Source organism: Salvia hispanica, chromosome 1 (assembly GCF_029641045.1).
Source record: "Salvia hispanica isolate PSC_SH4W2 chromosome 1, Shi_PSC_v1, whole genome shotgun sequence".
Lineage (NCBI taxonomy): Eukaryota > Viridiplantae > Streptophyta > Magnoliopsida > Lamiales > Lamiaceae > Salvia > Salvia hispanica.
The window spans coordinates 46,041,347-46,109,176 of NC_142692.1; the positions used below are offsets into that span (position 1 = coordinate 46,041,347).

The 67,830-nt window shown below is 34.5% G+C and overlaps 6 protein-coding genes, 2 long non-coding RNA genes and 2 pseudogenes across 12 annotated transcripts; 5 read left to right on the forward strand and 5 right to left on the reverse strand.

The window, feature by feature from the left end:
• Positions 1–1,883: 1,883 nt before the first annotated feature.
• On the forward strand, positions 1,884–4,416 carry LOC125198020 (cineole synthase 1, chloroplastic-like; annotated as a pseudogene). The gene is made up of 6 exons (XR_016137542.1): positions 1,884–2,142; positions 2,223–2,479; positions 2,592–2,967; positions 3,059–3,277; positions 3,359–3,497; positions 3,726–4,416. The product of XR_016137542.1 is annotated as a cineole synthase 1, chloroplastic-like (transcript).
• Positions 4,417–8,866: 4,450 nt separating this feature from the next.
• On the forward strand, positions 8,867–11,104 carry LOC125198018 (leucine-rich repeat receptor-like serine/threonine/tyrosine-protein kinase SOBIR1). The gene has a single exon (XM_048096484.2). It carries the CDS (start codon positions 8,947–8,949, stop codon positions 10,864–10,866), a length of 1,920 nt encoding a protein of 639 aa, XP_047952441.2. The 5' UTR covers positions 8,867–8,946; the 3' UTR covers positions 10,867–11,104.
• Positions 11,105–18,917: 7,813 nt separating this feature from the next.
• LOC125198019 (uncharacterized) lies at positions 18,918–19,665 on the forward strand. Its single transcript, XR_007172337.2, has 2 exons — positions 18,918–18,980; positions 19,441–19,665. It is a non-coding gene; the product is annotated as an uncharacterized LOC125198019 (long non-coding RNA).
• Positions 19,666–28,180: 8,515 nt separating this feature from the next.
• Positions 28,181–31,721, forward strand: LOC125223196 (uncharacterized). The gene is made up of 5 exons (XM_048126218.2): positions 28,181–28,643; positions 30,137–30,173; positions 30,275–30,511; positions 30,603–30,650; positions 31,007–31,721. The coding sequence occupies exons 1-5, from the start codon at positions 28,342–28,344 to the stop codon at positions 31,496–31,498; spliced, it is 1,116 nt and encodes a 371-aa protein (XP_047982175.2). The 5' UTR covers positions 28,181–28,341; the 3' UTR covers positions 31,499–31,721.
• Positions 31,722–33,276: 1,555 nt separating this feature from the next.
• On the forward strand, positions 33,277–36,575 carry LOC125217889 (Transducin/WD40 repeat-like superfamily protein). Of its 2 annotated transcripts, none has more exons than XM_048119460.2 (5): positions 33,277–33,442; positions 33,546–33,707; positions 34,679–34,860; positions 34,986–35,181; positions 35,335–36,575. In XM_048119460.2, exons 2-5 carry the CDS (start codon positions 33,600–33,602, stop codon positions 36,355–36,357), a joined length of 1,509 nt encoding a protein of 502 aa, XP_047975417.1. In that variant the 5' UTR covers positions 33,277–33,442; positions 33,546–33,599; the 3' UTR covers positions 36,358–36,575. The 2 variants fall into 2 exon arrangements, with proteins under 2 accessions (XP_047975417.1, XP_047975416.1); XM_048119459.2 differs by having other exon boundaries at positions 33,581–33,707.
• Positions 36,576–36,714: 139 nt separating this feature from the next.
• On the reverse strand, positions 36,715–39,749 carry LOC125220546 (putative late blight resistance protein homolog R1A-10). Its single transcript, XM_048122707.2, has one exon. The coding sequence runs from the start codon at positions 39,667–39,669 to the stop codon at positions 37,048–37,050; it is 2,622 nt and encodes an 873-aa protein (XP_047978664.2). The 5' UTR covers positions 39,670–39,749; the 3' UTR covers positions 36,715–37,047.
• A 309-nt stretch (positions 39,750–40,058) lies between these two features.
• Positions 40,059–42,491, reverse strand: LOC125219553 (cineole synthase 1, chloroplastic-like). 2 transcript variants are annotated; one of them, XM_048121564.2, is made up of 7 exons: positions 42,261–42,491; positions 41,933–42,179; positions 41,460–41,847; positions 41,156–41,374; positions 40,938–41,076; positions 40,610–40,858; positions 40,059–40,532 (listed from the first exon to the last, which is right to left on the reverse strand). In XM_048121564.2, exons 1-7 carry the CDS (start codon positions 42,489–42,491, stop codon positions 40,242–40,244), a joined length of 1,764 nt encoding a protein of 587 aa, XP_047977521.2. In that variant the 3' UTR covers positions 40,059–40,241. The 2 variants fall into 2 exon arrangements, with proteins under 2 accessions (XP_047977521.2, XP_088926388.1); XM_089070262.1 differs by lacking the exon at positions 42,261–42,491 and having other exon boundaries at positions 40,059–40,526; positions 41,933–42,162.
• A 2,403-nt stretch (positions 42,492–44,894) lies between these two features.
• Positions 44,895–47,636, reverse strand: LOC148933953 (cineole synthase 1, chloroplastic-like; annotated as a pseudogene). Its single transcript, XR_016134674.1, has 7 exons — positions 47,406–47,636; positions 46,866–47,112; positions 46,403–46,790; positions 46,101–46,319; positions 45,575–45,727; positions 45,258–45,497; positions 44,895–45,180 (listed from the first exon to the last, which is right to left on the reverse strand). The product of XR_016134674.1 is annotated as a cineole synthase 1, chloroplastic-like (transcript).
• Positions 47,637–51,129: 3,493 nt separating this feature from the next.
• LOC125220543 (cineole synthase 1, chloroplastic-like) lies at positions 51,130–53,639 on the reverse strand. The gene is made up of 7 exons (XM_089057829.1): positions 53,403–53,639; positions 53,070–53,316; positions 52,595–52,982; positions 52,291–52,509; positions 52,068–52,206; positions 51,732–51,980; positions 51,130–51,554 (listed from the first exon to the last, which is right to left on the reverse strand). Exons 1-7 carry the CDS (start codon positions 53,631–53,633, stop codon positions 51,264–51,266), a joined length of 1,764 nt encoding a protein of 587 aa, XP_088913955.1. The 5' UTR covers positions 53,634–53,639; the 3' UTR covers positions 51,130–51,263.
• A 5,546-nt stretch (positions 53,640–59,185) lies between these two features.
• LOC148933954 (uncharacterized) lies at positions 59,186–60,090 on the reverse strand. The gene is made up of 4 exons (XR_016136482.1): positions 59,985–60,090; positions 59,653–59,726; positions 59,496–59,575; positions 59,186–59,287 (listed from the first exon to the last, which is right to left on the reverse strand). It is a non-coding gene; the product is annotated as an uncharacterized LOC148933954 (long non-coding RNA).
• Between the last annotated feature and the right edge of the window lie 7,740 nt (positions 60,091–67,830).

The window sequence follows — 67,830 nt, forward strand, 5'->3', positions numbered from 1 at the left end:
TTCTGATTTTCTGATATTTTCCCCCAGCGAACAATCTCGATCAAATTAATACTAATGTAAGTACAAATGGCATTTTAGCTTCTACCTGGCAAAACTGGCAAGACAATATGTCTTCAGTATTTTGTCAAGACATACATTCGCAAACAATATTTATCTTATTTCTCCTTGACAAATAATTTTGAACAAATTAAAAATGATGTGGAATACACATCACATTACGTATTATTATCGACAGGAAAAATTGATATAGGAAAAATGTGAATACAATATGTCAATAACAAAATAACATTGTTTCCTTAAAATATAAACACCTCAATGTTATCATTGTTGGAAACATAGAAAGGCTTTTGACCTCTTATTGGTCATATATCATCGCATATTGATGTTACATGATGACGAGGTCTATTCAAGATTTCGAATCCCACTGATATATAAAGAAGTGTGTGCATATCATTCTAATTAACATAGTCTCTTTTCCAAATCACATGACATTAGGATAATGTGGCCAAGTATGAACTTTCTAGGACAATTCTTCTTTTATATGTTCATAGTTATAGAAATTAATTAAGATAAAAGCGTAATTAGTGTAAGTATATTCCTATTTTTAAGTGACGAAGGCATAATGGCTGAGACATGTAACAGTAGTCTCAATTTGAGTGAAAATGGATGACAAAAGTTATTTCCTTCGTTCTTGAAAATTTGTCATTTATTTTTATTTTTGTTAGTTCCTAAAAATTTGTCACATTTCATTTTTACCATTTTTTGTAGTGGACCTCACATTCCACTAATTCATTTTCATTCACATTTTATTATAAAACGAATATATAAAAATAGGACCACATGCCACTAACTTTTTCAACCCACTTTCTGTTACATTTCTTAAAACTTGTGCCGGATCAAATGGTGACGAATTATTAGGACAAAAGCAGTAGTAAAATATAAGATCCACTTCCATATACTTCTTATGTCCCAGGCTAAGTAAGACACTTCTATTTTAACACACGAATTTAAAAATACTCCATCCGTCTCACAAAAATAAGGACACTTTCCTTTTCCGTCCGTTCCTTAAAAATATCTCATTTTCATGTATGGAAAGTTTTCCCGAACTCATTACCCATATGCATCAATTTATTTCCAATTTATTTTTTTATAAATTACTAGTATAGTTGTATACTATAATTATGTTATCATTATAATAATTATACTATTATTTAAAAAAAAGATTAAGTAGTTTAATTACATTATTATGTAAAATAGTGGAAATAAATTGTAAGTTTTAATGAAACAAAAATTGAAACCAAAACCAAGTATTATTGAATAAACTTCCTAAAATCGAACTCAATTGGAACCAAGTAAGAATTGTTGAATAAACTTCTTAAAATCGAATTTAATTGGATGTTGTCGTTTTATTTTATTCAATAAATTGTACTCCCTGGTCCCCTCATTTCTCACCTCCCAAACAATACACGTTTTATATGTATAGTTTTTTATTATTTATATCCAACTTGAATTCCCACTATTCTAGACTTTTTCTTCGTTACAACTCTCCATCGCACGCCACTGTACTTATTTAAATAAATAAATTGCTAAGTAGCAGTAGTATAGTAGTATTATTGAATATGCATTTGAAGCACTCATCTCACGCTATTGAACTTATTATATAATTTAATGACTGCAATAAAATACTTATTTTAAAGCATGCATACCACGCTATTCAATTTACTTAGTAGTATATTTTATTTATGGTCTCCAATGATCGGCACACGAACACCACTTCAGAAAAGCTAAAACAGTGGAAGATATTAAAACAGCCTATAAATAGATACCCCATGTTTCCCAACTCACTTCATCATAACCAAAAAGGGATTACTACAAAGATCAACACATCTCAAAATGTCTAGCGTTTCTATGCAAATGGCGAGTCTTAAAACCCCACTGAATCATCTCCACAACTCTAACAACAACTCTTCAAATTTCTTTAGTAGCAGAATTAGTACTAATGCTGCTTCTGCTGCTCGCCTCCACCTTCGTTGCTCCTCTCAACTCAGTGCCGATCACCTCGAAATTGAACGAAGATCCGGAAACTACAGCCCTTCCCGTTGGGATGCTGACTTCATTCAATCACTCCATAGTGATTATAAGGTAATGATCACATCATAACATCAACCGATTATATATATTTGTATTATAAATTTCTAATAAGTTCTGATTTGTATATGTAGGAAGAAAGGCACATGAGAAGGGCTGGTGAGCTAATTATGCAAGTGAAGATGATGCTGGTGAAAGAAACGGATCCGACAGCTTGAGTTGATTGATGAGTTGCAGAGGTTGGGCCTGTCTGATCATTTCCAGAAGGAATTTACAGAAATCTTGAACTATGTATATCTTGAAAATAAGATTCACGAGATGAAGGATGATCTTTACTCGACGGCCCTTGCATTCAGACTCCTTCGCGAGCATGGCTTTCATGTTGCCCAAGGTACATTTTGTTAAAAATGGTGACTCACCCCTTAAAAAGCCTTATAGAGGGGTCGGGATCACCATTTTGAGCCTTTTTTGATATATAAAATAAACACATTTTTGTTTTGCAGAGGTGTTGGAGTGTTTCAAGAACGAGAAGGGTGAGTTCAAGCAGAACCTTGTGGACGACACCAGAGGACTGTTGCAGCTCTATGAAGCCTCTTTCCTGTTGACCGAAGGTGAAAGCACACTCGAGTTAGCTAGAGAATTCGCCGCCAAATATTTGCAGGAAAAACTCGATGGTGAAATTGATGACAGCCTCTCGACATGGATACAATATTCTTTGGACATCCCGATTCACTGGAGGATCCAAAGGGCAAACGCGAGCATGTGGATTGACGCATATAAGAAGAGGCCCGACATGAATCCAATAGTGTTGGAGCTTGCCATGTTGGACCTAAATGTTGTCCAAGCACAATTCCAAGATGAACTCAAACAAGACTTTAGGTAAACTATGGTGATTTTGCAATTCAATAGTCAATATTTATCTCCAACTAATACTTATCTTGAGCTAACTTCAATTTTGATACAAATATAGGTGGTGGAGGAATACAAGCATGGCTGAAAAGCTTCCATTCGCGAGGGACAGGCTCGTGGAATGCTACTTTTGGACAACGGGGATCATGCAGCCGCGTCAACATGTGAATGCAAGGGTCACAGTCGGTAAACTCAATGCTCTTGTAACAACCATAGATGATGTTTATGATGTCTATGGCACCTTAGAGGAACTTGAGCAATTCACAGAGACCATTCGAAGGTTCGCATATTGCAAATCATTTTACTTTTTCTTTCTATCTCTCGCACGGTCAATGACACAGTATATGTTGTAAAATCGCAGATGGGATATTAGTGCAATCGACCAACTTCCTAACTATATGCAACTATGCTTTCTTGCACTTGACAACTTTGTTAACGACACTGCCTACGACGTTCTCAAGGAGCAAGGCTTCAATGTCATCCCATATTTGCGCCAAACGGTAATTTTACCCTTAATTTGCTCAATTTTTTTTGAGTGGTGACCTGGTCTGATACCATGATAGAAGTCTATAGGCTCTCAACCTAAAACCAATTAGTGATTAAATAAGTGACAAATGAGACTTAATATATCGATCGGTTGCAATTCTCTCAATACACTGATGTGTGATATTGTTATAGTTATTTTTGTTTCATTTGTCCATGATTTTAATACACACATTTTCATGCAGTGGAGGGATTTGGTGGAAGCATATCTGGTAGAGGCAAAATGGTACCACAGTGGATACAAACCAAATCTAGAAGAATATCTCAACACCTCATGGATCTCCGTTGGAGCCGCGGCCATACTAACCCACGCATTCTTCCGAGTAACCCCTACTCTCACGAAAGAGGCCTGCGACAGTTTGTACGGATACCACGACATAGTCCGTTGGTCGTCCATCATCCTACGGCTTGCAGACGACCTAGGGACCTCGGTGGACGAGGTGAACAGAGGGGACGTGCCGAAGTCAATCCAGTGCTACATGAACGACAACAATGCCTCGGAAGAGGAGGCGCGGGAGCACGTGAAGTGGATGATCGGGGAGACGTGGAAGAAGGTGAATGAGGACAGAGTGGCGAAGGATTCTCTGTTTTGTAAGGATTTTGTGGGATGTGCGGTGGATTTGGGGAGAATGGCGCAGTACATGTATCACTATGGGGATGGGCATGGCATACAACATCCCATCATACATCAGCAGATGAGAGACTGTTTGTTCCACCATTTTCTCCCATAGAAACCTAAGTGGTGTTCATGTTTGAACCAATTAAGAGATTTATAATACTCAGTTGTATAATTTATTTTACTCCATTTTGTGGTACATTAGTTTTACATTATAATTAGTGTATACAATGTTCATTTTAAGTGTATATATATACGTACACTTTGCATATTTCCTTTTCACTATAAAAAATGTATTGCAAGATGGCATATCTATATTAACAATATCAAGTGGTTTTGATTTCTTTTTTTTTTCTTGAAAAAGATGCTGAGGTGGAGCTTGTATCCTAAATATTTCAATTTTATAACTATAGTTTGATTTTTGAACCGTGTTAACAAAAAGAAAATAGACTTTTCAAGAAAATATATTATACTCTCTGGGTTAGGTGACACTTGATATCAGATTATTATTGGGATCTAGCTTCTAATTCTAGTTATAGCTGCGAAGAGTTCAATGCTTTGTGGTGATTACAGATTTATGTATGATGCTTTAAGTTGTACTGTTCGTTTGTTTATATTGATTTTGTTATTGTTTATTGTTTTCTATGGAGCACTATAAAATGCTTATGTTCATCATTTCTTTGGTTTATATGTAAGATAGAAAAAGATATTATGATTTGAAAAAAAAAACACTTACAAATTCTTCTCTAATACTTTTTGACATCTGAGAAATGAATAAAAGATGAAGTTTTCTCAAATATCCCATCCTTCCATTTTTCTGGCAAATTAATTACGTGTTGATATGATAGTCAGTTTAAAATAGGTGAACATAACAGTTTCGAACTTAATTAGATGTTGTCATTTTGTCCATGTATTTTAAAATGGTTGTCACATCAATACGTAATTCGCCAAAAAAATATGGAAGGATGTGATAATTAAAAAAATTATCTTCCATGATATATTTTTCAAATTTTAAAAAGTATAGAATGGCCCATAATTTGATCATTTTTCATAATTTATTTGAAAATTTTCTCATAAAATAGTCCATTTAATATTAACAAAAACTTAGCTCACGCAAGGCCCATCCTTTATTCCCCCAGTAGAACAATTTTATCTCCCTGTCATAGTCGTATTCAATACTAAGCGTTGCATTTGAGCTAGGACTTTTCCAACCGATGGACGAAATTACACTAAGTATAATTAAATGTGAGTGAAAAAATGTTATAGTAAAATGCAAGGTTTATTAACAATTAATATTGTAAACGTAAGTAAGTGTAACAAGAATTGGTCGACAGTTAATAAAATTTTCAGCAATAGTCTAGACATGTTCAGACTTGAAATAGGCATTATACTATATATACCCATCAGTATAACGTGCTCCATCACTGCTATTAGAGGACATTTAGAAACACAATGAAATCTGTTTATTTCTTCGGATCTTGTAATAGATTTTTAAAGTTGTAATTTGTTCTATTTTATGTTTAAAAAAAAATTATGGGTCATAAACATGGACTTTTGAAAAAATATTACTCCCTCCGTCCATAAAAAATAGATCACTTTTGTCATTTTGGGACGTCCACAAAAAATAGATCACTTTCTAAAAATGAAAAATTTATCTCTCATACTTTTCCCACTTTTTCTTCTCTCTCATATTTTACTCATTTTCTCCTTATCTCTCTTACTTTACCTACTTTTTCTCCTCATATCTCTTACTTTACCAATTCTACATTAAAATTCGTGCCAAACATCAATAGATCTATTGTTTGTGGACGGAAGGAGTATATAATTATGTCGAATTTAGGAAAAAAAACTTATTTGAACGAGTTTATTCTTAATTAAGTATGATTATCTTTTTAGTTGGTGAGTCAAGCGAGACAACTGTTAAGTGTTAACTATACCGTTATAAATTCTCTTTATTGAAAGTTTGTCAGTCATCCACCCAATCACTAATCTCAGATTCTTAATCAAGAAATTGACTGACTTTGTTATCATTAAATATTGACTTGGACAAATCACAAAATTAGAAGGGAAGACTTGTGTGGGCCAACATATTAGTTGAAAATTGAAATAGTACTAAGTTGGAAAATAATGGTAAATTCTAAACAATAAAATAGTCAAGTGTAATCAAATTATTAACGTAAAAATCAAAACCTATACTCGAAATTAATCTTAATTTCTAGTCATAAAATACACGAATAAACAGTCGGCCACTAATAAAAACTAAATTGCAGTTCGGTTGGCACGATTAATTTTGATTAAAGACCATAACTAATTTTATTTCTCGTTTGATCGTAATTTTTGAAAAGCACCGCTCATGACAATGTATCTTGGTCCGCTTTCATAATGTCAAGATTATATTGTATCTCATGACTCAATCATATTACTAATTTAATCTTAAGATGTCGTTTGATTACTATGACTCATTATTATATGATTATCCATCTAGAATTAAGTTATGAAATTCAATCGCATTAATTCATAGTTTAATCTTTCAAATCGAACAAATTATAATTAGACAAATAATATTATATTTTACTTCTATTTACTTATAACCCCACCTAAAGGGGTATGATAAATCAAAGTAAAGATGGCATTATAAACAATTTTGATAGAAAAGAAAAGAAAATATTAAATACTACTACTTGTAAATGACAGTCAAGGACAAATATAATTCTAATTAGACAAATAGTATTATATTTTACTTCTATTAGCTTATAACCCCACCTAAAGGGGTATGATAAATCAAAGTAAAGATGGCACTATATAAACAATTTTGATAGAAAACAAAAGAAAAAATTAAATACTACTACTTGTTAATGACAGTCAAGGACAAATATATAGTTTGTGAAACAACTATATTCCTAGACTCGTGAATGTCAGTCAATATGTGTATCGTTTTTTCAATTATTTTCTTTTCGTTTTTGTTCTTTTGTTTATTTTGATCTTTGGCTCGTCATATGATCATGTATAGAGTAAACAAGTCGAGAGCTTGTTTATTCCTCTTCAAATTTGGTTAGTTCATTTTTGAGTCAAGAAAAAACTTTCAAACTTCAGATTTACGTTTAAAATGCTAAATCTCTCCATCGGCCAATATTTTGCTTAAGTTGACTTGCTTATAAGGTTTAAACTTTAAGCAAATGAAAGAAGAAAATGATTGGAATTTTTTAACAGAATGTGAGTCTTATTTATATATATTAGTTTACGATAATATATTTTGAATGAACTAATAGAATCCGAATCTTATTTTTATGTATTACTCATAAATTATAATAAAAATAGTTCATGAAGAAAAGCATTTGTGAAAAGACTATATAGTAAACATAAGACACATATTGGTGGTAGAGAAAGTAAATGATTTTTGAAAAAAAAATGATTCTCATAACAGCGTGATACAGTAGTTTTTATTTGTTATGAAAACGAAGTACTTAGAAATATACTTAACAAGTATAATTTTTATGATAATAGTATAGAATTGAATTGTAAAATTTATAATTTCAAACAAATAACTGAAATAACTTTATTCATTTATAATTTTGCATATTCAAATTTCAAGCACAAACAAAAACCTTCGATTCTACTAAAACCAACTTACTCACATTTCAAATTTCACAATAACATCATGGAGTATATTTTATGATATATTCCCTCCGTCCCTTAAAAAAAATTAATTTATTTTCATTATTTTAGCTTATTTGACAAAATTAGGTCAATTATTTTTTAAAAGAAATCAATTTCATCACATTAGTAATGATATGGGTCTCACATTCACTAATATTATTTTAATTATTTTTCAGTCTTTTATATTTTACATTAAAATTTATGCCCCTGCTCATACAGAAGAAATATCTAAGTAAAGATAATACTCCATCCGTCTCACTTTAGGAGTCCTGGTTTACTATTTTTTGGTGTCCCACTTTAGGAGTCTCGGTTGGAATATTCCATAAATAGTATTAGGTTCCACATTCCACTAACTTTTTTCCACTCACATATTATTTTAAAACTAATATAAAAAAATAGGACCCACATTCCACTATTTTTTTCACCAACTTTCCTTTATATTTATTAAAACTCGTGTCGAACTCAACCGGGACTCCTAAAGTGGGACGGAGAGAGTAGCTTAGAAAAAAACACGCCAAATATGAGTTCGCAAAGTTTCATTAGATTTTGATAATATTACAATTTACAACATTATCTACTACTACTAGTCTACTACTCCCCCTGTCCCATTAAAAATGCACCGTTTTCCTTTTTTGGTTGTCCCATTAAAAATGAAATGTTTCCTAAAATGGAAACAACTCTATCTCTACTTTTTCATCTCTCTTATTTTATTCTCTCTTCATTAACTCACAAAACAACACTATATAAAATCTCGTGCCGATTCTCAAATGTTGCATTTTAAGTAGGACGGAGGAAGTATATATTTTAGAATGTCTAGTCAACAATAAGTTGAGAAAAAAGTCTGCTTGTTGGAACACCCATAATTAATAAAAAACACAATTCATATATCCTAAAAAATAAAACACATAGGGCTATTTTAGGTAATTTCCAAGTCAACTAATGACAAAGAAATGATGGCCAGAGATTGGCCCATCTTCACAAATTTTTCCACACGGCAAAAATGAAGCTTCATATAAAGTCAACATAAGCCTGCCAGACTATACCACAACGGCAAAACCAGCCACTACCTCCTCCTCCTCCTCCTCCTCCTCCTCCACCACCTCCTCCTCTTACTGGCCGGCCGCAGCCGCCATATGGCGCTACCTCGCCATGAATTCTCTCTCTTTCTCCTCTGTTTCTTCGCATTAACCATCATTGCTCAATCAAAACTCAGTCTTCTCCCCTCTGACCATGAGGCCCTCTTGCACATCCACAATGACTTAGGCATCAAGCCTACTCCGGCTGTCGATCTCTGCGACTCCGGCAGAGTTCTATGCGAACGACGAATCATGAACGATTCCTACGTTCTTAGAGTTGTCGGGATTGTCATCGAATCCCAACAGCTCCATGGAAAAATATCTACAGCCATTGGCCAGCTCTCTGAGCTAAAAGAACTTTCATTGCCAAACAACCAGATTTCTAACCAAATCCCACCTCAAATCATCCACTGCCAGAAACTCCAGGTGCTGAACCTCGGAAACAATCTGTTATCTGGAAACGTCCCGGCCGGATTCTCGTCACTGATTCGCCTCCGAATCCTGGATCTATCCTCGAACAAGTTTGCAGGGGACTTGAAATTCTTGAAGCACTTCCCCAATCTGGAAAAGCTCAACCTTGCAAACAACAAGTTTGCAGGGAAAGTGCCGGTTTCGATGAGAGGGTTTCGGAACCTGAGGTTCATCAACGTCTCCGGAAACAGCTTGCTTGAGGACCCAATTCAATCGACGAATGTTCAGCTTGATCAGTACTTGTCCGTTGATTTGGCTGAGGAGGAGAGAAGCCCGAAGCGGTATGTGTTTGCAGAGAGCTCGGAGAGAAACCAATCCAATCCGGCCATGGCGCCTTCTTCTTTGAGCATGGCTAATGCTCAAGCCCCATCACCATCAGCAACAACTGCAAATAATAAGCGAAAGAACAACAAGAAGAAGAAAGTGACAGACTGGGTTCTTGGATTCATGGCTGGCATTCTAGCAGGCTGTGTGTCTGGATTGGTATTCTCCACGGTTTTCAAGCTGTTGATGCGCTTAATCAGAGCAAATAGTAAAGACACGAGCTTGAAGATATACAGCTCGATGATCAAGAAGCCCGAGGACTTGGCATTTCTGGAAAAAGAAGATGGACTGCAATCACTTGAAGTTATAGGGAGAGGTGGCTGTGGGGAAGTTTATAGAGCTGCTTTACCTGGAAGCGACGGGAAAGAAATCGCGGTCAAGAAGATAATTCAACTGCCTACAGATGCAGATGGGGGCGTGAATGAAGAAGACAGCAAGCTCTTAACCAAAAAGATCCGACAGATTAGGTCTGAGATTCAAACCATGGGCCAAATCAGGCACCGCAACTTGCTTTCCCTGCTAGCTTATCTGCCACGGCCCAATTGCCATTACCTGGTGTATGAATACATGAGGAATGGCAGCCTGCAAGATTACATGAAGTTAGTATCAGAAGGAAAAAGAGAATTAGATTGGCCAGCACGATATAGGATCGCAGTAGGGGTGGCAGCAGGGCTGGAGTACCTTCATCTGCATCAAAACCCTCGCATAATCCACAGAGACTTGAAACCCGCAAACGTGCTGCTGGATGATGAGATGGAAGCCCGAATTGCAGATTTCGGGCTGGCAAAAGCTGTCCCTGAAGCTCACACTCATGTCTCAACCTCAAATGTAGCAGGAACAGTGGGGTATATAGCTCCTGAGTATTACCAAACTTTCAAGTTCACGGAGAAGTGTGACATTTACAGCTTCGGCGTGCTGCTTGGCGGGCTGGTCATTGGAAAGATGCCATCTGATGAGTTCTTCCAGCACACGGACGAGACAGGATTGGTGCAATGGATGAGGAACGTGATGGCCTCTGAAGACCCCAAGAGGGCAATCGATCCAAACCTCTTAGGAAATGGCTTTGAGGAGCAGATGCTCTTAGTTCTCAAGGTTGCCTGCTTCTGCACTCTGGATAATCCTAAGGAGAGGCCAGACAGTAAGAATGCTCGATGCATGTTATCGCAGATTAAGAGTGATTGATGTGAGACAAACCAAATTATCTGCCAGTTTATCCACACAGATGCATATTAAGAAGGTTTCAATTTTTTCCAGTGTAAGATGTGTGAAAAGTCTTGTTTAGGTTCAGTTTATCAGTATAGTTCTACATGCTCATGTACTATGATGGTCAAGTCCTTTATCTAAGCAATTTATGGGTAACATGTTACAAATCTGATGTATCAAATTCGGTTCAGTCGCAATGCACATTCTATTACATAAACTCCAGTAAAGACTAAAGACATACATGATTCAGAATTAAGTCATTTTCAAACATCATAGGAAGTAAAACAAGCTCCATGGGCATCACTGCACTGCATATATGTATCAGGAAAAGTTTACATAACAGACAATTTGATTTGAAAGTTATATAGCAAAATCACAAACAGTACAATTCACTACGAGATCAGCCTGCTCACGGAAGATGCATTTCCCACATTCTACAGCTACCTCTTATCTCTTTCGCTAAGAGGTCCAAGAGATCTAACCCGACTAATAAACTTTTTCCAACAATTTCATACCACGGAAGACACGTTGTCACATGATTAGGGACTCAGACAGACTTTTTACAAGCACAAACAGCAAAGTAACCATGAAATAATTCTAAGTACATAGAAATTTTAGTGGTAAAAAAGTTAAAAATTTGTCTTTGAGGAGAAATAATCATGTTTAATGCAAGACTTTGCAACTCAACTGAAAATCAAAGCTCAAAGGCCTCAAAAATCTAAAAGTAATTGAGGAAGTATCCTCTCTAGAAGAGCTGCTTTTATTTTCAACGAGCCATCTGCAGCAGCATGCTGGATAGCCTCTAGAACATCATACACAGAGGAGAAACAGTACCATATGTCATTCAACAATGCAAAATATTGCAGAAGATAGCAAGTAATTGTATAGTATAAAACTATAAAAAGAGTGGCTTTTTCTTCAACAGTTGAAAACAGAGATGCCTGGGTTTCTAATTCTTACCCACCACAAAAATTTGGAGGAGATCACAGCTCAGCTTCATTACATTCACGTTGGATGCATTTGACAAAGAACTAAAACGTTATTCCTATTTCAAGTAAGTGAGATGTAGAGTCAATAAGCTCGTTCATATAATATAATTCGAAAGATTGATTCTCAAACACGAAACTCAGCTAACAGAACTATATGGGGGAGGCGAGGTTGGCACTTGAATCAGTACAGGAATTGGTACTTATTAAACACAACTAAACAAACTCTGCATCAGTCTAAGACTCCACAACAAATTTCAAAATTTGATGCAATCTTGCACAAGCAGTTTGGATATGGAAGATTGTAATACCACTTTTAGTAAAACAAATATCTCCAAAACACAGATTGCTTCAACTACGGGGCAAAACATGCACGATACAAATAAAGAATAACATATCAAGAAGTACAAGGTCAAATTCATTCGATCCCAAAAGGTTGACCAAATGTAACCTTCTGGGAAAAAAGTTAGAAGAGGACATTTTGTATACGGCTTGCTGATTTTCCAACAATTTATCGATTTTGAGTTGAATGGCCAACTTACATAAAACTAAATGCCAGTTAATTCAACCATTCTACATATCAATCTGTTACCTCACTCACACTGGAACAGTATCATAAATCTACTTCTAAAGCAAATATCAGTTAGCATAATCAGAACAACAGAATTATCACCAGTAGTTAGCTGGATTCGGATCCTCTGCTATGGCTTAAACACAGCACAGCCTAAACGACGGCGGTTTGTTTGATGTCCATCTCCTTGATGGCACATACTAACCGTAGTTAGCACCAGGGGATCCAAATCCGTAATTAGCCTACAGATATATCAAATTTACAGAAAATTGAGTGTTTCATCAAATAAAAACTGAAAATAGTTATCGCATTCAACATGGGCATTTCATACAAGATCAAGTTTCTTCAGTGGCTCATCACAAAATATACCAAATACTCTGCATTTGGGAAAATGAAATTGAACAGAAAAAGGAAACTTTTTCCCACAAATGCAACTAAAATTGAACCTCTGCTTCAACAAACACAAGTTGCTGAATATTAATTTGAGTTTTGAAAAGTTAATCAAAAATAAGAAGAAAACACGGTATACCTGCATATCCAATTTTCCCGATCGAATCTGAAAATGGCGCGAATTGAAACCTGTTCCATGAACACCAGCGAAATTAATTGAAAATCGCAAGGAAATTCGAAATTTTACTAATTTTGGGTTACAGAATCAAAAGTATTTTAATCAAATTGACGGGTGCAGATTAAGCTGAAGTCAGCAACAGAGATGATAATCAATTTCTGGATGAAATCATGATTTAATATTTTAAATGTAAACTATCATCACTCCTCAATTACTCCACTACTTTTTTGGTAATTATGATAGTACCCCAAATAGATGTCATATTATACGTTAACCCCAGAATAATCAAAATAAAGTCAAATTTACTCCAGTGAATAAAATTATTGTTGAATTCTTATAATCATTCAAAATTATGATTGTCGATCATAATAAATACATAGTATACGCATTGTATCAACCAATATTGAGGGCAGTAATTTCGTTGTAACCAGTCATCTCGTAGAAAGAGAAAAATATTACTTAAAATTTGTTTCTGTATTATAGTTTTGGACGATTCACATAAAATTGTCATGGATAACAATTAATCAGATCTAGTTAAGAAACTTATGTTAGGATGATATGAGCACTTTAACACTATGAAATTATGTGGGCTATATCCAAAATTTTGGACGATTCACATAAAATTATCATGGATAACAATTAATCAGATCTAGTTAAAAAAATTATGCTTAGGATGATATGAGCACTTTAACACTATGAAATTATGTGGGCTATACCCAATAATATTAGTCCAAGTTTCAATTCTATTCAATCCATAACAATTAAAGTGAACACGTCCCAAGTTTTGTGTTTTGTTGATGGTTGTGGATATGCGTAGTTGGGAGGAGATGTCGAAAAACACTGTGCGATCGACGGCCCATCGTTTTTCCTTACATTTCCTCTCTAGTTATCTATCGCAATAGGTGAAGACGCTAGCGGTTCACTTGCCTAAAGATCGTGACCCAAATATTGCACCTTCTTCGTCCATCCTCGACTGGCCGGTTATGCAATAGCAACAAAACATCTAGGGAATGTGTCGTCCTAATTCCATTGGTGGCGGCAGAATTGGGAGAATTTTGGGATTTTTGAATTTTTCGAACTTATTCCTTTTATTTATTTTTGTTTGAAGTGGGATATGTGCTTTTATTTGCAAGGGTGCATTAAGGTCCTTACATCTCCTTAGTCTTAAACATAACACTAATATCAATCCTTGGATCTATTAATCTAATGTCTATGATTAAAAGCATCGCCGTACATTATTATATCATTTTCGTACATTAAAGGACAATTTGGGTATATTACTGTTACATCATTTATATGGATACGTACATTAACTTAATGTATACATTAATTTGATCATTAATGTAACATTAATGTGTTTTAACGTATATGTCCCTTCTACGTGATGTAGATTATAATTTATTGAATGAATGTCGAAAGCTATATCCATACTCTAAGGGTTTAGCAATCCATGAGGCTAGGGTGTTGTACCGACTCAGTAACACAACGTTCACTAGGGTAATCGTGTGGATACTATACCCTAGCCCTATGGATAAGTTAACCCTAGGGGACTGAATCTAACTTCCTTCGGTTAGTGAACGTTATGCTAATACGAAGGTACTACACCCTAGCCCCATGGACTACTAAACCCTTGGTGAATGATGTTAACTTTCGGCCCTAAGGGAATTAATACGATGCTACATTATTGGATAAGTGATGTACGATATACCCTTGATAATGTACGATAGTATATATTATCATGGGAATATCGTACATTACTGTCCGACTCATGCTTTTGTGAATTTGTAGATGCTATATAATATAGCTTTCATTCACAAAAGCATGAGTCGGACAGTAATGTACGATATACACATGATAATATATAGTATCATACATTATCATGGGTATATCGTACTTTACTTTCCGACTCATGCTTTTTGTGAATTTGTAGATGCTATATAGTATAGCTTCCATCCACAAAAGCATGAGTCGGACAGTAATGTACGATATACCTGTGAGAATGTGTACATTATTCAGTAACCTACGCACATGAATGTGTGAGACTCGTACATTAAAATACTATTTTCATACATTAACATCATGTACTAATAGAACATGATGTACAAATATAACTACATCATGTACCGAAGTCATGTATAGTTGTACTTTATGATGCACTATTTATTAGCACTAAAAATACCTGCAAGCATACAGGGTAGATCTAGTATAGCTAACGGTCAGTACCGGGTATCGAACACAAGGAATAAGATTGCAACTGACTACCATATACTAAGCATCACATACTATCTAGAGACACAGAGTTTTTGGTTTTGGATTAATTAAACTAGACAGAAAACAAATAAGCAAATAACAAAAAGCATAAAAATAATGATACAAAGCAGGCGTAAGAAAGTAGAATTTTAGGATTCAAAACACAATTGAATTCCTTGAATTACGGTCTCTAGAGTTATTAAGTCGGTCACTTAACTAGATTAAACCCCCTCCCGAGGTGAGAAATCCGTAGATTAGGTGTAGTAATTGAAGTCCCCTTCTAATTCTCAGACCTAACTCCTAAAAGATTGTAATACCATTGACCTCATATGAAACCTCAACTCTCCCGAGTTCTATTGAATTAAAGTGTGAGTTATCCCTTTTCCAAGTCAACTATTTCGTCTCCCGAGTACTCTAATCAACTCTAACATGTATTCAAGAGGTAGCTAATCTATTGAATATAGAAGGCACAAGGATAAATCAAATAACTGCAAGAGCTAACAAGAAAAACCAATTGATATCTTCACCAAAAAAATCCACAAAAGATGTTCCACTCATAGACAAGTAAAAACTACAAATAAAGTACGAGACATGAAAGAAATAGATAAAACCCAAGGTTGAATCTTCAATCTCCAGTCTTCTCTTGCCGGGATCTGCAGAGCTCCGCTCCAATGGAAGATGAATGATTATGTATGAAATATGGGATGGATGAATGTGTAGAGCGGGAAGGATTGGAGGCTCTGAGATCAAAGAATATGAATTAGGTTAAGAGGTATTTATAGGGTAGAAAAAGGTTTTGCTTTGATAATTTTCGTGCCCTACAATAAACGGGAGAGATTGGGCTTCACAATATAATAATAAATTTTCTTCCGTGAATTTCCGCATAAATTCCCGTCAGCTTTGACTGCACTGCGCAACGTTCGTAGAATAGACATAACTTTCTCCACAGAACTCGATTGAGACGTGCGAGATATTCACGCGAAGCTCTTTCGAAGAGGAAGAGAATGATATGCATAAATCACTGATTGGACTCCAAATCTGATGGAAGAATGGGCTCGAACAGAGGCTGCTGCACCTTGGCCTTTTTGCACCTTTTTTCTATCTTTTTCTATCATTTATCAACAAACACATTAAAATACCAAATGTATAGCATATGCAATTTAAGAACATAATTTGCATGATTGACATTTAAAATGAGTCAAATCTAGCCTTTAAAAACATGAAAAATCCGTGTTTGTCAACTTCCCCAAACTTAATTATTTATTTGTCCTCAAACAAAATAAGAGAAAAACTAATAAAGAAACACGGATGCTAAGAACTAGACTTCATAGTTGCCTCAAAAATTACAATAAAATAAAGAGTTTGACAAATAATAAAAATCAAATTAAGCAAATTAGTGCATTTTCATTACTAGCTCGTTGATCACCTTGAAATACATGCGCTCACAAGTGTTTAGAAGTGTGTTTATCACTCACTCTCAAAGTGTATATTGGGAAAAGTGTATGCTCAACATGCAAAGTTTACCATAGGCTTGCTCAAAGTCTAATCCCTCCTCTACTTGACGTGATTAAAATCAAAAATCCGAAAGGTTTTTATTTTAGGTTATAATGTAGGCTCTTTGATAAGGTGAGGAAATATGGCTAAAAAGTTACTAAACCCAAACATAGCAAAAGTGATCAAGTTCTACTACATCAAACTTAGCACCCCACCAACAATTCGAATCTCAGTAAATTCGAGATTTTGTCTAAATTTCTTCTCACTTCCCAAATTCTTTTGATTTTTTTCTTTTCTTTCATTTTTTTTTCATTTTTTTTCTTTTGTACATCCTTTCTTTCTTTTTTTTTCTTTTATGAACAACCAAATATCCCATTCAAACACATGTCTATGCACTTTTCACAAGTAAGCACACTACTTTTATTTTTACCTTATCTGTAACACCCGCTTTTCTTATTACATTTTACTTTAAGATTTTTGTTTTGAGTACGAACGAGTGATAGACCTTGAGTAAAATATCGTCTTTGTTTTGATTGGTTGCGAATGGAAATAGTGAATGCTTGATTTGTTATTTGGTTAATGGTGTGGTGAAAGTAATAGACGAGAATAACGTGAGATTCTGATGAAAAATTTGGGCGTTTGTTTACAAGTACTTAGAATAACACCAAAGTACCAAAATAAAACTCCACAATTTAATCAATGTTTTAAATCAAATATTTGGGTGCATCACTTTTATGAATCTTATTTTAGCTCATTTATCCTATTGCAATTGGGCTACTTTCATTCTATAAATTTATTCCTATTTTTCCCATTGAATTCTCCCAACTCTCTCACACGATTTTCTCCCGCATCTCCATGTTCCCTGAAAATCTCTAACTAAAAATCTCTTCTTCTTCTCATATATTTCCCCACAACTTGACTTCATCATTCTTCCAATCTGCCGTTATTTATCTTCTTCTCCATCAAAAGGTAAATTCTCCTCATTCCATGAATACTGAAAGTCTCCATATTTATTGATTCCATAATCCAAATTTCTCGACATCACAGTGAGGGAGAAAAGAGAAAATTGTGATATGCAAAACCTGCAACCTGTGCAACTTTCTTTTCTCCCACAGGTATTTTCTTTTCTTCGATTCTATGATATATTTCCATACATTCACGGTAGTCCACCATTTGAATTTCTGAAAATGTGGAATGATTCTTCTTGATAAAGTCTTAATCTTTATTATCATCAGAAGTTGCCCTCTTGTTTTCTCTTGATCTCTTCAATTTAAATTCTTTAAAATCCCTTGTCTGCTCAAAATGTGTGAATCGAACAATTAGAAACTTAATAAAAGGTTTAAGATTTGGGGAAATGAGGAGGGGGACTTACCTGTCGTGTGAAGCAGCGCTGCCTGACGGCGGCTGGACGGCGCTAGGAGGGCGGCTGACGGTGCCAGACAGCAGCTGCACGAACCGATCGAGCTCGGGTAGTGTGAGAAGTGGTGGTGACGGCCACTGGTGTTGAGAGACGAGAATCAGGATTTAGTTTCTGCCTGAGTGAGAATTTGAGGGGGAGCTAGTGGTGAATTTTAGAGGAGGGACCGAGAGAAAAGATCTAATTTTGGAATTGTAGAAGAAAGGCAGAGGGAGGGAGCGTGAGCTTTTGAGTTTCAAAGAGAAAGATATAGGCGTTTGGTGATGGCTGGGAGTATTTTTATGTACTAAATTCTTTTTCCTTTTCTTATCTTTAGTTTTAGGTTTTGGCTACATTCTTCTTTTCCACTATTATTTTATTTATCTAATAGGCCCAATTAAATTGGTTTTGGGTTAGGAATATATATATATATATATATATATATATATATATATATGCATGTGTGTTTGCTGGGAGTATATAGATAGTAATTTGCTTTATTTAGTTGTTACTTTTGTTGTTAGACTAAAATATTTCTTTAGTGGATTTCTTTTTGTTTAATTGTAAGCTCGAGCCGTAGACGGAAATTGTTTGAGCAGTTTACTACGCGATGAATTAAAGCAGGAAATATGAGGACTTTATATATGTGTTTTCTCTATGAAAGAATGAAGGATAATTTGAACACACGCACATAGGATGCATGCATCATTTTTAAATTAATTTATTATGCAAAGTCTAATTTTCGCATACGATGTTATTTCGAAAAGGGTGAGCTGTGCACATTGTTGGCGGTTGGAATAAGAAGTGAGTGAGGAGTAGGCTTGTGAGGTGGGCTTTCGTTTTAAATAAGGACTATGTCCTAAATATTTTGATATGTGAAAGGAGGTGAAAAATGTTTGTCTTGTCATGTTTTGTGTTTGAATGAACCTATCTGAAGTGGCTATGCCATGTATGTTAACGAATTCGGGTCCCAGTAGGGCCGCAAACCCTGCTCAGACTGGTGTACACCCAGTAGATCGTGCGCTATCTCATTGGAGTTGGCCGGTCTAGTAACTTGGTTCGTGGCCACGTTCCTTGTCATGTAGTTCAGATATGGTGATGGTGGATGTGGATGGAAAATGGTTGCGCAACCGAACTTTACTATAAAAATATGTTTTTAGTGTACTTGGGTTTTTTTAATTAAAACCCCCAAGAACACTCGTTTATGGCTTGACAAACTGTATTTTGGAATGTGTCCACTGAGTGCATCAAGTACTCAGCCCTGCATATTGTTTTTCTTAATGTGCAGATTGAACGGCGATGGACGTGGAGGATGTTGAGCAGAGTTGTTGGAAAATTATATCTTGTTTGGTTGTTGGATTTGTCGGGTCATCATACTCGGCATTTTTCCATGTCTTGACGCTTCCGCTAAAATCCTAAATTTCCTTTGGACTGTTTTATCATTGGGTCTTATTATTCAAAGTAAGTTTTGTTGAGACAGTCTTCGAGATTGTTTTAAGTTTCTTAGTTAATCTTTTGTTTTGGTCGTGTATATTTCGTTGTTCCCTTTTTCTTCCCCGTTTCTTTAACCCTCCCCTAGTCGCGATCAACCGTGTTTTCTAATCCTTAGAAAATGCGGGCGTGACATTATCTCTCCAACTCTTTTCACAAAATATAAACTAAAATTCGCCAAGATTGCATGGAGATTCCCCTTTATTTAGCTTCCGAAGAAAAAGGCTTTGACGAAAAAATGTTTTGAGTAAGGTCAATAATTTGGATATAGAAAGTAGCTAAGAAGGATGGCCTAACGTCCTCTCTTATCATTTAAACACTATGTAGACTTAGGCAGACTAGGAGCAAGTTCTAGAAACAAATACATGAATGCAGATAAATCACACAAGAAGGAAATTATAGCTCAAGTCTCACAAGGTATAAGCATGATTCAAAGCAAACAAGCAATTTATTAATTGTGCACCTTTTAACCTAACCTTCAAATCAATGCATCAAGTCAACTCAACCAACACATAAAAAAACTTTTTATCATGGGCAACTCGGCCTATGTCCCTAAACATGAGTATTTCTAAGTTTTCTATGTTATGCTCATGACAAGATTCACCTCGGGTTTATTAAAATAAAAATAAAAAACTAACAAAAACAACTAAATCACGGTCCACCACTTCATCACCCCAAACTTATTCAAAACTACGTTAAAAATAAGTTTGAAAAGTCGGTAGGGATGTGAGCAAGCTAAGAAAACAAATTAAACAAAAAAAATAGAAAAATAAAAATGGAAAAAAATGATACCAATGTTGGGTTGCCTCCCAACAAGCGCTTGGTTAACGTCTTTAGCTTGACGTTCTTTGAAGCTCAAGTTATCCTCCATTCTCGGGACTTCCTTTGGGATGCCTTTTGTACCTACAATTTCGCAATGTGATTATAGAATGACGAAGATTGTAGTAGAGTACAATGCATAATATGTGGCAATCCCCCAAACTTTAATCATATCAAGACATAAAATATGCAAATCAAATTATCTACCTTAACATGATATTTTTCATCCTCCGTAATATTTTCTATCCCCCAATTAATTGCAAAAATTTTCAACAATAGACCAAGATCACGCAAAACAATTTAAGCTCTTAAAAACACAATTCATGCAAGATAAAATAGCCTCGCAATGCTATGAACATGAACTATGTATATCAAAAATCAAACCAAAGTGATATTCAATTTTCATCCACCAAAGATCAAACATAGTCAAGCACACCCAACAATTATTTCTTAAAAAAATCCTAAACTCACAAATTCACCGAGAATAAATCCCAATTAAATCATCACCCATCAAACTCCTATCAAAACTCCCAGTATATATATCAACAATAAGGTCATTCAATGAAAAAATTCAAGATCAAAGCTCAGAAATTAAGAGAGAACGTACCTTGTGTTGATTAGCATTTAAGCACATGAATAATCGGTAGAATCCAAAGAATTTGATTAAATGATGTGAATTTGAAGTGTGTGTGTGAATTATGTGGAGAAAATAAAATAAAAATAGAGGGAAAGAGATTCTAATTTTTCTTTAAAAAAAAAGAAAAAAATATATTTGTAAAAAGGAGAAGGAAAACGCAAATCAGAAGTAAAGTAAAAAAGAAAAAGAAAAAAATAGAAAAAAAGTAAACGGAAAAAAAATTCAAAGAAAAAGTTTTTTTTTTATTTTTTTTATTTTTTTAACTTAAGCTCTACAGATAAAAACTTCAGCTCTATGGAGGAGAAAACTAAAGATGAAAAATATAATAAAAACAAGAGAGCAAGCATATTCACCCACGCTCTACGGAGTATATCAAATGTTGTAGCAGATAATTGCATCTTCCATAGGAGCGGAGAGTAATCCATTGTTGTGCTTCGTGCTCCTTGCAAAACAAATAAAAAAAATAATCAAAATAAAACTATACAAAATATTACACTCTAAATTAGTATTATCAACCGTTCTACAATATCAGTTTAAAACAATAATATTCCCCGGCAACAGCGTCAAAAACTTGATGCACTATTTATTGGCACTAAAAATACCATACATGGTAGATCTAATATAGCTAACGGTCAGTACCGGGATATCGAACACAAGGAATAAGATTGCAACTAACTACCATATACTAAGCATCACATACTATCTAGAGACACAGAGTTTTTGGTTTTGGATTAATTAAACTAGACAGAAAATAAATAAACAAATAACAAAAAGCATAAAAACAATTATACAAAGCAGGCGTAAGAAAGTAGAATTTTAGGATTCAAAACACAATTGAATTCCTTGAATTACGGTCTCTAGAGTTATTAAGTCGGTCACTTAACTAGATTAAACCCCCTCCCGAGGTGAGAAATCCGTAGATTAGGTGTAGTAATTGAAGTCACCTTCTAATTCTCAGACCTAACTCCTAAAAGATTGTAAGACCATTGACCTCATATGAAACATCAACTCTCCCGAGTTCTATTGAATTAAAGTGTGAGTTATCCCTTTTCCAAGTCAACTATTTCGTCTCCCGAGTATTCTAATCAACTCTAACATGTATTCAAGAGTTAGCTAATCTATTGAATATAGAAGGCACAAGGATAAATCAAATAACTGCAAGAGCTAACAAGAAAAACCAATTGATATCTTCACCAAAAAAATCCACAAAAGATGTTCCACTCATAGACAAGTAAAAACTACAAATAAAGTACGAGACATGAAAGAAATAGATAAAACCAAATAATCTCCAATCTCCAGTCTTCTCTTGCGTGGATCTGCAGAGCTCCGCTTCAATGGAAGATGGATGATTATGTATGGAATATGGGATGAATGAATGTGTAAAGGGGGGAAGGATTGGAGGCTCTGAGACCAAAGAATATGAATTAGGTTAAGAGGTATTTATAGGGTGGAAAAAGGTTTTGCTTTGATAATTTTCGTGCCCTACAATAAACGGGAGAGATTGGGCTTCACAATATAATAATAAATTTTCTTCCGTGAATTTCCGCATAAATTCCCGTCAGCTTTGACTGCACTGCACAACGTTCGTAGAATAGACATAACTTTCTCCACAGAACTCCGATTGAGACGTGCGAGATATCCACGCGAAGCTCTTTCGAAGAGGAAGAGAATGATATGCATAAATCACTGATTGGACTCCAAATCTGATGGCAGAATGGGCTCGAACAGTGGCTGCTGCACCTTGGCCTTTTTGCACCTTTTTTTCTATCTTTTTCTATCATATATCAACAAACACATTAAAAATACCAAAAATGTATAACATATGCAATTTAAGAACATAATTTGCATGATTGACATTTAAAATGAGTCAAATCTAGCCTTTAAAAACATGCAAAATCCGTGTTTGTCACTTTACCATTTTTACCCTTTAATGTACGAAAACGATACAATAATGTACGTCATTAGTTTTAATCATAGCCATCAGATTAATAAATCCAATGAAGAAGATTTGTTTTCTATTTTACAAATATTTAGTATAATGATATAAACACATCCCTTTATTTGCATGCGTGATAATAAAGATCCATGAACAATCCAAACTTCGCTGAAAGAAATAAAAGAAAAACAATAGTTTATGATAAAACCTTTAACTGTCATTTTCAGTAATCAAAATCCAACACTAGAAGCATCATTAAAAATTACAATCAAAACTCAAGAGCTTTTCAAAAGTATTTTTGAACTGGGAATAAATCAAAATATTTCATCTATAGACCAATGTAATTCATGTCAAATTCTCAAAATAATAATAAAAAAACTTATAAGTATATTTTTCAACAATAAAAATTCAAATTAAAAATTGAAGCATAATTCGTATGATTATAAGGACTGCTATTAAATATATACATAATACTAATTTAAATAAGAATTGAAAATGCAAAATATGGAAAATGATTGCGGCACATTGGAGCCCGACAAGCCCAAGTTGAAGCCTGCAGAGGAAGCAGGGCTAAGCCTGCTGGGGCGAAACACACGTGAAACATATAAAGTTAAAGCATATTTGGCCCACAATTTGTACATCCCTTTGCAAATAAGTATTGTTGCTTTCATTGAAAAGAAAAAATTCTTCTTTAACAACCTAAATTTTGAAAATAAATTTAAAATACATAAAACAAAGTGAACGTGGTCCAAGAATATTCACCGATCCCTATAAAATCACATGCCCATCTGTTTTTTATGCCTCACGTAGAATCGAAAATCTTGATAGGTTGCCATCAAGATTGATATTCCTTCTTATTGTTACATTGTCTTGTTTTCTTAGTTATCGACAGTCATTTGATCAATTGATTCGACCCACAAAGTGTTAGTTGAATTGCTACATGGCCTTTAACAAAACACATTGACTAATTACTCATCCATTCCTCTATTTAATAAGAGTAATATTTAGGGTTTAGAAGAAGAGTAATTGTTTGGTACAAACTCATCCCACATCGGGAGTCCGAGAGAAGTTTGAAAGTGTAAATAATTCATGTCCAATCCCAATCAGTTTGAGGCCCTTTGGAAGTAACCAAAAACAAATCTGTGCGGTCTTGACCCAAAGCGAGCAATATCTTGCAGTCGACAATCTGATCCAAAAACAGATCCGTGCGGGCTTGACCCAATCAAACTTTCAATTTCGATCGTTGTCTAATTATCTTCGATGCAAAAGTTGTAATCTTTGAATTTATTTTTTTCATGTAAGGATACCCATTTTTCTTACTACAATCCCAAGTTAAGATTGAAATTACAAAGCTAGGGAACTTTGGGATTGGGCATATTGGAATTGGACAACGAAAACAGCTCATTCATAGTGTTTCCAACTCAAATCAACAAGATACGAAGCTTCCAATTCTACTATAATTCCCATCTTAAAACCAATCAACAATTAAAATTCTTTAACTTGTAGTATTAAAATAAAGAGGAAATCCAGCGGGAGACATGTGGGGTATTTTTCTTCATATGAGGGGAGTGTCTTCAATTTGAGAAGCACATTCTCCCACTTTTGGTACTCTTAAAATACAAAAGTTGGTTTATGGAAACATAAATTTATACACATGTGAAGTTGGCATCCCCACAAAGGGGTGATGGTTTTATTCATAAATTTTTTGCTGGTGTATATTTGTGGGTTTGCTTACTTAATTTAACAAGTTATAAAAAGATTAGTAGTTAATAAACCAATTGGAATAAATGTATTCGTCTTTCGGCGTCGACATTAATTGTTGAGTTTAAATTACCTAAATTCCATTAATTCTTGATTACCTAAACAAAGTCATAATAATTCACGTATTAAACATGATTGAATCAAAATGTATCCAAAATTTATTTTATTAACAAATACTATAAAGTTAATTACTTTAATAATTCAGCCAAACTATCCGTTGGTGCTATCCTTCCTATATCAAATTACTTTTAAATTTGGAAAACAGGCCATAAATCTTCATTAACACAATCGATAGTACTCGTATAACTTTTTTCATATAGTATTAATTAACTTTCTAAGTCAAAACTAGACAATTAGGAATTATCTAAGAATTTAAACAAATAGTTTGTAAAAATTATTATACCTATTCAAGATACTAGTTTAGAGCATAATCCAAATTCCAAATCTTTTCACCGTTGTGCATGAGACCTAATTCAAAGGTATTAGAGAAAACATAAATGCCACCAAAAGCATGGTTATGTATAATAAATTAGGGTGGGGTGGCCAATGTAAAATCATTAGTGTCACTTTGTGGGGTCCAAATATTATGTGCATGGTTTTATTAATCTTGAATACACATTCATTGAGAGTTGAGCTTTTAGTAGATGTATGTACTAATATTCATCTTATTTTGATAGAAACAAGAACAAATATTCTAAGTAGACAAACATGTGAAGCCACATTCATTTTCCGCAAATCCCACAACTGGAAACCAGCTCATTAATCTTGAATTATATAGTGATTTTGACCATTTTAAGGAGTTAAAATCTTAATAATTAGCCTATCTTTCTGGTGTAAAAGTGTCATAATTTAATCATACTATGGGACTATGATCATGGATTAGTAAATCCCTATTCAACCACGCCAAGGCATGTTTAGGCATTTTTATTAATCATAGTACCAATTATTATATTTGAGATATTAATCAGGCATTTTTATTTTTTCTTTATTAAGTTGTTAATTTTATTCAGAGATATTGATCTCTTAAATCATAAACTTTTGGCTAAATTTTAGTATTTTTCACTAAATTTAAAATTGGTCTAAAATATTACAAACTTTTACATGTTGTTTGTTACTGCCAAATAATATATCTTCGCAAAAAAATTTATTATACGTGGACAACCGTGAAATATTTATGATATTTTAGATCACTAAGTTCGTGACAAGTAAAGATTAAAAGCTACACATAAAATCATGTTGATTTAGTAGTGCCAAATATGATAAAAAAATGCATGGAAGTTAGTCGGATATGGTGATTGACCTGCCATGAGAAATAACAAGTAAAATGTAAAGTTTGTGATATATTAGACCAATTTTAAAGTTCGTGGAGAATATCAAATTTTGGCCAAAATTTATAATCTTAAAGACCAATATCCCTTTTATTTATCACTAAACTCAATTAAATTTCAAATATATTTGAGAAATTACTGCAGCTGGACAATTGCGAAAAAGATTAGCATAAGTATGTAGCTAATATTTTTAGAAAATTGAATATTGGAGCTTAACTAGTGTTGCTTTATTTCTGAGACAAAGTAGCTAATATTGGAGTACTACTACTATTTTTAAAAACTAGAGAAACCCCTAATAATTAAATGTGCGCGTGATCTATCTGAATATACTCATTCCCACATCTAGATGAAATTTTACTTTATATACCCTTGAATTAGTACATCATACTTTTATATTGGGATCTATCAAACTTTAGTAATGTTGTTCTTATAAGTTTATTTGTTTGAATGGAATTAAATTTTCGTAATGTTGTTCTTATAAGTTTAACTGTTTAAAGGAATTGAAATTAACATTAGGTTAATTTATCATTAAAACCCAAACATTAGGTTAATTTATCATTAAAACCCAAAGATGAATGTTAGGTAAGTAATCGACTTCATGAATACCGGTCACTTTGGGTAGATGTTATCTACCAAGTATTATCCCATGTGGTACTCTCGTCTTGGCACTTACCAGCAAAACCGTCATTTAAAATTGAGAGTTGGTTGAGGATGTTGATGTCATTGCTTGACTCGTGATCTTTTTCAGTTGTCGTGATTTGCAACATTATTGCTAATGATCTCACCCAATGCATAGTACTACATCACTTGTAAAAATGAATCTATCCGTTCCAACTTAATTGAGTCATATTCTTTTTGGGATGTCTCAATTTAATTAATTCATTTTTCTTTATGCCAAGAAGTAAAACATTTAGTTACTTTATTTTATTCTCTCTCTATCTCTCATATTTTATTCTTTCTTATCCCTCCTACTTTATTCCTTCTTATCTCTTAGCACATTCTATTCTTTTTTATTTTATTTTATCTTTCATTTATTCCGTTTATAATTTTTTAATCTTTGTAGTATTCAATAGAAATGCTCCAACTAAGTTAAATTGGAGAGACTATTACTCGCTCTGTCCCACTACAAGTGATGCGTTTCTTTTTTTGTCGTTGCTTTGCGAAGATGATAATAAATAGTTATAGTAGAGAAAAAAAATAAAGTAAGAGAGAATAATATAGAAGATGGTCGTATATACATCTGATTTAGAGCGCCTCACTTGTAGCGGGACAGAGTATTATTTTATGCCACTAATAAAATTGTACTCCCTTCGTTTCAGAATAATAGTTATATATGGTTACGGAAGAGTTTTTAGAAATATAAAGAAAAATAGATGAATAAGTTGATGCGATACGAGCCCCACTTATATATATTAGTTTTATAATAACATGTGGGTAGAATAAATTGGTGGAATGTGACGCCCACAAAGTGAAATAAGACTCTTATTCAGAAATGTACAAAGATGATAAAACATGACTCTTATTCGGGGCCAGAGGCAGTAGCACGTAGTAGGAGTACAGAGTATAATTTTTTTAATTAAGTACTGCTCCATTCGTTCTACTGAAGATGACCACATTCTTGAGTGACACGAGTTTTAGAAAGAATTGTTAAGTAGAATAAAATAGAGAGAAAAAAGTAATTGAATATTTAATTAAGAAGAGAGATGATATTTTCAAAATTAAAAAGTGACTATCGTAATTGGAAAAAAAAGAAAAAGAAAAGAGATGATCATGGACGGTTGGAGAACTAAATTATACTCTGCTCTCACAAAGTAGTGTAGCCATGTAATTTACTCTGAGAATACTTTTAAAAGAGCAATAAAACAAGAAAAAGCCAAAAATGAGGTCATATGAAGTTCAAAAAACATTAAAAAAATAAGAAAAAGTCCCTCCAAAAAATAGGAAAAAGCAAAGAAAAATTATATATGTGGCCATGCTTTGATGAATAGTAAACATCACAGCTGGTCACAGTATCATAATCACTCTCTTCAATCCCAACTCCAAATTACCTTTCCCTTTCTCTCTCTCTCTCTCTCTCTCTCTCTCTCTCTTCTCTCTACTGTTCCGTTCAGTTTCTATATTTTCCATTCAATTCTCCCTCTCATTCTCCTCTCCTCTCAGTCATACAGTTGCAGACTGCTCTGACAACAGGGAATAGGTTTAGACTTGCAAAAGGGGATGGGAGGGGTGACGTCTTCTATGGCAGCAAAGCTGGCGTTTTTCCCACCGACGCCGCCGAGTTACAAGCTGGTGACCGACCAGGCCACGGGGCTGCAGCTGCTGCATCCCTTCCCGCACCGCGAAAACGTCGACGTATTGAGGCTCCCGACGCGTCGCGGCACGGAAATCGTTGCGGTCTACGTGCGCTACCCCATGGCTAGCTCCACTCTACTCTATTCGCACGGTAACGCGGCTGATATCGGCCAGATGTACGAGCTTTTTATTGAGCTGAGCATTCATCTCAGAGTCAATATTTTGGGGTAATTTTCCTGCTTTCGTGCCTTTTGATTTTTAGTAGTATTTCCTTTTTTATCCGGTGGTGAATTGTTAGGGTTTTGTTGGGGATTGATGCGTGCCATCGTGTTTTCGCAGATAAATTTCATTTGATTGCTCTTCTACGTGTTGATTTTGGTGAATTTTGATTCTCTGAGGTTATTGGTGTGAAAATGTTGCTGTTTATTTACCTTTTGTGCTAATTTTTTACTTTAGAATTCATAGAAATGAAATTTGTTATTTTATAGTAGTAGATGATTACAAGTGCTCTGAGTGGGTGAGTTGTTAGGTTAGTTGGATCAGATGGGGATGTATTTTTTTGTGACTTTTTGCAATATTTGTTTTGTTAGAAATTGTGTTTGCTGTGGAAAACTGGGCCAGTTTCGGAAACAAAATATTTTGTTGTTTTAAAAAATTTATTTAGCTATTGAGATGAGCTTGGGAGTGAGTGCTAAATGTGACTCTTGAAAAGTGGTTGGAGATTTTCTTTCTCTATTGGTAATTTTGGGAAGTGATTCATAACTTATTATGCAGTTGGTGCTGTTGAAGACTTGAAGTCATTTACTGTTTTAGATGTTTATCCCACTAGCTGCCATAGGCCATTTAGTTGAGGGAGGAATAGAGAGATTTGATAATGGTGGTGGTTGGCTTGACTAAATCTTATTGGAACAATTTTGTAAAGTTGAACAGCCATCGACTACCAACAACTATGATGAATATCAATTTAATTTTCTTTATAAAAACCATTCTAGTTGGAAAGTCTAGTATTGGTATAAAACGGGATATTGATCAATCATCAATGTAACCTTTAAGTGATATACTTAGGGAGGATGACGAGTTTATTTGGTTGACCGGGCAGAGTGACTTATCGGCTTTGGTCTGTTGGCTAAAAATATCAATTTGGGCCTGCATGTTTGGTCTGATGTTCATTTGTAGATCAGTGAAGAAACTTTGCTGACAACCTTCTTTTGAGAAGTCAATCACATTTTCATTACAATCTAGTGAGTTGGTGTAATCTCCTTAAAAAGATTTCAGACTACTAACATATTGTTATTTGTTAGACTATAGTAGTTATCAATTATCATACGACGCATGGATCCTTAGATTTTATCTGGTTCTGTGAATCAAGTGAAGCAACTCATTTGATTAATTGATATTTTTTCAATTTCGATATAGCAAATTTAATTGAAGTAATGTTTTTAGGTACATAGATAGATATACTAATGTGTTTGATCTGAAAGCTGGATCGACCTTTCGAATGCACCTATTCCCAAGCTAATGCTAAAAAGTGAGATTGCATGATAAAAAATTAAAATTATCAGTGAATATTTGATACTTCCTCATGACTGGTTGTTGGCGGTTTTGCTTTAGAATATAATTAGACACAAGCTGTCCTTTTAATTTGATGCTATCATGGATTTGCCACTTACTTGAGGAGGAGCTTTTTCTCATTAGCATCTTTTGTGCATTATGTCTGCAGGTATGACTACTCAGGCTATGGGCAGTCAACTGGGAAGGTATAACCAGTTACTTCTTTTACATGATTCTGTTTCTAGTAATAGTAAGTGAGTATCGCCTGAGGTCACCTATTAAACTTTGTGTCCCGTCTATGTTGCAGCCGAGCGAGCATAACACTTATGCAGATATTGAAGCTGCATACAAGTGTCTTGAAGAGAGCTATGGGGTTAAGCAAGAAGATGTTATCCTATATGGCCAGTCTGTTGGTAGTGGCCCCACTGTAGATCTTGCAGCTCGTTTACCTCGCCTGAAAGCTGTTATTTTGCATAGTCCTATTTCATCAGGCTTAAGAGTTATGTACCCTGTGAAGCGCACATATTGGTTTGACATTTACAAGGTTAGTCTCTTGGTCACATATCTTCTTAATTCGGTCATGCTTTTGATATAATCGTATGAATATAATCAAGACCATATGTTGATTTTTGCAGAACATCGACAAAATTACCTTGGTGAAGTGCCCTGTTCTAGTCATACATGTAAGTGAACACAGTTGTGCAGTTTCCTTTATACATGTTTCTGCTCGTGGTTTTTGGAGTAGATGAGATTCTGCACAAAATAAGCTGGAAATGGTGTGTACCCGATGTGTGAAAACAATTTCCATATATGAATTTTGATCCGAACCAACTATGTGCTGCTGAACTTTGTCAAAGAAGCCTAAAACTGATTACGATTTGCATAGATTCATTCAAGTATTTGTTGTCAGTCACACCCTTAATTGTTCTTGCTAAAATTTTGATGCATGCTGGCAAAAACTTGTAGTAGTTCGGAGCACATGAATCTAGCTTCTTCTGAGGTATGTGGTGTGGTTGACATGCTTCTCTGTGTCATGCAGGGAACTGCTGACGATGTTGTCGACTGCTCTCACGGAAAACAGCTCTATGAACTATGTCAAGAGAAGTACGAACCGTTGTGGATCAAAGGGGGCAACCACTGTGATCTGGAGCTATATCCCGAGTATATTAAGCACCTGAAGAAGTTTGTATCTTACGTAGAAAAACCTCTCTCCCAAAGGCACTCGTCGAGGAGGAGTATTGACCGACCTGAACATTCCCGGAAGAGTACCGACTGTGTCGATGCTCCAAGGAAGAGCACTGACCGGAGGGAGAAACCTAGGCAGAGCACTGACCGACATGAGAAACTAAAGCCGTTCGAATACAAGTTCCACAACGATGAGAGGCTGTCAAAGTTGAAAGTCACTTTCGACCAAATGGAAAGATCTAGAAGAAGCGTTGAATACCACGAGAAGTCTCGGAGGAGTATCGACGTACAGCTGGAGAAAGGTCGGAAGAGTGTGGACTGGCTGGACAGGATCCGGGCGACTTGACTACGTCGAGTGCGGTGCTGTAAATTTGTGCTTTGTTGAAGACAAGTGAAAGAGTGATAGGAAAAGAAGATTTGTTTAAATTATGATGAAATGGGGTGTGTAAACTGTTATGAAATTTGTGAGACGATACTCTTCCAATTTTATTGTCTGTTATGAAGAAAAATGATACTGTGGGGGGTATAGTTCCATATAAATCTTTCCTCATTTGGAAATGTTGTTTCAAGTAGTGCTGTGTAAAAGGGATTGCTTCTTACAATAACTTTTTTTAAAATTATATCTCCCTCCTTTTTTTACTCTTTGAAACTCCATTTTCTTTCAGCAAATCTAGGATTTATTAAAGACGAGCTCTGGTGCTTGCACCCTCCCCATCCTTTGTAAATTGTAGTGGGCCTTATCTAGACTGATTTGGGCCGAGTTTTAAAATGCTTCAAATTGAGCTCGTTTCAATGGATAAGTCAGCCCTAACCCACTGTAGGGCTGGCCCTAGGTCTGCCCGTACTAGACCTAGGCTGAGCCAGTCCGACCACTTGATAAGCCTAGACCATCACTATACGAAAGAACGTGGTTCTCTTTATCCTCGAGAGTAAATTTAAAAAATGGTACCTGATTTTTTACTTTTGTACAAAAATATTTGATATTTTTTTATAGTATCGTTTTTGGTATCTAAAATTCACATTTTGAGTAACTGATGTTGATTTTGGTAACTCACAAAAATAACACTACATGATCACGTGCTGAAAATCAAATGTTTCATGTTTATTGAGACAGAGGAAGTAGTATTTATTTGAAATTAGGTTAATAGGCACCAGATGGTAATAATACAAATTTTGTATTCTTTCGTTTTTTGGTTATCCGATTGAGTAATACCTGAAAATTCAAAATAAAATCTATACTCTACATTATTGTTAAAATTTAAGAGGCAATATTTTTTTTGATCCACTAACTTTGTCAATATATCAATTTTGTTTCGTAACATTTGAAAATATCTTCTTAGATCCATCAACTTCGATTAAATATCATTTGAATTATTTTTTCATTGTTTCAAGCTTTTTTTTGGCGAAAATACGTTCAAGCCTTTGAAGAGTATTTCAGAATATCTACTATCTCTTTTTCATAAAAATATTGAGAGTATTTGACATTTTTTTTCTCTGTTTTAATTTATTGAGAAAGTGAGATTTCTCTGGTGAGATTGTTCTTGAAGAGAAAGCGAGATGATGTTTCCAGTGATTTGTGGGATTTCACCTTGAGATCTGTTGTTGTTCAGGTTTAAACATAGAGATTTAGAAGTTTTTGAATTGAATCAGGAATCGAACCATCAAAATTATATTTTCAAGATTTATCATCTTCAAAGACAACAAACTGCAGTTTCATCAATGCTTCATTCAAATTTGTTGCGACTCAAATCCAACTCCTCGAGAAAAACAATCTCGATAAAGAATTGGAGGTTTCTTTCCAGATAGATGTGATCAAGAGTTAATAATCTAAGCTTGGCAACAGAGTTCCATGAATTATGGAGAACGGAAGTATGATTATTGTGATATTCTGTCAATATTTTAATGAAGAAGAGAGTAAATCGACATAATTGTCATTTATAGTCTTGAGGATATTTTCGTTCAGAAAATGTTAGAAACAGTGATAAAGTTGATATTAAATCAAAGTTCATAGATCTCAAAATTATGTTCAAATGTCATGAATAAATGATAATTTGACTAGGTTCGCGGACCCAAAATAGATGTTCTCTCAAAATTTAAAACTAAATTTTAATTCAAATGGTGAAATGTGAAAAAAATTAAACTTCAAAATCAGTAATCAAACTTTGCAGCTATAAATAATTCACGAACGATCCCAACTGTTTTTTTTGTTTTCCGAATCCTTCGTCATCCAAACCCTCAAATTTGATTTCTAGTTGCCGTAGACGAAACCCTAAATCCCCAGTTATTCGATGTAATTCTTCGATTATCAGCTGAAATAACCTTCAGCAAATTTATGTTTCTGATTATTTGCTTTAATCTAGGTATTTTGTGTTTGATTATTTCTTCGTTTGTAGTTGATGGCGATTCGTCTCTTATATTTCTAAATCAGGGCACAAGGAGATGCTGCAATGGATGCAATAAAGCATGCTCTAAAAGCTCTGAGAAAGCGCCATTTAGTGGAAGAGGGGGCACATTCTCCTGCTTTTATTGCGCTATCTCGCCCAATTGTGTCTCAGGTTGTTTGAATTTGGTTCTTTTGGTTTCAATTTAGTGTTTATATAGTTGACTTTAGCATGACAAAGTTACTGTAGCCTTGGGAAATGTTGTTGAATTAGTGATTGCTAGTTCTGTTGTGGAAATGTTTTTGAATATGTGAACGTGGTTGATCTTGAGCTTACAGTGTGTTTAACCAGTCTTTTTGCTTAAAAAGGTTATCACCTTGTGTGAAAATAGGAGATTGCAAATTTAGTATTCTACTGGTGGCTATGTAGTATGCGAAGTTGCTAGCTGATACTGAGATACAAAGCAAAAGTACAAGAAATATGGGCATACTTCAACAGTTGATTAGTTTTTGTGGTGCATATCGACATCTTAAGATCCATTATCATGATTAAGCACTAGAAAACTGAGCTAGTTATAGCATAGGGCGAGATTTGGTTGGAGCTGATGCTAGGGATGTGCTGTAACAAGTTGTTGGTTCCACTAGCTAATTGGGGAAAGAATCTTGCTTATAATGGTCGGATTGAAGGAGTTGCAGACTTGCAGTATCAACTACATCAGGAAACATTGATGCATCAAGCATGCCAGTCTTGATTGGATCGTTCAACATGTGTAGCTTCTTGTAAGTTTGTCTGAGGAAGAGAGGAAATGACATATGGATAGCCTGATACTTGCTAGCTAGCATGATACCTTTCTGCTTGATATAAAATAATTTCTTGAATAAAGGAGTATGCTGATTTTAGCTGGTTGTGGTGATAGAGACCATTCAGTTCTTTGAATGAAGGAAGTGTTTAAAATTTGGTTAGACAATGTAGGGCCATCACTTTTCCTATTTCCTTTTGGTGAATGTTTTAATTATTTGACTATTGCTCAACTTCGTTTAATTTTTTTTTTTCTCTTTGAGCTGTTTTGGTTGGTTTCACCTCTGTAACCATTTCTTCATTTTTATCTATTGATTTAACTGTATTAACAATGCTATCGGTAAAAGGGGTCGGAGTGGAAAGAGAAAGCTGAAAATCTTGAATTGGAGCTCCAACAATGTTACAAAGCTCAGTCTAGATTATCTGAACAACTTGTGGTGGAAGTGGCCGAATCCAGAACTTCAAAAGCATTAATGCAAGAGAAAGAAACTATGATATCCGAGTTGCAAAATGAGCTTAGTCAAGCAAGGTGTCATCTTTGAATCTGTCTCCTCTCCTCCTGTCTCTCCTACATCAGTAGATCCTCCACCATGTAGAGATGGATCATGGTAACCCTTTCATCAGTGAGCTTAACTCTAGTGCTATAATTTGCAGGGATGAATGCTCCCGTTTAGCTGCACTGTTGGAGGAAAAGACTAAGGCTCTGGACTTGTTGATAGGTGAGCACCAAGAAGTTAAAGCTCAACTTGAGGCGACCATTCTGAGAGCTGACAATGCAGAAGCAGAAAACAAAATGCTAATTGACCGTTGGATGTTGGAAAAAATGAAGGATGCTGAGCGTCTAAATGAGGTAGCTTAATAATTAATGAAGTTCTCTTTTGGTATACAAATTAATAGAGCTCCCCCCTTTTATTTTAATTGTCACTCATTTTGTAATATTATATAATTTTCATGTATGAGTGTTTATACCTGTTATTGTTGATAATGAATGCTTCCTTAATAGGCAAATGCTCTTTATGAAGATATGGTGAATCGTCTCAAGGGAACCAGCATGGAAAATCTCGCCCACCAACAAGTTGATGGCGTAGTCCGCCGATGTGAAGAGGGTGCGGAGTATTATGTCGAGTCAACCGTCCCCTCTACATGCAGGCAAAGGATCCCTGCTCATGACGGTGGCTGCGCCTCCATATTGTTCGAGCATAACTCCTCTAGATTGGTCAGTGGAGGACAAGACAAAGCAGTTAAAATGTGGGATACAAACACTGGATCATCGACTCGCACACTTTATGGTTGTCTGGGCACAGTTTTTGATCTCTGCATTACCCACGACAACAAATCGATTATTGCAGCCAGCAGTGCAAATACTTTGTATGTATGGGACGTAAGCTCAGGTCGTGTACGACATACCCTTACTGGTCACACGGACAAAGTCAGTGCCGTGGATGTCAGCAAGGTGTCTAACCGCAATGTTGTCAGTGCGGCTTATGATCGAACCATTAAAGTTTGGGATCTTCAGAAAGGCTACTGCGTCAACACTCTTCTATGCTACAGCAACTGCAATGCTCTCTGTTTTAGTATGGATGGGCAGACCATTTGCTCCGGCCATGTAAATGGGAATCTCCGACTATGGGATATTCAGACAGGGAAACTTCTCAGTGAGATCGCAGCACATTCCTCTTCTGCAGTAACATCATTATCACTGTCCAGAAACGGGAATATGTTGCTGTCGAGTGGAAGGGACAACTTGCACAATCTATTCGACATGCGGACTCTCGAAATCTGTGCAAATTTGAGAGGGAATGGGAGAGTGGCATCTAACTGGAGTAGGTCTTGTTTGAGTCCTGACGACAGTTATGTCGCTGCTGGATCTGATGATGGGTCCGTGGAAATCTGGTCTGTTGGGAACGCCAAAATAGTGAGCACGCTGAAGGAGCATACATCTCCTGTGTTGAGCTGCGCGTGGAGTGAGCTCGGTAAGCCTTTGGCAACTTGTGATAAGAATGGCAACATTTGCATTTGGTCTTGATGTGGTAGCGGCTGTAGGTTTCTCTTGATCACAGTATAGAAAAAAGAAACAAAAAATGACACCAAAAAAGTATAATTATAGAATTTCCGCTGGAGAATCTTGTTATTATTTGTTCATTTAGGAAGTAAGTTTGGTTTAAAGATTAGTTCATGCTAGCTACTGGGAGATGTACATATTACTTGTTGATATTTTGTGAATGCTTATGTTTCCTTCATCAATGTTTGAAGTTCAGTATGAAGAAAAAAATTGTCCAAGAATTGTTCATTATTTATTCATTTAGATAGTGCTCAAGTTAATATACTACTCCTACAGTCCTACTACCTTTAAAAGAGTTTAAAGAGCTTCATCTGCTCCAAGTTTGTATATACTCAACAGAATTCTAATTAAACAAACTACAAAGCCCAAGCATCGAAAACTCCTTACTGTCAACATAAACAATAGCACCATATTCTAGATTTCTCATTGTCAACAAAAAAACGAAACAAACTTATTGACAAAATGAAATTTGAATCTGGGAATCATTCACTCCACTTTGCCTTGACTGCTATCTTGTGGCTGCGATCTGTATTATAAAGCTAGATACATCACAACGAAGAAGTTAGAAGACTTAACCGTAGTTTGTGTCCCAAACTTATAGCGTTTTCCAGAACTGTGAGCCGTGTTGAAAATCACCCTAGCTTGTTCTTGTCGTCATTTCCACGAATAATTGGCCTTAACCCTTTCGGTACCATACTTTTGCTCTGCACAAATCTCAACTAAGGGGTTGCAGTCTATAAGTTCAATAACTATATAAGGCGATAGTAGAGCTTCCATATCAGATTCAAATAGGGGGATCTCTTCTATATTGTAGCAGTTTTTCATAGTCAGGCACCTAAGCCTTGGGAAGCTTCCATCACATGCTGTCCATTGCACAAGATCTGTATCTTCAAGGAAGAGATATTTAAGATTTGAAAATCCTCTTTCTTTCGCTTCCCACTTCTCCCCTTGAAAGGCATAGTTCTGTAATTTGAGCACTGCAAGAAACGGCAATCCACCAACCTTGCTCATCTCTTCCCATGGATATCCAGAGCCGCTCAAACTCAACTTCTTAAGACTCCTTACGGAAACCGGGAGAGGCGGAGGCGGGACTATAGGCTCATACAACACTTCAGGGGGCACAATAACACACTGGATCGATTTTAGTTCTTGGAGACACGAGATATGATCAAACAAGCTCCAGGTTTGAGTATAGTCGGGTGCTAACTCAATTTGAAGCCTCAGTTTTCTCAAATCTGGAATACATTCAAGAACCTCCTTTCCACAACTATGAGCACCAACATCTAAAAGCCTTCTGAGTCTGGGTAAGACTGCGCCAGGAATAGGATTAGGTAGGTTTCTTCCAATGACTTCAAGATGCTCCAACTCTTGCATATCCCATATCTCTACAGGAAAATACGACTCGTCTACGGTCCATTTGATGCTCAGGTGTCGATGAACAATGAGATAGCTAAGTTTCCAAAGTCTTGATATGGAAGGAGGGAGGTTTGCATCACAAGTGAGGCCTAGATAAGTTAACTGAATTAGCTTCACTACCTCATGCGGGAACTCATAGAAACGGATTGTAAGAGCATCGAGCACCCTAAGCAGCTTCCAATCTAAGCATATTGGCACTTGATATTTATGATACGGTCCCATACATAGAACAGAACGCACAGTTGATACTGATGCCAACAAGTCATGGACCTCTTTGATGGCGAACAAGACATTGTTGTGGATGGAAAAACGACGTTGTTTTTCCACACATTCAATCGAACAATCAGCGTAACTACTCAAGACACAGAAGAACTTGTTGCTCTCAGCTTCTCTTCTACACATATACCAATAGGCAGGATGGAGGCGGAAAGCATGAGCTCGGGCTCTGACCAAGCATATTTGGCAAACCAAAACCAGATTATAGGAAGCAAATTTGTCAATCGCGTGATTACCAGAATGTTCTAGAATCCCCTCTGCTGCCCACAGTGTGACGATCCTAGAGCGCCGAACTACATGATTCTGAGTAAATGCTGCTATATAAAGAAAACACAGCTTCAAATACTGACGCATGAACTGATAACTTTGTAGCAATATATCCGATAATTGTTCACAAGCATCCTCAAAGACTGAATTCTTCTTCTCCACTACCTCGTTCCAGAACTCTAGATTGTTCTTGTCTCCAGACAAGAGTTTAGCAGCTACAACGAGGATCAAAAGAGGAAGACCTTCACAATTCTTAGCAATCTTCTTCCCAGCTTTCATGAACCGATATGGAAACTCTTCCTCACCAAAGACCTTCCACTTGAGAAGATCCCAACTCTCCTCTTCATCAAGAAAAGGCATTGTGAAAGAATAGCCATTTCTTACACCGGGTTCAACGGTTCGAGTTTTCCTGCTAATGACCAAGATTCGACTCCCATTATCCTCATTTGGCAGTGCACATTTAAGACCAAGGAAGAAACCGAGGTCCCAAGTATCATCTAGCATGATGAGATATCTTCTACCACTCAAAATTCTCTTCAAATACTCTTCAAAATCCTCACTTTCTCCGGTGATCATTTCATCGCCATCAAGGTGTACTTGAGCTACAATAGCTCGCAAGATTTCCTCTAACTTATACTGTCTTCCCACAATAACAAATGCCAGACATTCAAAGTTTTCTTTGATTAAAGGATCGTGAATAAGCTTTTTAGCAAGAGTAGTCTTACCAATACCCGCCATGCCACTGATGCATATGGAAGTTCGTTTACTCGCATTTGCAATTAGCAGGTTTCTGATTTTGAGAAAGAAATCAGATAATCCAACCATTTCGCACTCGTTTCCACTGGAATCAATCCCTAGTGAAGCAGCAACAGCAGCAGCAGAAGCAGAAGCAGAAGCAGAATCTTCTTCTCCTTCTTCAGTTGATGGCTTGTGTAATTCCTGAACGTATTCCTCTTCCATTTTGTCAGCTGTTTCTGCAAAGCAATTGATATTTTCATTCAATTCTTCGATGGTGAGAGAGAGAGTGGGCGGGCAGCGGTCGTAGCATTGAGATTGCAAATGAATCTGAGCTGAAATGTGGAATTCAATAGCATCTTCTAATCTGCGCGCTTCGTCTCTGATTCGCGCTTCCGAAGCCTTGACTCCTCTGCTGTTGTTTCTGATTTCGTCGAATTGTCTGAGTGTTGCTTGTAGCGATTTGACGCGATCCAATGCGAAGTCTAGGGTTTGTGAAGTGGAAGAGGCGAATGAAATGCGATTGGAATTTAGGAGGTGGTCGATGGTGTAGAGAAGAGAATTCACGGCAGCATAAGCCATGTCAGCAGCCGGAGATGGATGAATTAAGAGAAGTGAAACCAAAACCAGAGATTGTCTTGTTCAGCTGCACCAGTCGAGAATCCAGATGAAGAAGAGGAGAGAGAGAGAGAGAATGCTGATCAAGTGAAAGAGAAACAGAGCGCCAAAGCAGAAAGAAAAAAGTAGTCAACAACGTGGACTTTACACGTCACCCTCATGTGTGATTGCATTTCGGTCCGTGTCATGTCCGGGTTGTGTTCAGGTAACAAATCGGATTTATTTTTTAAATGAGAAATTTTTAATGGATCGGGTTTAAATTAAATCTTATCGGGTATCAGGTTGATTTCCAACCCGCACGATTTGCTAGTCCTAAATTAACGCATATATAAGAATTGCTACTAGTATTATTAACTTTATATATATAAGCCATTGACCATGGTGTAGTACAAAGAAAAATACATAATACATCAACTGATAATGCAACAAGATCATTGTAAGTATAACTAAAATATACTAGTACAGATTCATATTAAGTCTCAAACAACTTTCCTGAATAATCCTTGGCTTGCCAAGCAAATGCAGTATCTGATTTGCTATTCATAAGGTTCGAACAACAAGCTTCTAAGCTGTTTGTTAACGAATGAGTGTTGCATTCCGAATCCATCAGATTCCTTCTGGTATATAAACTGTGCCATTCTGCTGAGATTAGCACAAACTTCTGCAAAATATACTGAAAATGGAGAATCCATCATTTCCTTATTCATCGTCTTCCATGTCTGCTCTATTACTGATTGAACATGCTTTCGCGCCTCTTCTTCCGAAGCATTGTTCTCATTCATGTAACACTGAACTGATTTTGGGACGTCGCCTCTCTCCACCTCATCCTATATTAACAAAACCTCATATTAATTATAAGTAATTCACAATTCAAAATTTATGTATATTGTATAATGTCACTTACCAGTGATGTTCCCATATCGTCAGCGAGCCTTAGAATCGTACATGATGCACGAACAATATCATGGTATTTATGCACGCTCTCGGCAGCCTCCTCATCTATCCAATCTGTTAATTGGAAAAAAAGATGGGATAGAATGGGGACACCTCCAATTGATATCCAAGCATTGTTGATGTATTCTTCCAAGCTAGGTTTATGCCCCTTGTGGTACCAATTTGCCTCTATCAAATATGTCTCGACCAAATCAACCCACTGCAAAAAATTACTTCATCAATATTATCCTAATTAATAAATGTAGTAAGAATATACAAAAGGCTATTATTATTGTTACCGTTTTCCGCATAAAGGGGATGGAGTTGAAGCCTTTATCCTTGAGAGTGTAGTATCCCATCTCATTCACAAAGTTGTATAGTGCAAGATAACATACTTTCATGTAAGGGGGCAGTTGGTCAATTGATTCAATATCCCATCTGATCAAAATATATACACAATTAATATATAGTACTATAATGAATAAAATTGTATGATTATTGTTGTAATTAAACTAACCTTCGAATAGCTTCTGTGAATAGTTCGAGCTCTTCAAGAGTGCCATAAATATCATAGATATCATCTATAGTCGTAACAAGAGCATTTATTTTGGTGAGCATTATTCTTTCAAATCCATGTTCACGACGTTCAACCACTCCGGTCGTCCAATAGTAGCATTCTACTATTCTATCTCTAATGAATGGAAGCTCTTGAACAAGCCCAGTATTCTCCCACCATCTTTTCATAATTAACACACATGAAGAATAAGTATTATTTCAATCTAGAAAAATTGAATTGATTATGAATATAGTACTTTGTTTACCTAGAGGTCTCTTTGAGTTCTTGTAGAAATTGTGCTTGAACATTGTTGATGTCCAATATGGCTAGCTCTAGCACAATCGGATTCATGTCTTGTCTCTTCTTGTAAGCATTGATGAACGATTTTGCATTTGGCATTTGAACCATCCAGCGAGAAGGGAACTCCAACGCAGCTTCAACGGATGATAAGAGATTAATGTCATCAGCAATTTCATGATCAACTACTATTTTCTCCAGATATTTAGTAGCAAATTCTCTTGCTAGTTGGAGTGTCTCTTCGCCATGTTGTGATAAGAACGAAGCTTCGTAGAGTTGTAACACTCCTTTGGTATCCTCACATAGGCTTGGCTCAAAATCAGTACCTTTGTCATTCTTGAAACAATCAAACACTTCTGCATTCATATTTCACTTAATTAGTTTCATCATCAACATTAATATATAAAATCTTGCAAGAATGGATTGTGAAAGAAGGCAGACCTTGAGAGACGATGAAGCCGTATTCTCTGAGGAGTCTGAATCTGAGAGCTGTGGAGTACAAATCCTTCTCATCTTTCTCATTCGTGTTCAAATATTCTGAGTTTAATATTTGAACGATTTCGTGACGAAAATGACAAGAAATACCCAATTTTTGCAAGTCATCAATCAGCTCCAAACGCTGTTCCCGTTGAAGCAACATCTTCACTTGCTCAATCAGAGTCGCCCCCATTTCTAGCTGCTTTTCTTCCTACAAGAATTTATATAATGAGATGTAATTAATATAATATGTCATACTTAATTATATATACTAATGGGAATCAATTATTACCTTGTTACACGCAAAGTCGAACGATTGAATAGAGTTGAAGTCCCAAAGACTAGGCTGGTAGCCACCTGTTCGTCGTTCAGTTTGGATCATAGTACCCAATTGCAACGAGCAACGGGCCAGCTGGTTTCTGCGAGAAGTGGCAGTGACTGCAGTAGTGAAACAATGTCGTTTTGAAGATGCGATAAAATGAGTGTTGCTAAGAATCGCAGATTGCAATGTGATACTAGACATCTTCTCGTTAATATATTGATTGGTATTCAGTTTGTTATTTTAATCTTTTGTGTTATCTTGTATGTATTTATAGTAGGTGCAAGTTATTGTTTTACTCCCTTATTTAATTAAATCATTATTGTAATAGTAGTGTGTAATACTACTACTTGTTTATCGCTTTTACGCACACCATATTAACAAACAGTAATTGAATTATGCTTAACATCAATTTCAACCCGTTAACCACGTGAAAAAGGTCCACGATAAGCCACCGGTCAATTTGTAAATTTTTTACTATTATTTTGTTTTGGACATCAATTCCTCATGATTTGCATGTTTTTAAACGCCCGTAAGGAACCATATTTTAAATACTAGGAAGAAGTAAGTGATGATAACGAAGTTAGTAGTACTATATTATTATCATGATTGCCCACACCCATATATTTTTGAAAAAGGTAACAAAAATAAAAACTAAAATACTTTTTTTTATAAAGTTAATTTTATAAAATAAAAAATTTAAAACTATATTTTTTTAATTATTTAATAGATTATGAAAAGTAATAACTGACTGTACCCGTTTCGGTGATAGACACTAGACAGTAATGGAATGTGCATTCATCAAATTAAGATTATTTGTGAATTATTGTTGGAATGTGGGGCACTGAATTGGACGCATTGAGGCAATGATTTTGACCCATAGAGCATGTCACTCATTAATGGAGTCGTTTTCTCGATTAACTATTGTAAATTGAAGTTTGTTTGTTTTAAATTGAAGATTATTATAATTCCAAGCAGGATAACAGCTACCAATCAAGAGTAAGGGCCGGTTGCGATTGAAATGTCCTTAGCCAAAAATACATACATAGTATTAGCACGACTTAATTCATTAAACTAGATGTAGCCTTCCAGATAAATGGAAAGGGTATATTATGTTTATACCTTCTCAAAAAGTGCAATATATTTTTCTAAAAACTCTAAGGGGAGAAGGTAAATAAAAAGAGTATATTATGTTTATACCTTCTCAAAAAGTGCAATATACTTTTCTAAAAATCAATCAATTCCAAGGATAAAAGGTATATAGAAAGGTATATCATTTTAAAAAAATAAAATAATAGTATAAAAGCATTAAAAAAACATAAAATGTAATACCTTCTCAAATACCTTCCCTCTTGGAGAATGTTTTTTTATGAAAAGAAGGTAAATGTGGTGGTTATATGATTTTACCTCTCCATTGATGGAGAGGTAAAGATACCTCTTCAAAATGGGAAAAAGTATAATACCTTCTCAAATACCTCTCCCATTGGAAAATGATTTTTTATGAAGAAAAGGTAAATATGATAGTTATATTAGTTTACCTCTCCATTTACCTCTCCCCTTGGAGATGCTCTAATAAGAGTCTTATTTCACTTATATCAGTAATTAAGTCTCATATTCCACCAACTTATTTCACTCATTAATATATAATATAATATATATTAGCAGAATTCACGTTCCATTAACTTATTCAATCCTTTTTTCTTTGCATTTCTTAAAACAATGCCCAAACTAATTAGAACTCTTATAGAAGGACATACGATTTTAATTATACATTGCTTTAAGTTATACCGTGCAAGATTTACTTAATCCAATGAACCCAATATCTTGGGAATCGTGATTAATGTACATAATTGTGCACTGAGAAAGTTCAGTTTAATAATATCTTGAAGAAGTGTTTAGGAATTTTTATTTTCAGAAACTCAGTCGATTATAATGAATTTCTAAAAATGTTGATTGGTCAAAGTTAATAACATACTTAAATTAGTTAATGAATATTCCCTAAAGCTAATAGTACTTGTAATTTGGTTTTGGACGTAGAATCAATATTACTTCGTAACTTATATGCCACTAACTAGATAAATCAAAATAAATAATAGTAGTACTTTTGTTTCAACGCACTAGTGGTTATGAATAAAGTGATGCATGTCATGCAGGGAAATAACAGATATATTCTGCATATTTCAGGTCAAAATTCTCAATTCTGGTCAAAAAATATATATTTATGAATAAAGTGATGCAAGTATGTCATGCAGGTAAATCTATTGTAACAAACACCTAAAAAAAAATATATTCTGCATATTTCTGGTCAAAATTATCAATTATTTTCTTAGTAGTCATTTTCTTGACATGAGTATCAAACACACCCTAATAGTATGAATAAAGTGATGCAGGGAGATAGAATCTTAGTAGTAATTATTTTCTAACCATTAAATTGAAGCATTTTAACAGTATTGTATATAACAATATATATCCATTGACCATGGTGTGGTACAGAAAATACAATGCAACAAGATTATTGTATTATAACAAAAATATAATTACAAATTAACCTTCTTGATCTACTTCAAGTCTCAAACAACATATTGGTTTTCCTGAATAATTCTTTCCTTATTCATATTGTTCGAACAACAAGCTTCTAAGCTGTTTGTTCACCAATGAGCATTCCGAATCCATCAGATTCCATCTGGTATATAAACTGTGCCATTCTGCTGAGTTTAGCACAAACTTCTGCAAAATATACTGAAAATGGAGAATCCATCATTTCCTTATTCATCGTCTTCCATGTCTGCTCTATTACTGATTGAACATGCTTTCGCGCCCCTTCCTCCGAAGCATTGTTCTCATTCATGTAACATTGTACTGATTTTCGCACGTCGCCTCTCTCCACCTCATCCTATATTAACAAAACCTCATATTAATTATAAGTAATTCACAGTTCAAAATTTGTGTATATCGTGTAACGTCACGTACCAGTGATGTTCCCATATCGTCAGAATCATACATGATGCACAAACAATATCATGGTATTTATGCACGCTCTCGGCAGCCTCCTTATCTATTGAATCCGTTAATTGGAAAAAAAGATGGGATAGAATGGGGACACCTCCAATCGATATCCAGGCATTGTTGATGTATTCTTCCAAGCTAGGTTTATGCCCCTTGTGGTACCAATTTGCCTCTATCAAATATGTCTCAACCAAATCAACCCCACTGCATGCATAAAATTTCATCAATATTAGCCTAATTAGTAAATGTACATCTATAAATGTAGTAAGAATATACAAAACGCTATTATTGTCACCGTTTTCCGCAGAAAGGGGATGGAGTTGAAGCCTTTATCCTTGAGAGTATAGTAAGCCATCTCATTCACAAAGTTGTAGAGCGCAAGATAACATACTTTCATGTAAGGGGGCAGTTGGTCAATTGATTCAATATCCCAACTGATCAAAATATATACATAATTAATATATGGAATGTGATCAAATGAAAACTCTAAATATTATATAAACTCAAAACTATGATCTGAACCATTGAAAAATGTCAATAGATCAAAAAAACATCAACAGGAAAATGTCAATAGAATTTCAACGGTAGTCAATGATTGATGATGTGTTGATATTGTGTTAATACTGTGTTGACTTTAAAATCTTTAAATTTTACACTGTGTTGATATTATATTGATACTGTATTGAAGTTGTGTTGAGAAGTTTTGAGTTTGTACAATATATAAATTTGTAATTTATCACTACCCATTAATATATACAACTATAATTAATAAAATTGTACTATGATTATTATTGTAATCAAACTAACCTTCGAATAGCCTCTGTGAATAGTTCGAGCTCTTCAAGAGTGCCATAAATATCGTAGATATCATCTATAGTTGTAACAAGAGCATTTACTTTGGTGAGCATTATCCTCTCAAATCCATGTTCATGACGTTCAACCACTCCGGTCGTCCAATAGTAGCATTCCTCTATTCTATCTCTAATGAATGGAAGCTCTTGAACAAGCCTAGTATTCTCCCACCATCTTTTCATAATTAACACACATGAAGAATAAGTATTATTTCAATCTAGAAATTGAATTGATTATGAATATAGTACTTTGTTTACCTAGAGGTCTCATTGAGTTCTAGTAGAAATTGTGCTTGAACATTGTTGATGTCCAATATGGCTAGCTCTAGCACAATCGGATTCATGTCTTGTCTCTTCTTGTAAGCATCGATGAACGATTTTGCATTTGGCATTTGAACCATCCAGCGAGAAGGGAACTCCAACGCAGCTTCAACGGATGATAAGAGATTAATGTCATCATCAATTTCATGATCAACTACTATTTTCTCCAGAGATTTAGTAGCAAATTCCCTTGCCAGTTGGAGTGTCTCTTCGCCATGTTGTGATAGGAACGAAGCTTCGTAGAGTTGTAACAATGCTTTGGTATCCTCACAAAGGCTTGGCTCAAAATCCGTACCCTTGTCATTCTTGAAACAATCAAACACTTCTGCATTCATATTTCATTTAACCAACATATAAATATATAAATTCTTGCAAGCATGGATTGTGTAAGAATGAAGACCTTGAGAGACGATGAAGCCGTATTGTCTGAGGAGTCTGAATCTGAGAGCTGTGGAGTACAAATCCTTCTCATCTTTCTCTTTCTTGTTCAAAAATTTTGAGTTTAATATTTGAGCAATTTTGTGGCGAAAATGACAAGAAATACCCAATTTTTGCAAGTCATCAATCAGCTCCAAACGCTGTTCCCGTTGAAGCAACATCTTCATTTGCTCAATCAGAGTCGCCACCATTTCTAGCTGCTTTTCATCCTACAAGAATTTATAAATTGAGATGTAATTAATACTCCCTCCGTAAGTGACCACAAACTTTTCGGCACGAGATTTAAGGAAATAGGGTTTTGTTAGTAAAGTGAAAAGTGAATAGAGTAAGAGAGTTAATAAAGTAGAGAGAAAAAGTAAGAGAGAGATTACCAAAAAAGGAAATGAGTCACTTATCTTGGGACGTCCCAAAAAGGAATATGAGTCACTTATCTTGGGACGGAGGGAGTATAATATGTCATACATATATGTACTAATGAGAATCAATTTGTATGTTCAATTACCTTATTATACGCAAAATCGAACGATTGAATAGAGTTGAAGTCCCAAAGACTAGGCTGGTAGCCTCCTGTTCGTCGTTCAGTTTGGATCACAGTACCCAATCGCAACGAGCAATGGGCCAGCTGGCTTCTACGAGAAGTGGCATTGGCTGCAGTAGTGAAACAATGTCGTTTTGAAGATGCGATAAAATGAGTGTTGCTAAGAATCGAAAATTACAATGTGATACTAGACATCTTCTCGTTAATTGATTGGTATTCAGTTTGTTGCTTTAATCTATTTTGTGTTAACTTGCATGTATTTATTGGTCTGAACTTACCAGGTTCAAGTTATTGTTTTACTCCCTTATTTAATTAATTCATTTTTATAATAAGTAGTACTATTGTTAATCGCTTTTACGCACGCCATATTTACAAACAGTAATTAAATTATGTTTAACATCAATTTCAACCCGTTAACCACGTGAAAAAGGTCCACGATAAGCCACCGGTTAATTTGTAAATTTTTTATTATTTTGTTTTGGACATCAATTCCTCATGATTTGCATGTTTTTAAACGCCCATAAGAAACCATATTTTAAATACTAGGAAGAAGTAAGTGATGATAACGAAGTTAGTACTATTATTATCATGATTGTCCACACCCACATATTTTTGAAAAAGGTAACAAAAATAAAAACTAAAATACTTGATTTTTTTTAAAAGTTAATTTTGTAAAATAAAAAATTTAAAAAACTATATTTTTTTAATATTTAATAGATAATAAAAAATAGAGCAACAATAATATTTTTTTATAAATAATTTTGGATGGAAGGATGATTAGAAGTAAGTTATTAATTGAATAATGTACTCATTTCGGCGACAGACAGTAATGGAATGTGCACTCGTCAAATCAAGATTATTTGAAATTATTGTTGGAATGTGGGGCACTGAATTGGACGCATTAAGGCAATGATTTTGACCCATTGAGCATATAACACACTAATGGAGTTGTTTTCTCGATTAAGTAATTAGTGTAAATTGATGTTTGTATGTTTGTTTTGAATTGAGGATTGTTGTAATTGCAAGCAGGATAAGCTACCCAATCAATGGTAAGGGCCGGTTGCGATTGAAATGCCCTTAGCCAAATTAATATTCCATCCCTATCAATTGTCGAGTGACTTCATTTTTTCACTCATTTATCTTTTTTAAAAAAATATAATACATAGTTAATAATATTGATAAGAGTCTTTTCATCTACTATCAATGCAAAATATTAAATTATATTCAAAACATTTAAGTCATCACCTGTCCATCTACTTGTTGGGGTTTGGTGCCCCTTGCACAGCGGAAGACTTGTACAAAACAAATAAATCAGATACGGATCTATTTGACCGATTATGCGATTAATGAATTCACATGTTAAACAGATAATTGCATGCTAGAACGCAAATAATTTATGCTCTAAGAAAGTAAATCCTAAAACATGAATTCTATGGTTTAGGGTTACCGATTTGATTCTCCAAAGAATCGTCGATTGCTTGCGCCTTCTCCACGATGATCTTCAATACTAGACCACGGATCTTCTCTCTGGTTCCCGAACTGTATCTCGATATCAGGGTGGGCTGATCTTATCAAAATACTAGGACTCGAATAAAGAAGACAGAAGAAATCCTTTTGGGAAAAGGAGTAGAAATCGAAATCTCCTTCAGCTGGGGGGCCGAAAATTTCGAAAATTTCAAGTATGAAAATTGTGATTATTCTGTCTCCTTTATTCTCCTATTTATATTAAGTTCCTTATGGGCCCAGACAGGGATCTATGGAAGGTTTTGGATATGGGCTCGCCCGATTAGCTTTTTACTAATTAAATTGAACCCACAATTTAATACAAGCTTATATTGGAATATTACGAGCAGCCACTACAGAAGTAATATTGAACTCTCCCCATCCAAATCCGAAATTACAAGTAATCCGGGTTTCCGTTGTTTATTATTTATTTCCCGCGCTTAAGATATAAATGACCATTAATTAATTAATGTCTGCTATGGACTTAATTAATTAACATCTTATTAATTCCAAGAGTGGACTAGCAAGAAACCTTTATTTATTATTCATAGAGTAATAAAACTCCAACTGACCAGTTTTCCGAATAATAAAACCTTGTTCGAGCTCCTCTTGAGGACATTATCAAACGAGACTCACCTCGCGCACGATTCAACATAATAGCAATCCTAGCACCGCTAGATATTAATCACCAGTACCCAATATATCAGGATTATTGGGTTGCGAAAAACCCGCATCATTTGATGAGTCAAAGTAGTGCATAATCAATACCGTATGCTCAATGCTAACATATGTAGATTAAGAAATAGTATTTTATCAAGACCTAGTCTTTCAGTAGATAGCATAAAGACACGTCTTGCTGTTAGATCCGTTCAGTGCTATACCACACCAATGTCATCTTATTTCAGTAAGGCTTAGAAATATGCGGACTGATATTGCAACCTTTCACGATAAGTAGTCAAAGCCTATCTAGGTTGTGAAATTCTTCTTTTTCTTTTGCAAAGCATTGCATAGATCTGACCGTGTTACCTTAAAGTGGACGACGCCCACAACCGGTCTACTAAGCAAAAGACTTAGACTTTGTTTAATTCTTATGCATTTAAATGTTTGTAAAACATCTTATAAATGCACAAGCAAACACAATGTAATAATAATATTGATTCTATTCGTGCGAGACTGCTCGAATAATACTGAATCGGGTTAAAAGTGGATTGTAGAGTTTTACGTATACAAGCAAGATTCTATTCGAGCGAAAACTTGCTCGAAACATGCTTTTCAGTATACCAAACCTAACACTACTATCAATACAAAATTATTTATATGTATTAATACAAAATTATTGGTAAGGATTAGATTAGATCTCCATGAATCACTGTTAAATGAATATTAAATTATTTTCAAAACATTTAAGTCATCATCTGTCCATCTACTATCAATAAAAAAAAATTATATGTATTAATACAAAATTAATTATAGGGATCAGATCATAAGTCACTATTAAATGAGTATTAAATTATATTCAAAACATTTAAGTTATCACCTGTCCATCTACTATCAACACAAAATTATTTAAATGTATTAATAAAATTAAAAAAATTAATTGTAGGGATAAGATCACCATGGATTCACTATTTACCGATTGGGAAGGACGCATTAATCATCACTTATGGTGGCTATATTATAAAAGAAATTATTTAAACTATATTCATTTAGTTTCCTTTTTAATCCGTTCGCCGGTACTTGTTACACTTACTTTTTACTACTTTTGGTATGACCTTCATAAAACAAATCCTATATAAAAGTGGCACCACATTCCATTAACTTTTTTCAGTCCACTTTCTGTTACTCCCCCCTATCCCCCATTAAATTTTTCATATTTCATTATTTGGACGGTCACCGAAAAATGTTTTATTTCACTTTTACTACTTTTAGTAAATGAGTCTCACATTGCACTAACTCATTTTGTCATTCAATCACATTTTATTATAAATCAACTAACTTTTTTCCATGCACTTTCCTTCATAAAGTCAAACAATTTCTTAAAACCTGTGTCAGTCAGATATGAGACATTTAATGAGGACCGGATTTTGGATACATTTCTTAAAACTCGCATCGAGTCAACTTGTGTCATGTATTGACGGACACATGGGATATAATAAAAAAAAAAAAAACCTACAAACAAAAAGTATTAAAAAATAATGTTTATTAGGAGCTTGAGCCCATAGACCTTCCTATATGTGTGTCCACCCATGTTTACTGACCTCTTTTGTACAAGATACAATCGAAACCCAAACTACACTTAAGTCTTTACCAATTCTTTCCTTATTCATATGGTTCGAACAACAAGCTTCTAAGCTGTTTGTTAACGAATGAGTGTTGCATTCCGAATCCATCAGATTCCTTCTGGTATATAAACTGTGCCATTCTGCTGAGATTAGCACAAATTTCTGCAAAATGTACTGAAAATGGAGAATCCATCATTTCCTTATTCATCGTCTTCCATGTCTCCTCTATCAGCGATTGAACATGCTTTCGCGCCTCTTCTTCTGAAGCATTGTACTCATTCATATAACACTGAACTGATTTTGGCACGTCGCCTCTCTCCACCTCATCCTATATTAACAAGACCTCATATTGTTAATGCTTGAGACCAAAGGTCTAATAAGTTCGAGGCGCGACATTTAAATTTAAAGTTATTTAACCATCCAAAAAACAAAAAAAACAAAACCTCATATTAATTATAAGTAATTCACAGTTCAAAATTTATGTATATCGTGTAACGTCACATACCAGTGATGTTCCCATATCATCAGCGAGCCTTAGAATCTTACATGATGCACAAACAATATCATGGTATTTATGCACGCTCTCGGCAGCCTCCTCATCTATTGAATCCGTCAGCCGGAAAAAAAGATGGGATAGAATGGGGACACCTCCAATTGATATCCAAGCATTGTTGATGTATTCTTCCAAGCTAGGTTTATGCCCCTTGTGGTACCAATTTGCCTCTATCAAATATGTCTCAACCAAATCAACCCACTGCAAAAAATTTCCTCAATGTTATCCTAATTAGTAAATGTACATCTGTAAATGTAGTAAAAATATACAAAAGGCTATTATTGTTACCGTTTTCCGCAGAAAGGGGATGGAGTTGAACCCTTTATCCTTGAGAGTATAGTATCCCATCTCATTAACAAAGTTGTAAAGCGCAAGATAACATACTTTCATGTAAGGGGGCAGTTGATCTATTGATTCAATATCCCATCTGATCAAAATATATACACAATTAATATATATACTACAACTAATAAAAATGTACTCCCATGTTTATTGTTGTAATTAAACTAACCTTCGAATAGCCTCTGTGAATAGTTCGAGCTCTTCAAGTGTGCCATAAATATCGTAGATATCATCTATAGTTGTAACAAGAGCATTTATTTTGGTGAGCATTATCCTCTCAAATCCATGTTCACGACGTTCAACCACTCCGGTCGTCCAATAGTAGCATTCCACTATTCTATCTCTGATGAATGGAAGCTCTTGAACAAGCCCAGTATTCTCCCACCATCTTTTCATAATTAACACACATGAAGAATAAGTATTATTTCAATCTAGAAAAATTGAATTGATTATGAATATAGTACTTTGTTTACCTAGAGGTCTCTTTGAGTTCTTGTAGAAATTGTGCTTGAACATTGTTGATGTCCAATATGGCTAGCTCTAGCACAATCGGATTCATGTCTTGTCTCTTCTTGTAAGCATCGATGAACGATTTTGCATTTGGCATTTGAACCATCCAGCGAGAAGGGAACTCCAACGCAGCTTCAACGGATGATAAGAGATTAATGTCATCATCAATTTCATGATCAACTACTATTTTCTCCAGAGATTTAGTAGCAAATTCCCTTGCCAGTTGGAGTGTCTCTTCGCCATGTTGTGATAGGAACGAAGCTTCGTAGAGTTGTAACAATGCTTTGGTATCCTCACAAAGGCTTGGCTCAAAATCAGTACCTTTGTCATTCTTGAAACAATCAAACACTTCTGCATTCATATTTCATTTAATTAGTTTCATCACCAACATATAAATATATAAATTCTTGCAAGCATGGATTGTGTAAGAATGAAGACCTTGAGAGACGATGAAGCCGTATTGTCTGAGGAGTCTGAATCTGAGAGCTGTGGAGTACAAATCCTTCTCATCTTTCTCTTTCTTGTTCAAAAATTTTGAGTTTAATATTTGAGCAATTTCGTGGCGAAAATGACAAGAAATACCCAATTTTTGCAAGTCATCAATCAGCTCCAAACGCTGTTCCCGTTGAAGCAACATCTTCACTTGCTCAATCAGAGTCGCCGCCATTTCTAGTGGCTTTTGTTCCTACAAGAATTTACATAATGAGATATAATTAATATAATATGTCATACTTAAATGTACTAATGAGAATCAATTGTATGTATAATTACCTTATTATACGCCAAGTCAAACGATTGAATAGAGTTGAAGTCCCAAAGACTAGGCTGGTAGCCTCCTGTTCGTCGTTCAGTTTGGATCACAGTACCCAATTGCATTGAGCAACGGACCAGCTGGCTTCTGCGAGAAGTGACAGTGGCTGCAGTAGTGAAACAACGTCGTTTTGAAGATGCGATAAAATGAGTGTTGCTAAGAATCGCAGATTGCAATGTGATACTAGACATCTTCTCGTTAATTGGTTGGTATTCAGTTTGTTGCTTTAATCTTTTGTGTTATCTTGCATGTATTTATAGGTCTGAACTTACAAGGTTCAAGTTATTGATTTATTCCCTTATTTAATTAAATAATTTTTATAATAAGTAATAGGAGTATTGTTTATTGCTATTACACACGCCATATATATTTACAAACAGTAACTAAATTAGGTTTAACATCAACTTCAACACCTAATCGCGTGAAAAAGGCCCACGATAAGCTATCCATTAATTTATTAATTTTTCTATTATCTTGTTTTAGACACCAATTCCTCAAGATTTGCATGTTAAGAAACAGTCCACGTGTCACCATTTTTTTTAATATATACTAGGAAAAAGATAGTGATGATAACGAATATATTATCATGATTGCCCACACTCACATATTTTTGAAAAAGAAAATAAAAATAAAAACTAAAACACTTGATTTTTTTCAAAAAAGTTAATTTTCTGAAATAAAATTCAAAACTATATATTTTAATTATTTATAATAAATTATCGAAAATAGAGCAACAATAATATTTTATTTATAAATAATTTTGGATGGAAGGATGATGAAAAGTAAATCATTAATTGAATAATGTACCCATTTCGGCAACAGACAGTAATGGAATGTGCACTCATCAAATCAAGATTATTTCAAATTATTGTTGGAATGTGGGGCTCTGATTTGTACGCATTGAGGCAATGATTTTGACTCATTGGGCATGTAACATACTAAGTAGTTTGTTTGTTTTGAAACGAGGATTGTTATAATTGCAAGCAGGATAAGCTACCCAATCAACGGTAAGGGGCTGGTTGCGATTGAAATGTTCTTGGCCTAAGAGCTTCTCCTGAGGTAAATGAAAATGGTATATCATGTTTATACCTTCTCAAAAAGTGTAATATACCTTTCTAAAAATCAATCAACTCCAAGGATAAAAAGTATATAGAAAGGTATATCATTTAAAAAAAATAATATAATAGTACAAAAGCATTAAAAAGACATAAAATGTAATACCTTCTCAACTACCTTCCCCCTTGGAAAATGCTTTTTTTATGAAAAGAAGGTAAATATGGTGGTTATATGATTTTAACTCTCCATTGATGGAGAGGTATAGATACCTCTTCAAAATGGGAAAAGGTATAATACCTTCTCAATTACCTCTCCCCTTGAAAAATGATTTTTCATGAAAAAAAGGTAAATATAGTAGTTATATTAGTTTACCTCTCCATTTACCTCTCCTTTGAAGATGCTCTAATACATGGTACTAGCCCAACTTAATTCATTAAACTGCTAGACGTAGCCTTCCAGATAACGCACGAGAAAATTATTAAATTAACATAGACATTACTGTTAAATAAATATTAAATTATATTCAAAACATTTTAGTCATCACCTGTCCATCTACTATCAATACAAAATTATTTACATGTATTAATACAAAATTAATTGTAGGAATTAGATCGCTATGGAATATTGTTAAATAAATATTAAATTATATTCAAAATGTTTAAGTCATCATCTGACCATCTACTATCAATAAAAAAATAATTTTTATATATTAATACAAAATTAATTATAGGGATCAGATCATGGATCACTGTTAAATGAATATTAAATTATATTGCGTAAAAAATCTGTGCGTAGTGCATTTGTGTATAGTGTATGTAGTGTGTTTATTTGTATATACGAGTGTGTAGAGTGTGCAATATATGGAGTGTATTTTTTTGTATAGTGTGTGCAGTCTATGTACTTTGTGTATGCTATGTGTAGGGCTGGGGAATTATACCGAAATACCGGAATACCGGACTTACCGTACCGAAAAAATACCGATAATACCGTTTTTTCGGTATACCGTAGTTTTCGATACGGTATGATACCTTACCGATAGAGATCGTTACGGTAACGGTATAAGATTTCCCATACCGCGGTATACCGAAGATTTGGTATGCCGGTATATACCGGTATACCGAAGATTCGGTATATACCGATGCTTCGGTATACCGTGGTATACTTAAATATATATTTATATATGTTATATTTAAACTAAATTTTAAAAAATAAGAATTTTTATTATACAAAAAATAAAATAATCAATATTGGGAACCTATTTTTTGAAGTAGTTGAAAACTAGATTTTTTTTTTAATATTTTGGATATAATAGATTTTTTCACGGTATAATGGTATAACGGTATGCCGTACCACAAAACACGGTATAACGGTATATCGGAATGTCATATCGCAGTTCGGTATACCGCAAAAGTACGGTATACCGAAATGCGGTACGGTATACCGGTAACACGGTATGGTAACGGTATGGAAAACTGCCATACCGAATTTCTGGTATACCGAACTCCTGTATACCCAAACTTACTGTACGGTATCGGTATGGTTTTTGTCATACCGTAACTTTCGGTACGGTATACGGTATGGCACTCCCGGTACGGTATACCGTATACCGTACCGAACCACCCCTAGCTATGTGCAACGTGTGTATATTGTTTGCCGTGTGTCTATAATGTGTGTAGTGTGTGTATATTGTTTGCAGTGTATGTATAATGTGTGTAGTGTATGTATATAGTGTGCATCTTGTGTATTTTGTGTATAGTGTGTGTATATTGTGTGCAATGTTGTGTATAATGTGTATGCAATGTACAGTGGCGAAGCCAAAAGTTTTACGATGGGAGGCCCAAATTAATGTTAATAGTTATAGGTTTTTCGATATTCTTGACGTCAGAAGCTCAATTATTTGAAATTTTCAATTTTTACGCAAGTATAATGGATGGAAACTGGTTTTTCATAATGTTTAAATGTCTCGATAAAAATATCAACAAAAATATAAATAATAACAAATAGAATACAATAATTATATTTTTAAATTTTTTTATTATGAATATATTGATAGAAATAAGCAATTACGAAATGACAAAGAATTAAAATAAATATAATTAATGGTGTAAAAGAATAATTGAGCTTTTCAATTTTTACGTAAGTATAATGGATGGAAACTGGTTTGTCATAATGTTTAAATGTCTCCATAAAAATATCAACAAAATATAAATAATAACAAATAGAATACAATAATTATATTTTTAAATTTTATTTATTATAAATATATTGATAGAAATAAGCAATTACGAAATGACAAAGAATTAAAATAAATATAATTAATGGTGTAAAATAAATATAATTACTGGTGTAAAAGAGAACAAATAGAAACCAAGACCAAAGGGGAATCGATCGCTGGTCAATTGCACATAAGACACTATTTTCTACCAAGCTATCATCGTAATATGTAATCTTTAATTTACATATATAATATATAGCTAATAGAAAATTTGATGGGGCTTCGCCACTAGTAATGTATGTAGCGTGTGTAAAGTGTGCAGTGAAGTGTGCAGATATTATAGCATTGCCATTACGTCTAAAAATCATTTCTCTTATTATAATTGCAAGCAGGATAAGCTAACCCAATCAACGGCAAGGGCCGGTTGCGGTTGAAATGTCTTTAGCCAAATATACATGGTATCAGCACAACTATATCCGAAAAAATAGCAATACATTAAGCTAGATTTTGAATAAAAATCTATACTTCACTTGTTCACAATCAATGGTCTTATTATTTTTTGATTCATCTACAAAAATTAGTCATTATTATTTTCGGTAAATTTGTCTCTTTAATGAGCTTGAGCTCTATCTTTACTACCAGTACCGCAGTAACCTTTTTTTTCTATTTTTCTTATATTTTATCAATTTTATTTAAAACATTTATTATCCATTACAAAAACTATTGTTAATGGACAAATAAAATATTTATGATATTAAAGAAATATCAATAATTGAGTATTGGTAGCAAACTTAGATTCTTGATCTGGAACAAATGAAATTAATTTGTATATTTACTTTGGATATATTTATTGATTGAATATTGTAGTTACGAGACTTTGGATACCAAAAACATATTGGATTTTATGGTTTTTGTTGGCGCTTACAATTATTTAATTTGGGTAAGTCTTATTGAAATTTGTATCTTTATGTGGGCGATACGTTAGGAGTCTGACAAAGTTGAATTGGGTTCAACTTGGATTAAGTTGGATTATTATATAACATTATTTTGAGAGTGAACTATAAAAATAGACCTTGGACTATGGGTTTATCTCGTCCATAGTCACTGGACTTTAAAAATATCGCCAGTAGTCCTTGACTAAGGGTTTATCTCGAAATTGGTCCTTTTGGCTTTTTTTTGTACGAAAATGTCCTTTAGAGGATTTTGGAGGGTTTGGGCAATTTGGTCTTTTTACACTTTTAACATTTTAAATATGATATTATTTCAGTTATGTACTAAATTTGATATTATTTCAAAATTATCATTCTTCTTCCCTTTTGTCATCCTTCACTTTGTTTCTTTATTTCAATATTAGATTTAATTTTATAAAATTTTAAATTTTAATTTTTAAATATCAATAAAAAATTTTAATCACAAAAATTATTAAATAAAAAAAATTAATAGTGCTAATCAATATTTGAAAGTATATAATATTTAATCAATATGACAACGACTTAGTTTTAATCAATATTTAATAGCTTTAATCATAAATATATCATATAACACGATTTATTTATTCTGAAATAAATATGCATATAATGTAAGACTAATATAATTTTTGTTTATTAATTTGAAAACAATCAAAATTTACTAATAACTTTCAACAAAAATACTTCTATATAAAAATTTTAGTAGGATCAAATTTTTAGTCAACTTCATAATATTCAATCACAAGCAATTATAACAACCGAACGAAGGCTAAATAGAATAGCTCTTATTTTTCCATCATGATTAATATTATTTGTGTGTACTTCAATTTAGTTGAATATTATATTAAATAACAAAAATTAATAGTTTTAATCAATATTTATAATGTCCATGAATTAGTAGTTTAATTAAAATTTTTATTGATATTTAAAAATAAAAAATTTAATTTTATAAAATTAAATATAATATTGAAATAAAAAAACAAAGTGAAGGATGACAAAATGGAAGAAGAATGATAATTTTAAAATAATATCAAATTTAGTACATAATTGAAATAATATCAGATTCAAAATGTTAAAAGTGTAAAAAGACCAAATTGCCCAAAACTCTCAAAACCCCTTAAAAGGGCATTTTCGTACCAAAAACGTCAAAAGGACCAATTTTGAGATAAACCCTTAGTCCAGAGAATACTGACGATATTTTTAAAGTCCAGGGACTATGGACGAGATAAACCCATAGTCCAGGGACCATTTTTGTAGTTCACTCTTATTTTTAATATAAGCTCCTCCAACATCTATACAAATATAAAGGTCCAGTTTTTTGGCACGTGACACTGATTTGGGCGGGATATTGAAGACTATTTCTGTTTTTTTTTCTTATTTCATCCATTTTTTGTTTCTTTTATTGCACTCATATAAAAGCAATTTATGTTTCCAATGTTTGTCTCCTGTTTTGTATTTTTATATTTTTATGTATAGGTTTCATTGGTTTGTGTAGTTAAACATATTCTATTACAACTAAATAGATTTTATAGAACATTACATATATACATATTTTTAAATACAAATTGAGAGACATAATTACACCATATGCAGTGCAATTCCAATCCTGAACACAAATGAAAAATATATTAGCATTCATTCATATATAACATGAACCATATCCAAAAATAACACAGAATGAGGAGTATGCATTTTTATTCTTATATTGTATTGGTTTTAGGTTTATAATGTATAGATCATAGTTCAGTTATGTTGCATCTGTATATTTTATAATTCATTCATATGCAACTAATAATAACAAAAGAACTTCATACCTATTATAAAATTATATTGATTGAGAATCCAAAGTAGCACTTCATTGGCCACTGCACTGTTGCATCATTCGAAATCTGATCTGTAATGGATAGATGTCAGTGCTAATTTGAAATAATAGGTATGCACTCATCGTAGAGTTATTAATTATATTGATACCTTTTCTTGGAAAAATGGTGTTATTAGTTTCTATAATCCTCTTTTTGTGTTTCAAATGTTTTGGAAGATGTATCCTGCAAAAGAATGTAGTGATTAATGGTTTTTAAACCATCTGAGATTCAACTTGAATTTTATAGATCTGAAACAATGTTTTAATAAAGAAGTATACTACCTATTCAGATTGAAGATTGCTTATATTGATCTGGATAATACTTTCTTGGTTCTTTAAAATTTTTTGGTATTTAAATTCTGCAAATAAAATAATCTGTTCTTAAGTATGTTAATGTGAAAATGATTTATATGTTAAAGTATAATCTATAAAATGAAGTTACCTTTTTTGAAGTAGTGCTTTCTTCATCTTCTGTTATCTACTTTGTAGAGTATAGAACCATAAAGGTTAGGCGTGCATCAGCTATTGTGTATTGGTTGCAGCTACTGTTCTCTCTCCTCTATCTTGATAATGAGAGGCGGCTGTTATCTGATTAGGTTTTCTTCTATTTAGAGCATCTCCAATGGTGTATAGGCCAGCAATAGGCTAGCCATTCTCTCCTCTGCTACGTCAACAACACTAAAAAATCCACCTGCCACATCAGATTTAGGCCAGCGATAGGCTAGTCATAGGCCAGCCGCAATAAAAATAATTCAAAATATACTACATTTACGGAATTAAAATTACGATTAAAATACGGAATTAAATTTACGAGACATATACGAGAAAAATAATCCATTCCATTAAAAAAAAGTACAAAGATTTTTAAAAAAAAGTACATGATTTTTTTTTAAAAAAGGGCTTCAACACACGAGCCCCGCATCGCCGTCGCCGTCGCCACTCTCTACTCCTCATCGCCGTCGCCGTCGCCGCCGCCACCCGTGGTATCTGAGCCCACGTCGGAACCCGCTAGCCGTGCCCTCGTGATTTCCAAATCAACCCGCATGCTCTCGAGCATCTCGTGAAGAAACATCTTCTCCGTGGGGTCAGTGGCGGCCCTCCACTCCTTGCAAGACCTTGTACATCTGATCCCGCGTATGGTTACGCGAATGGAGAGTGTACTCGAGTGGGGCGGGTGGGAGGGCGGAGGACTGGACCTCGCGGGGCGATAGGGGGGATCCGCCCCTCGCAGCTCGTTGCGCCCGCTTCTGTCCAACCGGGCGGGGGCGACCAGTAAATGAATGAGGGGATGGAAACTCCTCAGCATCCGGGGGGAGGTCGTGGGATCCGCCGCTGCTGCCGCTGTAGTCGCCGCTATAGTTCAGTCGCTGCTTCTTCGGCCACCCAGCGTCGCACCCCGCCCGGAACTTCTCGGAGTCCTTCAGCAACAAGAAGCACTCCCAGAAGGTGAACTCCTTATACTTCCCCTGCAAGGGGAACTGACTCTCGGCTATCCTCCGGCCGTCGTCCTCATTCTGCCCACTACTGAGTTTACGGAGGGCGTTGGCGTACAAATTCGCAAAACAGCCCACCGCGGCCCTGGTGCGCTCCCACCCCTTCCGGACCTCCTCCCCGCTGAAGTCCTTCCCGTGCGGGCAGTGCCTCCTATAGGAAGCTCTGATCTTCGCCCAATTGTTGACGACCCGCTGGTTGTTCGCAACCAGCGGATCGTCGCACACCTCCAACCACCCCCTGGCCACCCCGGCGTACTCATCCTCCGTCCACTTCCTCCGGCCAGGGGTGTCGTCAACAGCGGGCTGCGATGACTCGCCGACCGCCTTGGCCTTCCCCCTCGTCTTCTTCTTCGGCGCGGCCCGCCTCGCTTGAACGGGAGTATCCGGATCCCCGAGATCGATCCCCATATCATGCAATGACAGAAGGTCATCGCCAGTGAACTGCGTCTCCACTGGGGTCGACGTGTGAGACGAAGCCGTCAAAAAATCAAGCGAGGGACGATATACCGTGTCCCCTCCCGGTGACCCCTGCATCCCGGGATGCATACCGTGCTGCATCACCCCCTGCATCCTGCCCTGCCACATCATCCCCATCATCTGCGGCAGCATCATCTGCTGCTGCATCTGGGGCATACCCCCCCACCCGGGCGCTGACTGCCCGCCGCTCCCCTGCCCCCCCGCCCGGCATCCCCACGGCATACCCCCCGGGTTCCCCCCCTGTACCCCCCCGGCGCACCGGCCATCATCCCCATCATCTGATTCCAAGGGATGTTAAACCCCGGGCCCATCTGCCCCCATCCAGATCCAACAAGTACCGTGGGAGTCTGAGATCCACTCGTCGCTGGACTGGACTCGTTGTTGTGATCCATCGCTCGATGATGCTCTTGTACAAAAAGGTAGAGAGAGAGAAAACTCGTTAAAACAAGTGGTGCAAATGAAAATGAAACGAAAATCGCGTTTCTATAGGTTTTTTAAAAAAAAAAAAGACAAAAACAAATATCGGCGCTGGCCGATCGGGCCGCCACAATGGCGGCTAGCCGATCGGCCAGCGCATCGGCCAACGCCGAGCGATCGGCCAGCCCACGCCGGTCCGCTGGCCGATTTCACGCTCGCCGACTCCAATGGTTCGGATAGACGATCTGCCAGCGCGACGAATCGGCTAGCCGGTCGCTAGCAGACCATTGGAGATGCTCTTAGGGTGCGTTTGATTGGTATGAGAGTATAATGCAAGAAAACTAGATAGAGATAGTGTTTTCGGACCGAAAGTAAGATAGTGTCATGGTAGTCTTTTTAAAATGTTGTTTGATACACAAATTAGAATTGTAGATATAAAATTGTAAGGACAAAAATACCCTTATATATTCAATTTCTTTTATACATCTTTAATGTATATTTTTTAAAATTAATTTAATTATATAATTGATTAATTAAATAAATTGAATGATTCACGATTGATTGGTAAGTATTATTATTAATTAAAACAAAATTGGTTTGATTATTCTTCATTGAGGCACATAATTAAAGCTTTCTTATATACATCTTCTTCTCTAAATCCAAACAATTTCATCCTAGATCATATTCAAAATATCATAAAATAATAAAGAAGATTTGTAAGACAACACAAACCCATAGAATTTTGTCGATAGAACACACAACAAATCGACAGGCTCCCACCCCAATCCACGAGAAATGGATGAGTTGCGAAAAATTAAAAAAACTAATGTAGTTAGAAAATTCCTCATCTACGGTGGATGAAGAAATCTTTTACATTCGGAGGAAGAAATCTGTCGATGGGCGAGAGACTACAATCAAACAGCGGCGAGCCTTCGAAATCGTTTGGTTCTCGTCACTTCCCCCTACGAAGAACACAAAAGAGGCCCAACTCAACAAACTCAGTCCTGAGGCGGTGGATGTGTCCGACAGCAGCTCGCAAAAGCAATACCACTACTACTGCCGGAGAGAGAAGATGGAAGCAATGTGGTCTTCTTGATAGAGTAGAGAGAGGGTGAGAGGAAGAGGGAATTACAGAAGATAGGTATGGCAAAGTTGAGTTGGAGAAGAGAGAGAAAGTGGGTGAGAGATGAATGTTGCAGAGAGAGAAAGGAGGGCAATTATGACTATCATGAACAAAAAGCTTGCTATCGGAGGATTTTAGTGAGATAGTGTATTCCCAAATTTCCAGATAGTCCATCGGGCCTACGCGGGCTTTTTACTTTTTTTCGGGCTTAGAGATAGGAATATCAGGGCAATCAAACAAGAGATAGACATGGATAAGAGGGTCTATCTAACCCTATCAGGACAATCAAACCAACCCTTATTGTGTATACTCCTGCAAAATAGGGTTAATATTAGAGTAGTGCTAAATGGCCGGCCAGCCATATACATAAAATATTAATAAAATATTGATACATTTAATGCTTATTTACTTGAATTTAGTTCATCTTAAAAGTAACGATTATCTAAGACTAATTTACCCTTTTGTCCCAAAATAAATACGCATAAAAGAATAAGTCATCAAATCATCTTGGAATTTTGAATATATAGCTCATTTTCGTTTCTTATGTCTTATATCTGCTGGGTTTTATTGTAAACTTTAATATATTGTTTTATATTTCATTACTTATTGTTTAATACATATAACTACTTTTAAATCAGAATATATGTATATCTTTATGATAATAAAATTTTATTATTGTTGATTATATATATAGATTCACTTACAAATGAAATAATTTAAAGTATATTATATTTAACATTAATATTTAAATAACTTATAAATAAAATAAATGTAAACGTTATGCAATTATTTTACGTACTAATTCAAACTTTTTGAGAAAAGATTGTTCAATATTACAAGTATATATAGAAAATATATTCTGATTAGATAAAATATTAAATTAATGGTTGGAGATTAATGAAATCTTGAATGGTTCATTAGAAATTGAGACACAAACTATTGTGCAATTCATAATAAAAATCCATTGAAATCCTCAGTAATTCAATCAAATCAAATTAATTAAATTATTAACTGAATACAAGATCAATTAGAAATGTTTTAGTTTTTCAATTTGTCAATTATACTGAATTTGAACACTTAGTTGAAAATCATTTGAGATACTTAATCAACAAATTGAAAATAAAATCAATCAAAATTCCTCTATATAGAAAACATAAGTAACTATACCTTGCTTAAATTATTGCAATGCACACTCTTAATTTATGTCGGACAACTTTTAAGATAATTGGAAATCAAATTCTTAAGTTCAAAACCATAGTAATATATAAATTGTTATTTAAAACAATTAAAATATATTTGAAAATAAATACTCCCTTCGTAGTCCGTCTCGTGCTACTTACACTTTTCTTTTTGAGTCGTAAATTAAAGATGGAGTAATTAGTGTAATTAAATTAGTATTTTAAGTATAATAAGAAAACACTTAATAATAGAATGATTAATTAACTCTAATATAATAATTAAACGCCATAATTCTTGCTTGAAATATAAATAGTATTAGTAGTTTAGGAAGATCCAAACAAGAAAAGCGTGACTAACATTACACAAGGTAGTAGTCAATTGTATCAAATGAATTGTCATTTACAGATACAATGATGCAATAAGCTCTTACAAAACAACATAATCTTTATTGTCATAAACAAAGTCAATTAATATGATATTATATATAATTGAATCTCCAATATAATATAATGTAATATATTGAAATTCACAATTACAAATTTTGAATCGAAGATTAATGATATTTCCATGTAATTGAAAATTTTAACTGATCTTAGATTTATTCCTAAATTCTATTGATCTATTAGGTTTTTAGGCATGGATTATTTGATATTATTTGATAATATATTATTGAATTATTAAAATTTTAATTATTAGTTATTGAATATTTTGATTTGGGATATTTTGATTCTTACACTAATCAAGACAAGATAGTGTAGGAACCAATCAAAATTTCAATGATTGGGTTAGCTAAAATCTACAACCGATTAACTGGAATCGACAGATAAGCAGACCTCGTTACAATATAAGAGCAAATTTTTATTAATATCTAATTCACAAATATAAAAAAAATTTAAATACATTAAAATAACAATAATTTTCAAATGTATAAACAAATTTTGATTAATATCTAATTCACATGTATAAACAAAAATTTAAATACATTAAAATAATAATAATAATAATAATAATAATAATAATAGTAGTAGTAGTAATAATAATAATTATACTCAATTGTACTATACTTTTCATACTAATTAGTAGTATACACACGTAAACACTATATAAATACATACTCCTACTAAGTATATCAATCCATAAGATTACTATATTATATTACCTCCGTCCTATTCTACTTCTACTTTACTGTTTCAGCTCGTCCCAAACTATTTGTATTATTTCAATTTTAAGTAAGAATTATACTAGTATTTAATTGTTTCTAAGTGCTCTTCTATTACACTTAAAATATTAATTTAGTTACACAAATTACTCAATCCTAAATTTACAATCTAAAATGAATAGTGTGGATAGCAGGAGACGAATCAAGTATATGCTCCCTCCGTCCCACTCTAACTTGAGCATTTCTATTTTGGCACGAAATTTCATACAATGTTGTTTTATGAATTAAGTGGAGGAAATAAAGTAAAAGAACGAGAATTTTTTTATATATTTTTCGAAATATGTCATTTAGAGTGAGACCTCCTAAAAAGGGAAATAATTCACTTAGAGTGAGATGAAATGAGTATATTAATACAATTGATATTACTAAACCCTACTAATTTATACAAATATTATAACATAATGTATGAAATATATACAAATTTTATAACATAATTTATAAATTATTTCAATTTTAAACGGTACTATGAAAGTGCCTAAAAATAAATAAATTAGGCTAAATAAAAGATTAAACTTATACCGCCAATCCCCACTCCAACCATTTCTCGGACCCATTCCCCACACACCAATTCCCAATTTCCCATTACTCAAACTTCATTGAAAAATTTAATACTCTATTAATTTTACTAGTAAAGGGTTATTTTGTAAAGACACTTAAACAATAAATAGACTTATTAATGTTTGTCGTGTATATTGATCAAAATATCCAATTATGGCCGGCCACATGTGGTCACATAGCATTTCCCTCGATATTAATAAGAATAAGGGAACACATTGTATTACTCATTTATTATGGCTGTCAGGAGGCCCAATTAATGGGCTCTGTATTTAATACAGATTGCATAAAAGTTCACAATATATATACCTATTTAGCAGTCCCAATATATAACCTATATATTAATATTAGCTTGGTTTTATGATTCATTTTATAATATCTTTTTTAGTTATTTCTTTCTTTTATTTTTGTTTTTTCTATTATTTGTTATATGAAAGGTCTTACTAATCATTACTTTTGTTTTCCAAAGCTGATTTATTTATATTCTGCAGTGTTTTTGCAAACATTCTTCTATAAATACCATCTTCTTCTTCTTTGCTCATCTTGCAACATATTTCAGACCAACATAAAGCTTATATTCTTCCTACTTCTGAATATCCTCTGTAATTCGAAGTTCACCTACTTCTGATTTCTTATGATTCTTTCTTATTATTTCTTGTTGCAAATTACTTTTATAGTTGATATAATTCTGTTTATACTATTTGGATACTCTATGATGTATAGGATCATAGTTTCTATTAGTGTGATCTTTGCTATGTTTCTCTAATTTGATTATTTTTTATGGATCTTCTATGCTATAAGCAAGTATCTTTATTCTGTAAAGTTTTAATGTAACATTCCGCTTTTTCGAACCCTAATTTTTATGACGTGGAAATTTTTGCATTAAATGCTTTTAATGCTATGATATATGTGGAATTAAATGATGAGTGATTTAATTGCAATATTCTTCGTGACCTAATTGCGATATGGAGTTGAGATTGAGTTGAATGGTCAACTTGTTGAATATGTGACGTGGCTATTGAATAGTCAACATGGTGGAAAATATGACGTGGCCGTGGAATTGTCAAAATCGTTGTAAAATGTGAAGTGGAGGTGGAAATTCGAATATGTGAATATTTTGATGCGGGGTGAAATAATAATTGTGGTAAAATATTATCCTAAGGGATGAGTAAGAATTAAATAGGAGCACTATTTAATCATGTGGAATTTTCGACCCCTCCTATTTATGGGAAAGAAATCCTATTTTTCTTGGATTTAATTATTGCTTGGGATAATTATCCAAATTAAATCCAAAGTCCAAATATTCCTTATTTATTGATGAAATTTTCGAAACCCTATATTATCTCAAGGGTGATTTTCGAAATCTCCTACCTTATGGGAGAAGGGATTTTATTGTTACATATATTATTTGATCCCTTGTTTATTCTCTTCCATAAATAAATTCAAATATTCTAGCATACCTTGCCAAATCTAAGAAGATCTTACCATATCCTAATTAAATTAGGATTTTAATTAATTCCTTGGAGTAGGAATTTGAAAATCACACCTACTACCATATTTTTGGGGAGATTATTATTATTTCCTTGCTCCGTGATATTTTATTCTACTCCGTGAAATATTCAAATTAAATCTTAGGCTAATTAAATAGCCAAAATTTTGAAATTTCCTATTATTCCTCTTCAAATTTTCGGCCTCTTCAACAAACAAATCTACTCTAAATCTTTTATTATTTAATTGATGGAGTATATCTTAACCTCTATAAATAGGAGAGAAATCCTAAAACCTAGCACTACAGAAAAATCGCCCCCCCTTTACTTCACGTCGT

Coding starts and splice junctions, on each gene's coding strand:
- LOC125220543 (XM_089057829.1), bottom strand. CDS start 53,633: ATGTCTAGTATCACATTGCAATCTGCGATTCTTAGCAACACTCATTTT. Junction 52,983..53,069: donor CGGCTTCATCGTCTCTCAAG/GTCTTCATTCTT, acceptor ATATGAATGCAG/AAGTGTTTGATTGTTTCAAG. Junction 52,207..52,290: donor TTCACAGAGGCTATTCGAAG/GTTAGTTTAATT, acceptor TATTTTGATCAG/ATGGGATATTGAATCAATAG.
- LOC125219553 (XM_048121564.2), bottom strand. CDS start 42,491: ATGTCTAGTATCACATTGCAATCTGCGATTCTTAGCAACACTCATTTT. Junction 41,848..41,932: donor CGGCTTCATCGTCTCTCAAG/GTCTGCCTTCTT, acceptor ATATGAATGCAG/AAGTGTTTGATTGTTTCAAG. Junction 40,859..40,937: donor TCCCCTTTATGCGGAAAACG/GTAACAATAATA, acceptor AATTTTTTGCAG/TGGGTTGATTTGGTCGAGAC.
- LOC125217889 (XM_048119459.2), top strand. Junction 33,708..34,678: donor CTCGCCCAATTGTGTCTCAG/GTTGTTTGAATT, acceptor TATCGGTAAAAG/GGGTCGGAGTGGAAAGAGAA. Junction 35,182..35,334: donor ATGCTGAGCGTCTAAATGAG/GTAGCTTAATAA, acceptor CTTCCTTAATAG/GCAAATGCTCTTTATGAAGA.
- LOC125198018 (XM_048096484.2), top strand. CDS start 8,947: ATGGCGCTACCTCGCCATGAATTCTCTCTCTTTCTCCTCTGTTTCTTC.
- LOC125220546 (XM_048122707.2), bottom strand. CDS start 39,669: ATGGCTTATGCTGCCGTGAATTCTCTTCTCTACACCATCGACCACCTC.
- LOC125223196 (XM_048126218.2), top strand. CDS start 28,342: ATGGGAGGGGTGACGTCTTCTATGGCAGCAAAGCTGGCGTTTTTCCCA. Junction 30,512..30,602: donor ATTGGTTTGACATTTACAAG/GTTAGTCTCTTG, acceptor TGATTTTTGCAG/AACATCGACAAAATTACCTT. Junction 30,651..31,006: donor GCCCTGTTCTAGTCATACAT/GTAAGTGAACAC, acceptor TGTGTCATGCAG/GGAACTGCTGACGATGTTGT.